The sequence below is a fragment of the Solanum tuberosum genome, unplaced genomic scaffold (assembly GCF_000226075.1).
Source record: "Solanum tuberosum cultivar DM 1-3 516 R44 unplaced genomic scaffold, SolTub_3.0 scf00005, whole genome shotgun sequence".
Classification (NCBI taxonomy): Eukaryota; Viridiplantae; Streptophyta; class Magnoliopsida; order Solanales; family Solanaceae; genus Solanum; species Solanum tuberosum.
Genome location: NW_006238931.1, coordinates 2,719,975 through 2,780,345, shown reverse-complemented (window position 1 = coordinate 2,780,345; position 60,371 = coordinate 2,719,975). Strand labels below are relative to the sequence as shown.

At 35.9% G+C, this 60,371-nt stretch overlaps 2 protein-coding genes across 2 annotated transcripts; one reads left to right on the top strand and one right to left on the bottom strand.

The window, feature by feature from the left end:
* The first annotated feature begins 18,633 nt into the window (after positions 1 to 18,633).
* LOC102601757 (NF-X1-type zinc finger protein NFXL2) lies at positions 18,634 to 35,123 on the top strand. Its single transcript, XM_006338783.2, has 13 exons — positions 18,634 to 19,855; positions 19,952 to 20,065; positions 20,144 to 20,199; positions 25,507 to 25,573; positions 31,259 to 31,351; positions 31,534 to 31,619; positions 31,701 to 31,863; positions 32,011 to 32,184; positions 32,377 to 32,567; positions 32,843 to 32,924; positions 34,092 to 34,298; positions 34,464 to 34,550; positions 34,630 to 35,123. The coding sequence occupies exons 1-13, from the start codon at positions 18,734 to 18,736 to the stop codon at positions 34,783 to 34,785; spliced, it is 2,598 nt and encodes an 865-aa protein (XP_006338845.1). The 5' UTR covers positions 18,634 to 18,733; the 3' UTR covers positions 34,786 to 35,123.
* A 14,264-nt stretch (positions 35,124 to 49,387) lies between these two features.
* Positions 49,388 to 50,658, bottom strand: LOC107060569 (uncharacterized). The gene is made up of 2 exons (XM_015308585.1): positions 50,539 to 50,658; positions 49,388 to 50,332 (listed from the first exon to the last, which is right to left on the bottom strand). Exons 1-2 carry the CDS (start codon positions 50,656 to 50,658, stop codon positions 49,388 to 49,390), a joined length of 1,065 nt encoding a protein of 354 aa, XP_015164071.1.
* Between the last annotated feature and the right edge of the window lie 9,713 nt (positions 50,659 to 60,371).

Below are 60,371 nucleotides of genomic sequence, written 5' to 3'. Positions count from 1 at the left end.
AAGGAATATCGAAAATTCGAGTGGCTGAAGCTGAAGCAGCTACTTTCGAAGTAACAGAAAGAGATAATAGATCTCGTCGTTAATATTAATAAAAAAAAATATATGCTTATGATTCAGTAGTAGGAGACAAACCTTATGCTAAAGAAAAAAAAAGAGCCGTTTATCATTACGATAGGTGTCAAGTGGTATTTCGGGATGAAGACATGTCGGCCTTACGATTGCTAATTGAGGCCTAAGGTAAAGCAGTAACTGTATTAAACGTACTAGCAATGACTTGCTTGGGTTTAATCTTTCCCGATTATAAATCATATAGAAATTTCTTATAAAATGAGCGAATTTATTAGATTGGTTTATTAATAGTCTTCGTTCTTTTTGACTCTGTTGCTGGAGGTACACATCCCTCTTCTCGGTGTAGGGAGAAGCCGATTCGCCACTTGTTGAAAGTATTTTCGAACTAATGCCAGCTGCTACACCAAAACTAGGTGCAAAGAACCAACCAGACTGACCTAGTGGATAAATCAGAACTATTCTAATTATCAACGAATTCCGCGAATTTTAGGTGGAATGGGGATTGTAATTCTTTCTACTTCTCGAGGTATAATGACAGACCGAGAGGCGCGACTAGAAGGAATAGGTGGAGAAATTCACTGGAAGCAATGATAAATAAATACAAATAGAAAAGGAAAGGGAGGAAATACAAAAAAATAGAAGAGAAAAGTCATACATCTTTGTGGCATCGATTGTACAAGTTCGTGGTGCCTCTTCCTGAATTTACAGCCAGTTCGATCTGGCAAGCCAAAGGGGCCGTATTGGTTAGTCGAAAACGCCGATTAACTCGGTGATTTACCCTTTGGTGTAGTTCCTCGCCGTCTTGCACTAGCCTTCGGCATCGTCGTGCATTGTGTCATTGGGAAACATAGTACTGCTTCGCGGAATTATTTGGCGAAACGCCGACTGCTCCTTTCATCGCCTTTTTGATCCTGCTCCTTCAAGGCTTCGCGTACTGGAACAAAGGGTGGAGTGCGTGCTTGGCGATGCGCAGGCTTCAACTTCTTCGTTCTTTTCAGCCTTTTTGTTCCTTTTTGCGCCTAGGTGTCCATGCTTCCACTAAAACTTCAAGTACCTGAAACTTAAGAGTTTTCATCAGATATTGAGACAAAATAAGATCAATTGTGTACTCAAAGATTTAAGTTGTGACACACTATTACCAAAGATTCTCGTGCTCGCAATACTTGCTACTTGTGCATTCAAGCTCAATTAAAAGTATCTAACTGCCCTCACATAAAGAATGATTCCATATTCACACACAGAGGTTAATCAATTCAAGATCAGGAATCAGATGCAACGCTCAAACTAAAAAAGAGGAACATAATGCATATTTTTTTACACATAGGTTTGCCCTTATTTTCCAATCGACTTTCGATTCGGCTTACTCAAGATCAAAAAGGTCTTTCTAAGGCTTGTAATGGGGCTGAATGCAAAGGTATGGTCATTTAGGCTCAGTGACTCTTATCCTCATGAGATGTGGTATTCACAACACTTCATTTACTGTCCCTTCATCATTTTTACTAGTGCTCTTAAGTCATCCCATTATTCACTTCCCATGGATTGTTCGAATTCCCCATTTCTTTGGTACTTTATTCCACCACTTTCTTCTTCATTCTTTTTCTTTTCTTTTTCTTCCTCTTTTTTTTTATATATGGAGGGGTTCCAATTTTCTGAACACCATGGGTTAAGGGAGACTGTTCTTGCACTTCTTGACTTTTCCCTTTCTTTTAACCATACCCCCAACTTATGCTGTTGGCCTAAGTTGTCTATTCAACATACCACAAATCTAGAGGATTATAGGTAGCGGATAAAGAAAGGTCTAGTTTTCATCAAGTTTCATCCAAAGAAAGGTCAGGCTCAAGGGGTGTTAAAAAGAGATTCACACACTCACAAGGTAGGCCATAAAAGAGGTATATGTCAAATTGGTTCACACTCTTTAAAGTTGCCTAAGATCATATCAAGATATAGCCTTACTTAGTCGATCGGTCCAACGGGGTAAATTCTAGGATCTATCATGCATGTTTCAAAGTAAGCTCAACACACTAGGCATCGACACTACTAGTCAAACAAGACTCTACATTTTTGCTAGTGTGCAACGGTCATTACAAGAGACTAAATTTAATATTTGGCTAGTCAAAACGAGATGCAAAGAGTTCATATATTATCTATGCATTTTCATTTGGCCTCATTGTAGCAGCACATTCATGTTCGTTTGATTAAGAGTACTATTCAAGTCATCGGTATTGATAGAAACTGAGACTCAAATTTTGCACAAGAACAGCTACATTCAACACAGAAGAGGTGGCGAAAATTTTCGGACGGGTCAAAATTTATTTTGAAATAAAATAAAATGAGCCATAAGCTCAAACATCCACAGAAAGAAGTATTAACGCAAAATTTTAGCTCACAACACAAAACACGAACATTAATAGCACACACAAAAGGTGGGTGTCACCCCACCACAAACAAAATCATTTGCCCTCAAATGTAAATAACAAAAAATTCAGAATCTAGAATAAAGAAAGACAGAGAGGGAGGTAAAGAGGGGATACTGTCTAAGCAGTCGCTCCATCTGTCTGGGCATCAGTGCCCTGAGTATTATCATTCTGACTCGGGTTATCTGCTTCAGCTGCTACAGCGATGTTAGCCTTAACCATATTATCCAAATCATGAGCTGCTCCAAAGGCATGTACCACATTAATGACCCTCGGGTCTACGAAGGGACATTAGGGTCAATGGGAATCCTCCTACTGGAATTGGTTTCCTTGCTCTTTCTTTTTGCTTTTGTCTTGTTCGGCTTTTCTGCATCTCTCCTGAAATTTTGTGCTCTTTTGTGTTGGGGTGGCACGTCTCTTCCTGCAATTTGGGTCTGGCCATGTCTGCAAAATCTTGAGATAATGTTAGAATGTTTTTGACAAACTAAGTAGAGATATTCAGTTGGATCAGGCCATGTCTGCAAAATCGCCCTTTGGTGTAGTTCGTCGTCGTCTTGCACTAGCCTTTGACATTGTCGTGCTCTGTGTCATTGGGCGACATAGTACTGTTTCGCGGAATTATTCGGTGAAACACCGACTGCTCCTTTCATCGCTTATTTTTATCCTGATCCTTTAAGGCTTCGCGTACTGGAACAAAGGGCGGAGTGCATCCTTTCGGCGATCGCCAAGCATACTTGGCGATGCGCAAGCTTCAACTTCTTCGTTCCTTTCAACCTTTTTGTTTCTTTTTGCGCCTAAGTGTCCATGATTCCACTAAAACTTCAAGTACCTGAAACTTAAGAGTTTTCATCAGATATTGAGACAAAATAAACATTTGAGGACACTATTTCTATCAAAATAAAGCCCTAAATGAGTCCAATTTGTGGACTCATCAAGTGAAATTACGAATTTCTAGTGCAATGATTTGTAATATATTATGGTAAGAATAATTTCAAATTAATTATTTATAATTATTTCCATAATACGAAGCCTCAGTAATTAATTATATGGTCCTATTGTGCCTATATTTAACTAGAACTCAGAATCTATTCTAAGGGGAAAAGAGAGAAGTATGTGTCTTTCTCTATTCTAAAGAAAGGGAGAAGTTCTCTATTCTAAGGAAAAAGAGAAGTATGTGTATTTTTCTATTCTAAGGAAAGGGAGAAGTACATGTCTTTTTCTATTCTAAGGAAAGGGAAAAGTACATGTCTTTTTCTATTCTAAGGAAATACTGTGTTTCTTCTCCTTCATGGACTAGGAAGAAATCTCTATAAAAGGGATTCTTCTAACCCTTGAAGGACGAGAAGTTTTATATACGATATTTGTTAACCCAAGTATTAAGAGAGTTCAGAAGTGAACTTGGGATCACGGTAGAAGACCATAAAACTGCCGTCCAATTTGTGGACTAACTTGTGGATTCGCTTGAAGGTTCTAGCCTGTGGGTTCGCTAGAAGGTATCTACTCACGCTTCAAAAGATAAATCTTGAATTAAATTTCATAAAGTATATGTGTTCTAGCATAAACTACGTGATGTCTGTTATTCATGTAAGCAGTATGATTCTGGTATGCTACCGTTGTGCATATATGTAACACCCCGAATTCAAGAGAAGGCATCATTTCAGATTTCAGGACTTACAGGTGCCATCCACGAGGACCCAACCACGAGCCGTAGATCTATCCACAAGCCGTGGATCGAGCCTCGAGCCTCGAGCTGTAGGTGGGTCCATGGAGAGGGCCACCCAAAATCTATCTAGGCTATGGACCACGGTAGAACCTACGGACCATAGGTGGGTCCATGCCCCATGGTCCAAGAGCCGTGGGTCTAGGCAAAAGTCTCTGACCATGGACCACGAGTGTGCAAGATGGACCGTTGGTCCATCCACGGTCCATCGGTGGTAGGTGGTGGGTGGTGGGTCGGTGCTGGTAGTTATTTTCCAGTGTCAGTTGGATCTTTTCCTAATTAATTAATTCCTATACTATGTCATTTTGCCTATGTTTAGAACCCCTATATAAGATTTTTCAACCCCCAAAATAAACCCATTTAATTCATTTTTCCAATTTCACAAAATAAAATCAAATTCCTCTCCAAATATTCTCTCTCTAGAAACTTGAAGAAGAAGAAGGATTCACCTAGGGTTTCAAGCTAAGGTTCCAATACCTCCATTGAAGGCTAGCATTTGGACTCAAGGTATGATAGTTTTCATCGATAGATTCCTTCCATTCATGGAGTTCCCAAATTCCTCTATTTCAAAAGTTAGAAATCCCTAATTGAGTTAGGGTTTTCATCAATTGTCACGGGTTCTTTTCATTATTGATTTAAATGATTGAATTATGATATCTTATGCATGAATTGATGAATTACAATGATTTTATGATGATTTCCCCACGAACCCATATAATCCCCATGTTTTCAAGTAATGAATCATATGATGTGGGATTTGAATCTTCAAGGAAGAGTTTTATGAAATTAAGCATGTATTGTAAGTTTTACGTGTATTTATGATGAAATCCATATATAACCCATATTTTCTAACATTTTATGATTGAAAGTGGGTTTTGAATCTCAAGAGGTAAATTATGGACTTATGCATTGCTTTATGAAATCCATGCAAATGTTTTAAGGGTGCTTTGAGAGTAAAGTACCAATGATGATGTTGTGTTGTTAAAGGATATTCTCATAAACACATACTAGCGTAATGTGAAAGGTTTTCTCATATAGAAAGTATTCTTAGGTTTAAAGGCTTTCTCACCTAATTGAATAAAAAACAAGGAGCTATCTTAATGAAACTAGCTCGAATTGGTTGTCCAAGGGCACCTTTTCATGAGTAATGATTTCAAGTAAGAACTGACTATTCTGTGGGAATTTATGCTTAGCACAGAGTGGATATTGATAGTGAGATAGAAGCTCTCCAATAGTAGAGGCTGGGTTTCCAAAGTAATCTCACGAGATGGAAGCTCCCCCATTAGTAGAAGTCGTGTTTCTAGTAGCAATCTCCTTATCCCATATTTATGTGCCCACATAGGTTAATTAGCTAAGGGATCCACTTAAGTTAGAAGTTCAAGGTCTACCTTCGATAAGTAGGACACATCTTTTCGGTGTGGGGTAGACACCAGATTCCATGTTATAGCTCACATGGTCTCAATGTCGGTTAAGGATAATTTCCCCACAAGTAATAATGAACTAAGGTTACTTCAAGAAGTATTGCATACGAGTTCAAAGCTTTTAAAGAAGAAGTTAGCTTGCATTGACCATGATTTATGACTTATGTTTTATAACTCTTTTATATCATGTTTTAGCTTGGTCAATTGCATGTCATGAAATGAAATGTCCCTTTTAGCATAATTTAAATGTTTTATGCATGACTATCATACTTGGTACATTGTTTTGTACTAACACATACTCTTGCCTACATTTTTCCCAAATGTATGGTCCGATATTCAGGATGCTCAGTTTCGTGGCCAGTGGGTGATTTGATTGATTCCTGAGCTTTGGTGAGTCATCATGCTTCGAGGATAGACTCTTATTCTTTAGTTCCATTTTTATATTTCCCTTTTGGACATGATGTATAGGCTAGGTCCAATTTCATTCTACTGTATTAGATGGCTATGATGAGACACGTGTATTAGACTTCCGCCTTTTGTTTATAAAATATTTTGGACTTGGACTATTCTTTTACTCGTATTGTTTTATTTATTATGTTATGACAGCTAAGTGGCTTGTATGGAGTCCTTCGGGGTTCTATACGCCATGTTACATCTAGGGGGTACCATCGGTCGTGATAAACTGGGTAATTAGAGCACAAGGTTTAGAATGGTCCTAGGATGTCTCATAAGCCACATCTAGTAGAGTCTAGTTCATGAGTGTGAAGGGCGCTAAATTTATGAATGAGAGGCTATAAGATGATTAGGAAACTCTAGTTCTTTCATTACTCTTAAGTCATGCGATAGAGTTTAACTCTATAAGGTCTCTCTCTTAATCCTTATCCTATGTTCTTCAGGATATGGCTACATGAAGATCTTATTCTAGAAGGAATATGAGGGAGAATGCGGAACAATAAGCTCTTCCCTGAGCTCCTCAAGTTTCGGTTGATTCTTTGGCCAAACATGTTTCTAATACAGAGTTTAGGGTTGCTTTTCAAGTATTGGCTCAAGCCATCACCGCCCAAGCCAATACACAGGTTGTGGTTCCCGCAAGCTCAAATGTGAATTCTGCGTCTTCAAGAGTGAGGGACTTCACAAGGATGAATCCTCTGGAGTTTCATGTTTCTAAAGTTGAGGAAGATCCTCAAGAGTTTATCGACGAGGTCTATAAGGTGTTGATGATCATGGGAGTTACGTGGTGGAAAAGGCAGAGTTTGCCGCTTACTAATTGAAAGGTATGGCTCAAATATGGTATAACCAATGGAATGAAGGGAGACCGAAAGATGTCGGTCCTCTTGATTGGGAGAAGTTTAAGGCCACTTTACTTGATAGGTTCTTTCCCTTTGAGATGAGGGAAGCCAAGGTACTTGAGTTCATTAGCCTTCGACAAGGAAGTATGAGTGTGAGGGAATATGCTTTTAAAGTTTACTCAATTGTCCAAATATGCTCTAACAGTGGTTGCAGATTCAAGAGTTAAGATGATTACGTTTGATTTTTGTGTGTCCGAAATGGTGGTTAAAGAGTACGAACTGCAATGCTCATTCATGATATGGACATCTCTCGTATCATGGTACATGCACAACAAATTGAGGAGGAGAAACTCAAGTAAAAGTCTAAGGAGGCAAAAAGAGGTAAGACTGGTGATGGTAATTACTCTAACACAAGGTCCGATGGACAAGGTCGTCCGAGAATCAAACAAAGGATTTTCAGTCAAGTTTCCTCCAATGATCCTCCTAAGTTCAACAAAGATAGGGTGTCTAACCCTAAGCCTCAACGAGGTAATGGTAGTGGATCTTTATTGCCTAGGTCTAATTGTACTAAGTGTGGAAGAAAGCACGATGGTAAGTGCCTAGCCGGCACGGATGGTTGCTTTAGTTGTGGTAAGAGTGGTCAAAAATTAAGGATTTCCTAATGCTTACGGCTAAAGTAAGAGAGGGAAAACAAGTTATTACTAGTGGTGCGGGTTCCAATGCTTCTAAGCAAAACCGCTTCTATGCTCTTCAGACCCGAGGTAAACAAGAGAGTTCCCCGGATATGGTTACCAGTATGTTGAAAGTTTTCCAACTTGATGTATATGATTTACTTGATCCCGGTGCTACCTTGTCTTTTGTGAAACCATATGTGGCTGTGAGGTTTGATGTTCTTCAGGATGTGTTGTTAGAACCTTTTTTGTCTCTACTCATGTTGGTGATTCTGTTGTGGCTAAGAGGGTCTATAGAAAGTGTCCCATTTCCTTGTTCCATAGAGTTACCCTTGCTGACTTGGTAGAGCTTGATATGTTAGACTTTGATGTGATTTTTGGTATGGATTGGCTGCACTCATGTTATGCTTCTATAGATTAGTGTAGTCAAGTTTCAGTTCTCAAATGAGCTTATCCTAGAGTGGAAGGGGGGGAAATTCTATGCCTAAGGGTCAGTTTGTTTCTTATCTTAGAGCTATAAAGATGATTTTTGATGATTGATTTTACCATCTAGTAAGGGTTAGGGATGTAGATTCTGAAACCCCTTCTCTTGAGTCGGTCCCCGTTGTCAATGAGTTTTCGAAAGTGTTCCCAGATGACCTACCCGGTATTCCTCCCGAGAGGGAAATAGACTTTGGTATTGACCTTCTCCTAGATACGCAACCTATTTCTATTCCTCCTTATGATATGGCTCCAAAAAAACTTAAGGAGTTGAAAGAACAGTTGAATGATTTGTTGGATAAGGGTTTCATCTGACCGAGTATCTCTCCATGGGGTGCTCCAGTTTTGTTTGTTAACAAGAAGGATGGTTCTCTTCGTATGTGCATTGATTATCGACAGTTGAATAAAGTGACCATTAAGAACAAGTATCCTCTCCCAAGGATAGATGATTTATTTGACCATCTTCAAGGGGCAATTATTTCTCTAAGATTGATCTCTGATTGGGTTATCATCAACTGAGGGTGAAAGATGATGACATTCCGAAGACGACTTTTCAAACTCATTATGGTCATTATGAGCTTTTGGTAATGTCATTTGGGTTGACTAATGCTCCAGCAGTATTTATGGATTTGATGAATAAGGTGTTTAGACAATACCATGACATGTTTGTGATTGTGTTCATTGATGATATTTTGATCTACTCAAGGAGTGAGGATGAGCATATTGATCATTTGAGGATCGTGTTTCAAATTCTTCAGGACCAACAACTTTTTGCAAAGTTTAACAAATGTTAATTTTGGTTAAGGTCTGTAGCTTTCCTTGGTCATGTTGTTTCAAGTAAGGGTATTGAGGTAGATCCTAAGAAGACGGATGCGGTCAAGAGTTGGACTAGACCTCTAACTCCCTCCAATATTAAAAGCTTTTAGGTTTTGCCGGTTACTATAGAAGGTTTGTTGAGGGATTCTCTTCAATTGCCTCTTCTTTGACGGCTTTGACTCAAAAGAAGGCTAAGTTCATATGGTCGGAAGCGTGTGGAAAGAGTTTTCAGAGTTGAAAGATAGACTTACTTTCGCTTCAATGTTGACCTTACCGGAAGGGACAAATGGTTTTGTGGTTTATTGTGATGCCTCAAGAATTGGGCTAGGGTGTGTGCTTATGCAAAACGGGAAAGTTATTGCCTAAGCCTCAAGGCAACTTAAAATCCATGAAAAGAATTATCCTACTCATGACCTTAAGTTAGCGTCGGTCATTTTTGCCTTAAAGATTTGGAGACACTTTTTGTATGGAGTACATGTAGATGTGTTTACCGACCACACGAGTTTGCAATATTTGTTAAATCAAAAGGATTTGAATTTTTGCCAACGAATGTGGCTTGAGTTATTGAAGGATTATGACATAACTGTTCTTTATCACCCCGGTAAAGCTAATGTGGTAGTGGATGCTCTTAGTCAATTATCTATGAGTAGTGTCACTCATATTGAAGAAGAAAAGAAAGAGTTGGTTCAAGATGTTCATAGATTGAATCGATTAGGTGTTCACTAGTGGACTCAACCAAAGGTGGTGTTATGGTCCATAATGGTTCCGAATAGTCTTTTGTGGTGGATGTGAAAGCCAAGCAAGGTTTTGATCCAATTTTGGTAGAATTGAAAGAGGTGGTACTTAAGAAATCTGTTGAGGCTTTCTCCCAAGGGGGAGATAGGGTCCTTAGGTACCAAGGTCGATTATGTGTTCCAAATGTTGATGATTTGAGAGATCAGATTTTGACAGAAGCCCATAGTTCGCAGTATTCTATTCACCCGAGAACAACCAAAATGTACCGTGATTTACGGGAGGTCTATTGGTGAAATGGGATGAAGAAGGATATTGCGGAATTTGTGGCTAAATGTCCAAATTGCCAACAAGTGAAGGTTGAGCATTAGAAATCGGGAGGTTTGTCCCAAGATATTAGCATTCCTACTTCGAAGTGGGAGGACTTGAATATGGACTTTATTGTTGGTTTGCCTCGCACCCGGTGACAACATGACTCTATTTGGGTGATAGTAGATCAGTGATTAACGTTTCAAGGACACTTCTTCCAATTCTAAGTGTCAACGATCGCTAGTCAGTATATAACCCAACTAAATGAGTTAGGGTCGAACCCACAGGGAGCGGTACGTGTTTAAGATTCAACAGTAAATTGTGAACATGGTCAAATCAATCATATGAATAGACAATATCGAATAAAAACATCATTCAAATCAGGGGGTGACATGAATGTCAAATGGGGGGTTTTGGTTTGAAATTATCAACTACAACAATAGAAAACAATACGAAATAACAATAATGAGACGGGTTCTTGGGATGTGATTCGATTATAGGCTAATATAGACAAATGGGTAATTGTAACTATTAGAAAACAGCTAGATATTAGTGAGTAAGCTAGGCTATAGAGGAGGTAAACTTTCTCTCGAACAATTTATCCCGAATCAAGTCAATTTCTCTCGAACATCGTTAAGCATACAAAATGAGAGCAGCCCATACCTTAGTCCATTCAGTCTCTCGAGTTGAATGTGTGGAAATGGGTTTAGGATTCACTCTCTCGAGCTAAACCCATGACAACCCAATACCCACAGACCATCAATCAATAATCTTAGTTTTAAAACCTCTCTCTCCAGCAAGCCAAAAACACAAGGGTAGAACTGCATTTGCAACTACAATTCTTAAATTAAACCACAATTAATGATTGAACTCACATCTAAACAACATTTAAACTAACAATTAGCAATACCTATAAACTAAATCTGTCCATAATCACATAATCACACCCCAAGAATTAGGGTTTTAGCTAGACATTATAAAAATATAAAAATCATTACCAAATTGAGTTTCCATCAATTGGGTAAGATTAATGTCGTCTTTACAATGTTCCAAGTCGAAGAATCTCAAAGACCCACTTCCAATTTCTCAAAAGTGAAAAACTTAAATTCTTCAAAGCTAAGGAAAAACTAGAGAAAACTTGTCTCTCAATTCAAAATTCTAATCACAATTCGATATAATGAAAATTAGTTGCTAAACTAAATATTTTAAAATGTATTTATAGTCGCCAAAAATATGCTGCGAAGAGCCATTTGGCGCAGTAAGTCAGATTCGTCGATCCACTCGGCGATCCGCCCTTTGGTCAATGTTATCGCCTTTCTGCCTTGGCCTTCAGCATCCTCAAGGTCTGTAACTTTGGGCGATCCAACACTGCGTTGCGGAACCACTCGGCGATCCGCCGACTGCTCATTTCTCTCGCCAACTTGGTTCTTTCCTTCAAGGCTTGGCACACTGGAACTTTATGCGGTCAAATAGCCATTCGGCGACTCGCCAAGTGGACTTGGCGATCACCATGCCTGATTTTCTTTGTTTTTTTAACTCGCTTTGTTCCTTTTTGCAAATTAGTGTCCTTGCTTTATTCCTCGATCCATGTACCTAGAAATCAAGGGTTTTACATCAGTTATTGGCACAAAATAAGCATTTGAGGACACTAAATCCTTGTAAATAAAGCCCTAAATGAGTCCAAATCTCAGACTCATCAACAAAATCTAACTTCTAACAATGGACGACGGACTGATAGGACAGGCCGTCGGTCAGACCACGGTCCATCAGTCGTGGTCCATGGGTCGTGGCTGGCAGTTAAGTTTTAGGGGTAGTTGGGTCGTTTCATAATTATTTTATTCCTATACTACGTCGTTTTACCCTTCACTAAGACCTCTATATAAGTATTTTAACCCCCAAATTTTCTCAATAAAAATCATTCTCTCAAATTTCTAAAAGAAGAACAAGTTTTCTCTCCAAAATATTTCTTTCTCTAGAAAGCTTGAAGAAGAAGGATTCAACCTAGAGTTTCAAGTCATGTCTTAATTCCTCCATTGAAGATAAGCAATTGGCTTTGAGGTATGATAGTTTTCATCCATGGATTCCTTCCATTCATGGAGTTCCCAAATTCTCCTATTTTCAAAGTTAGAAATCCCCAATTGAGTTAGGGTTGTCTTCAATTGCCATGAGTTTTGTTGATTATTCATTTAAATTACCGAATTATGATCTATGATGTATGAATTGATGAAATACTATGATTTCATGAAGATTACCCTATTAACCCATGAAATCCCCATATTTTCCAAATTATGATCATATATATGCTATGGTTTTTGCATTATGAAGGAAGAGTTTTATGAAATCAAGCATCAATTGATAGATTTACATGAATTTATGATGAAATACATATCTAACCCATATTTTCTAAATGTTGATGATTGAAAGTGGGTTTTGAACCTTGAAAGGTAACTTATGGAATTATGCATGTTCTTATGAAATCTATGCAAATGTTTTAAAGATACTTTGAGAGTAAAGTATAAATGATGATGTTGTTATTGTGTTTTTGAAAGGATTTTCTCATATAAACATGAAATCATGATTTTGAAAGGTTTTCTCACATAATAAGGATTTTAATGTTGAAAGGTCTTCTCACCTAATTGAATCAAAGACTAATAGTTATCCTAATGAAACCTAGCTTTTATTGGCTATTGAATGATACCTTTCCATGGATAATGGTTATCCATGGGAAGTGTTGCTCATATTAAAGAAGAAAACTCACCTAATTGAATCAAAGATTAATAGTTATCCTAATGAAACCTAGCTTTGATTGGCTATTGAATGATACCTTTCCATGGATAATGGTTATCCATGGGAAGTGTTGCTCATATTGAAGAAGAAAAGAAAGATTTAGTTCGAGATGTTCATAGATTAGCCCGATTGGGTGTTCGGTTAGTGAAATCTACCAAGGGTGGTGTTATGGTTCAGAATCGTCTTTAGTGGCGGATGTGAAAGCCAAGCAAGATCTTGATCCAATTTTGGTCGACTTAAAAGAAGCGATGCTTAAGAAATCCATTGAGGCTTTCTCTTAAGGGGGAGATGGTGTACTTAGATATCAAGGTTGTTTGTGTGTTCCAAATGTTGATGACTTGAGGGAACAGATTTTGTCAGAAGCCCGTAGTTCTCGATATTCCATTCACCCAGGAGCCACCAAGATGTACCGTGATTTACGGGAGATCTATTGGTGGAATGGGATGAAAAAGGATATTACAGAATTTGTTACTAAGTGTCCTAATTGTCAACAAGTGAAAGTTGAGGCATTATATGGTAGGAGGTGTAGATCTCCTATAAGTTGGTTTGAGGTGGGTCAAGTTACCCTAATAGGTCCCGAGTTGGTACATGAGGCCATAGAGAAGGTTCAACTTATTAGAGAAAGGTTGAAAACGACTCAAAGTCAGCAAAAGTCATATGTCGATGTAAGAAGAATAGATCTTGAATTTGAAGTTCATGATTGGGTTTACTTGAAAATTTCACCTATGAAGGGTGTGATGAGGTTTGGTAAGAAAGGGAAGCTCAGTCCTCGCTATGTAGGCCCATATCACATTTTGAGACGTGTTGGTAAGGTTGCTTATGAACTATATTTGCCTAATGAGTTGGCATCGATGCATCCGGTTTTCCACGTCTCTATGTTGAAGAAATGTGTTGGTGATCCAACATCTATAGTTCCCTTAGAAGGTTTGTGACTTAAGGAGAATCTTTCTTATGTAGAAGTTCTGGTTGAGATTTTAGACTGGCAAGTCAAGAAGTTAAGAAATAAAGAAGTAGCTTCCGTGAAAGTGTTGTGGAAAAATCAGTTAGTTGAGGGTGCTACATGGGAGGCCGAGGCTGATATGATGTTCCGATATCCTCATCTCTTTCCTTCTACTCCAACTCTAGCTTTATGTAATGAGTTCCTCATGGTTCACTCTTTGTTTTGCAGTCATGTGTCTTGAATGTTTCCATGATTTTCTTACTATGCATGATTCATAAAAATCTTATTTTTTGAGAAAATGAGTCAATATGAGTGATTTCTACATGTTTATGTGCATTTGAGTATGAATTGCATGTAGACTACATGATATGATGATATGAGCATGTTAGTTTGGAGTTGATGTTTCCTCCTCAGATGTTAGCTTAGAGTTGATGTTTCCTCCTCGGATAGGTGTATTGCATGCATGATGGGCTGTTAGATTTAGTTTCACCCCTCTTATGATGTTTTGACTATGTCTTAGCTTGGAGTCGATAATTCCTCCTTGGTTATATGCATGTAGATGAAGTTACATTGATGGTTGGGTTGTTAGTTTCTTTCTTACTCTTTTCGTACTAGCTTGAATCTCATTCGAGGATGAATGATCCCAAGGGGGAGATATTGCAACACCCCAGATTCAAAAAGGGCAAAGTATCAATTTTTAGATGTTGTAGGTGCCATCCGACGGAGGCACCCATGGCCCGTGGATGGGACCATGAACCGTAGGTGTGGTCCGTGGTTGGTCACCCCAACTTAGATCTAGAGGCCCAGAACCATGGCCTGACCAACGGACCATTGGTCAGTCCATGGTCCATGGATCATGACCCCAGAATCCAATTTTTGATGATGGACGACGGACGGGCCGTCGGTCAGACCACGGTCCGTCAGTAGTGGGTCGTGGCTGGCAGTTAAGTTTTAGTGGTAGTTGGGTCTTTTCCTACTTATTTTATTCATATACTACGTTGTTTTACCCTTCACTAAGACCCATGTATAAGTATTTTAACAAGGGTTGTGATTGAGTAGTAAGTACTCCTTAATCCTTAACCAAGAGGTCTCGGGTTCGAGCCTCCTTGGGTACGGAGTCGCCTTTGTTAGGGAGCACTTTACCCCCAATGTGAGACTTCCCGGTGCGAATTTGGATTTAGTTGGGCTCCAATGTGGGTACCGGACACCGGGTGGAAAACAAAAAAAAAGTATTTTAACCCCCAAATTTCCCCAATAGAAATCATTCCCTCAAATTTCTAAAAGAAGAACAAGTCTCCTCTCCAAAATATTTCTCTCTCTAGAAAGCTTGAAGAAGAAGGATTCAACCTAGGGGTTCAAGTGAAGTCTCAATTCCTCCATTGAAGATAAGAAATTGGCTTTGAGTTATGATAGTTTTCATGGATTCCTTCCAATCATGGGGTTCTCAAATTCACTTATTTTCAAAGTTAGAAATCCCCAATTGAGTTAGAGTTTTCTTCAATTGCCATGGGTTCTCTTGATTATTGATTTAAATGATTGAATTATGATCTCTTATGCATGAATCAATGGAATACTATGATTTTAGGATGATTCCCCTATGAACCCATGAAATCCCCATGGTTTCCAAATTATGATCAAATGATGTGGGTTTTGCATTATGAAGGAAGAGTTTTATGAAATCAAGTATGAATTGATAGATTTACATGAATTTATGATGAAATCCATATTTTCTAAATATTGATGATTGAAAGTGGGTTTTGAACCTTGAAAGGTAAATTATGGAATTATGCATGTTCTTATGAAATCTATGCAAATGTTTTAAGGATGCTTTGAGAGTAAAGTATCAATGATGATGTTGTTATTGTGTTGTTGAAAGGATTTTCTCATATACACATGAAAGCATGGTTGTGAAAGGTTTCTCACATAATAAGGATTCTAAGATTGAAAGGTCTTCTCACCTAATTGAATCAAAGATTAAGAGCTATCCTAATGAAACGTAGCTTGGATTGGTTTTTGAATGATACATTTACATGGATAATGACTTATCTTGGATTGGCAAGATGATGTGCCCTTCCATGGATAATGAGTACAAGTAAGAAATGACTATTCTTTGGGATTTATGCTTAGCACTGAGAGAATATTGAGATGGAAGCTCTCCCGTTAGTAGAGGCTGGGTTTCTAGAAGCAATCTCCTTATCCCTAACCTATGTGTCCTCGTGGGATGACTGTCTAGATAGACATTAGCTAGTGGATCCACTTAAGCTAGAAGTTCATAGTCCTTACCTTGGCACAACCTTTTTCGGTGTGGGAGACACCAGAGGTTCATGTTATAGCTCACGTGGTCTCTATGTTGGTTAAGGCTACTTCCCACATTAATAATGAACAAAGGTTACTTCAATAAGTATTGCACATATGTTCAAAGGCTTTAAAGATGTTAGCTTGCATTGACCATGTTTTATGACTTCTGTTTTCTAACCTTTTTATATCATGTTTTAGCTTGGTCAATTGCATGTCATGAAATGTCCTCTTTTAACACGATTTGAATGTTTTATGCATAGCTATCATACTTGGTACATTGTTTTGTACTAACACATACTTTTGCCTACATTTCTCCAAATGTAGGGTCTGACAGTCAAGTTTCTCAGTTTCGTGGCTAGTGGTTGATTGCGAAGTTCATGTGCTTTGGTGAGTCCTCATGCTTCGAGGACGGATTTTCATTATTCTTAGTTTCTTTCTTATTTTCAGTTTGGACATGATGTATGGCCTAGGCCCAATTTCTTTCTATTGTATTAGATGGATATTGAGACAAAGTGTTTTAGACTTCCGCTTTACTTTTACAAAATTTTGGACTTGAAATGTTGTCTTTATCTTTTTTTTTTGTTCTATTTCTTATGTTATGAATGCTAAGTGGCTTGTATGAGATCTCTTGGGGTCCTATACACCATGTTTTATCTAGGGTGTACCCCTGAGTTGTGACAGTGCCCAAGTGCTAATAATCAGATCCAAAGATATTTGATTAACGTGTTGAGAATGGTAAAACATGGCTTGGTGATTCTACAGGTTCTTCCTAGTTTCTAGATGCTCCGATTTCTCATGCATTTATATGTTCTAATAGTTCACTTGTTCACGTGTCATATATTCTCATAGTTACTTGTTCATGTGTCACCTACTCTCATATCCCATATGCCGCAGCCGGCTTATAAATGTGTTATATGCCCCTAATGGCTCATTTGTATATATTACATATTTTTACAGCTCACTCGCTTATATGTCACATGTGTTGTAGCTCACTATTTTATGTGCTACATACCTCATATAGTCTTCTGCTTATATGTTATATTTTACCTTCTCATGTGTCATAATTAACTTGCACATGTTTTATAGTTCACTTGATCAGATGCTACATGTCTTCACAACTCACATACTCACGCGCCATATGTTCTTATAACTCACTTGTCCACATGTTAAATGACTTTTTGTGCTTATCTGAATGTATGTTATATACTCCATGTGACTTATTAGTTCATCAATTATTTTTTCATATATGCTTATTTTCTTAAGTGATAAGTGCGTTAGAATAAAGTATCATGATGAATATATATAATCATAAAAAGGGGATTTAATTATGTGTTTTATTTTATGTCCATTCATGCGATTTTGATACATCTATTTGAGTTATCATCTCGACAAAGAAGAGGTACTTAAGCTTGAATGACCATAATTTGTTTTAATAGATCCATACTTTGTTTATAGTTCCAGCGTGATTACAACCTATTATTTTTCTTATGTTCTCTTATATGAGCTTCAGTACTTATCATATTATTCAATCAGCCGTATATACAAGTATAAATTCATATGTAATCACGCCCTTTTTATTATGTCGGGGCCGCTGCACTAATATTGCAAGTACATACTTTCAGGTGGCAAGTTGCTCGGCAGACATCCTTGGCAGGTTTTTTTTGCTATGGTCGTGAGCCCCAATTCTATTCAGGGCCTTGTCTTGTTCATATGATTTACATAGATGACTTAAGCTATGTCGAAGCCTTGTCTCGACACATTTATAGATCATGTCATATGATAAAAGCTTCATAAACTATGTCCAAATCAAGTTTATATATTTAGAGTTATGTCTCTACTGCCCTATGGGTCCACTGAGATAGCATCTGTAGCTATGACTTTTATATGTATAAAAAAAATAGCTTCTCATGCTAGTTGATGGCCAATGCATTATTTAAAGTCATTTGTGTATGTCCCTTATATGTATGTCCAATAAAGTGGTTCACTAGGTCGTGTGATGGCATCTAAGTTAAGGCACTGAGTGCCGATCCGCCTCACGAGGGCTTGGGGCGTGACAAATTGACTCTCCAATTTTCACATTTTTGTTAGTGGCATCCGCTGGCAAACCGTATGCCAACATTTAAACACAATGGTAATTTTTTGTAAAGTAGATTATCAAAATCTACCCACCGCATCAATGTGTTGTTCGAAGTACGTGTCGTGAGTTTTAATTGTGTCACTATCCAAAAATGAATGCGATGACACTTGCCTATTTCCATCAAAAACAAGTCAGTCTCAACGCAACAAAATGAAAGAAATGTGAAAAGATAAAGCAAGAATAAGATAAAAGCGAAAAACTTATTCATTCTATTAACACCCAAAACTTGGTTGTCACCTATACAAACCACTAATACATAAAGTATGGATATGAAAAATAAGTACAAGTCTCAAGTCTTCATCTCTCAAATAATAAGTAAGATTATACATCAATAAATATAAATATTATAATAAAAATTTTGTATTAATTATTATTTGTCAAAGGGATGAATAAGTGACTGTTTGGATAGATTTATTCTAATTTTATTTATTTTTTAATTTCTTTTTTATTTTCGGAGGTATTTGAGAAAAGACAAAAAGTTGCTAAAAATTAGATTTGGATTTATAATATTTAGCTTATAATAAAAATTCAACATGTAGCTTTCAATCATTTTTCTCAGCTTATAACGTCCATCTCAAAACCAACCCAAGGAAGATCCGATCTCTCACTTGTAAATGTTAGCAGAATTCAGCTATCAGTAAATTGACGAAATGATCTCCACTTCTACCACCCTTGCACCACCTCTCTCACCGCCATCTTCCGACTCCGATTCCGATTCCTCCTCCCATCGCCACCATCATTCCGACCTCTCTTCCACCATCTTCAAGTCTTACCTTGAACTTTCCGGTGACCACCACAACCAAAAACATGACCTCATCAAAATCCAAGCTTTTCTCACTTCTTCTCGTTCCGGTGCTCTCTCATGCCTCATTTGCCTCGAAAGAATCCGTCCCTCTGATCCCACATGGTCCTGTTCCTCTCGCTGTTTCGCCGTCTTTCATCTCCACTGCATTCAATCGTGGGGTGTTCAGTCCTCCAATTTGGCTGCAGTCCGTGCCATCACGCGCGCTGCCACTCCAAATGACAGCTCTCTTCTATGGCACTGCCCTAAATGCCGCATTGAGTATTCTAAATCGCAGATCCCTAAAACATACTATTGTTTCTGTGGAAAACTTCCAGACCCACCTCATGATCCTTGGGTTTTACCTCATTCTTGCGGTGAAATTTGTGGGAGGCCATTGATGTACAATTGTGGACACAATTGCTTATTGTTGTGTCACCCTGGACCGTGTCCGTCTTGTCCTAAATTGGTGAAATCCAAGTGCTTTTGTGGGGCTGTGGAAGATGTCAAACGATGTGGGTTTAAGAATTTCTCGTGTAATGGTGTTTGTAAAAAAATGTTGGATTGCAACACTCATAGGTGCAATGAAATTTGCCATGAGGATGATTGCCCTCCTTGTAAAGCTAAAGGCATGTTTAAGTGTCAGTGTGGGAAGGTTGAGATGAAAAGAGAGTGTTTTGATAGGGTCTTTAGATGTGAAAATCCATGTGAGAAGTTACTTGGGTGTGGTAGGCATAAGTGTGAGAAAGGTTGTCATGAGGGTGACTGTGGAGATTGTCCACTTCAAGGGAAGAGGACTTGCCCTTGTGGGAAAAAAGTTTATGAAGGGATTGCCTGTGATGTTGTGGTTTCAGTATGTGGAGCAACATGTGGTAAAATGCTGAGCTGTGGATTTCATAGGTGCCCTGAAAGGTGCCACAGAGGCCCCTGCATTGAAACTTGTAGGGTGGTTATTACCAAATCATGTAGGTGTGGGAGTTATAAGAAACAGGTAAGATTTAATTATATTTATTTTGAATAATTGACTTAACTTTCATAATTATCTCTCGGTTCAAAGTTTGTCAACATTAAATTGAACTTACAATAGGTTCCTTGCCATCAAGACATGACATGTGAAAGGAAGTGTCAGAAATTGCGGGACTGTGGAAAACATGCCTGTAAACGCCGCTGCTGTGACGGGGATTGCCCACCTTGTTCTGAGGTGTGTTTGGCGGTTCATATTTGACAATTTTGTTAATGACTATTATTCCTAATTTGTACTGAATCTGTCAAGTGACAGATGTGTGACAGGAAGCTCCGTTGTAGGAACCACAAGTGTCCAGCTCCATGCCACAGGTCTGATATTGTTCTTTCTGTCTTTCTGAGTAGCAATTCCCCTTCATTAAATGGAAGATAATTTCCATGCTATTCGTCTTAAAGGAAAAAATTATTATCTTATTGATATACTCACTTATTTGGTAGGTTTCGTACATGAAAGAGTTATTTACCTTTTCTTTTTTTGAGAAAGTTAACATTTTGTAGACAAAATACACCAATAGTGTATTTCAATAGTAATTACATCAAGAGTTCAAAGTTAGCAAAACCAAATATAACTATCACCTATACTCCTCCTAAACTATGTAAAAAGTGAGTAATATCCTCCACCTTTCTGGGGAGTACATAGTTACATGAAAAATAAAAGGTTATAAGGCAATTAAGTTTCAAGCTCTGGAAAGGGATGCTCTTGTTTTCAAACATCTCTGGTTCCTTTATCCTATTCATGGAGATTCCGTAACTATTCCAAAACTGAAAAGTGCCACAGTAAAAACATCTGGGCCAGGGGACTTATCTCCTGCACAAGCAAACGCACATTCTTTGATCTCCTGTTCTCCAAATTGACTTTGCAACAATAAGTTATCTTCCTCATTCAACATAGCTTGATCTCTGGGATTGAGCTGAGGTCTCCAGTGTTCATTTTCTCTATAAAGGTTTTGGAAGAAATCTATGATCTCCTCCCTGATCAGTGATCACTGCTGGCTCAGATACAATTGCCCCGTTGATCAAAAAGCTATCAATGTTGTTGTATCTTTTGTGACAATTTGCTGCTCTGTGAAAAAACTTTGCGTTTTTATCCCTCTCCCTTTGCCTCCATGCCGCTTCCTCCCTTTTTTCCACCACCTCCAATTCTACTGTTAGTACAACTCTTTTTTTTTGACAAAGAGTGTTAGTACAACTCTCAGAAAAGACTCATCATCAAACAAGCATCTTTGATCCTGGGTCACAACAAAATCAGAAAGTTGATTTAAAATGCTTTGTTTCTGTAGACCTAGGTTGCCTTGAACAGTTATGCTCCATTCTTTCAACTTCACTTTGAGGGCTTTCAGCTTGCAAACTAGAATGTAATCTGGTCTTCTAGTATAAGATTCAGAATTCCACCACCCCTTAACTTTCATTGAATTTCTCAGTTTGCAACCACCAATTTTCGAATTCAAAATAGGATAGTGACTTCTCCAGTTTCCACATTCTAGTAGCAACGGATTATGATCAGAAGTGATTCTAGGCATAATAGTTTGCTTGATTTTCTTGGAGGATACTTCCCATTCTTTTGAGAATAGGAACCTATCCAGTCTTGCTGCTATGTCATGCTTGTCTGCTTTTCTCCATGTAAAGGTACCCCCTGTAAGTGGTGGATCTTCTAGTTCCATATCTTCAATGAAGTCTGAGAAATCTTCCATGGCTTTAGTCGTTGTGGTGCAGTTCTTTTTCTTAGAAGGGAACCTTATGACATTAAAGTCTCCAGCAATCACCCAAGGACCATTAAATAGGCTCCTTACTGCTCCCAACTCCCACCATACCTCTTCCCTTTCCTCTCTGTTGTTTGGGGCATAAACACCTGATAGGTGCCAGCTAAAATCCTGAGTTTTGCCTAGGAATCTAACAGTAATGCAATAAGCCCCTACCTCACAGACTTCTCCCTCCCATATACTGTTGTCCCATAGAATGATAATGCCTCCTTTAGTGCCTCTGGCTTCCAATTGTGCTATTTCAACCTCTTGTTGGCCCATAGCTCTTTGATTGTCTCCCTTATGTCACCTCTTATTTTTGATTCCTGAAAACAGTATACATCTGCTCTCCATTTATGTAACATGTTCTTGATCAACAACCTCTTCCCAGGATCATTGAGGCCTCTTACATTCCATGACACTATGTTAACCTTCATTGGAAATATTCACGAAACATCCCCCTCTACTTCTTGTTCCAAAACTGATGAAATTGCTGCTTGGTTCCAGATTTTTAAGCTCCTTTGGAATCTTCTCTTTTGGGGTCACTGCCTCACTGGCACTATTGCACTTGGCATCTCTTCTGGATGCCTTAATGAAATCTCACTTCATCAAAAAAAGAAGAGATAAGGCCTCCAATGTTGAAATACCTTTGTTGGAAGTTTCAAGTGTCGGTCAGCTAGCTTACGAGTAAAAAAGCAATTGGATGTCCTTGTTGTTGAATTGTTGAAGGATTGTTCCTATTCCAACACCTGAAACATCACACTCAAAAACAAATTCTTCTTCAAAGTTTGGTAACTATAACACGGGGCAACAACTAATGCCTTTTTAAGAGCTTCAAAAGAAGCAAGTGCATCATCATTCCACTTAAAAGAAATTGGCTTAAGCATACTTGTTAAGGGCAACAATCATATCGTAATCCTGGATAATGTACGGTTATATCCTGTCAATCCTAAGAATCCACATGACGTTGTTGTTGATTGCGGTTGAGGCCAGTCCACCACGGCGTCAATTTTGCTAACATAAGCGGACACACCTATGTTTGAGACTATGTGGCTAAGCTACTTGGTTTTTGTCTAAGGAACATTTGGATTTTTAAAAATAAAGGCAATAAACTTGCATCAACTCAAAGATGATTGACATGTGTGACAAATGATCCTTCCAAGTCTTGCTATACAAGGATGTCATAAAAAATACTAGTACAAATTGATGTAGGTACTTTTGGAATACCTCATTCATCAATGCTTGAAAGGTAGAAGGAGCATTAGTCAATTTGAATGGCATGACAAGGAACTCTTAATGTCCATGATGTGTTCTGAAAGTTGTCTTCTCAACATCCGTAGATTCCATGCTGACTTAATGATAACCAGAGCGGAGATCAAGCTTGGTGAAAAATTGTGTTCCATACAATTCTCAATTAATTCCTCCACTAGTGGAATAAGGAATTTGTCTTTTATTATATTGGCATTTAGCTCCCTATAATCCACACTAAAGCACAATGTTTCATCATGTTTCCGAACTAGTAGTACAAGTGATGAGAATGGAGAATGACTGGGTCGAATAATGCCTTGCTGAAGCCTGAAGCATTTGATCACATTGTTTCTCAATCTCATTTATTTGATACTGAGGGGGTATCTATAGGGCTGAACTTCCACCGAACCAGTTCCTGGTAGTGCGATGGCCGCAGGAATGCAATGGAGGAGGCAGGCCTACAAGTTCTTGGAATAGGTTATTGAATTCGGCTAATACCTTCTCGAGCTCACCTTGCTTAGAATCCCGCAAAAGATGTTGTGCGGCTGATATAGTTGTTGTTGTCCATGTAAAATGATCTGCTTCCCTTTTACTTGAAAGCTCATGGTCAATAATGCAAAATCCCACATAATAAGCCCTAGTGTTTTCAACCACTACTTAGGACTATATCAAAACCGTCCAAAGTAATCACACATAAATCAACATAGACTACACAAAATTGCATTGTTGTGCAAATGCCCAAACTGGAAATCTTCTCACAATTTGCCACTGATGCATAGATATTTCTTCGATGTTGGATAGGCAAGTCTAAAGTCGAGCGGCCGTTGAGCTAATAAGATTGTGTGTAATGCCCGAATCCACTAAGCTAACTAACAACTTCTTATCAAGTACAACTTGCTATTGCATAATATTTGCATGTTGTTTGCCTGTGATAGCATGGACTGAGATGGCAGGCTCTCCACTATCCGTTGGTACTCTTCAGATTCCCCACCCTCTATTTCCAGCCAAAATAACTTTTTGCACCGATGACCTTGAACATAGGGACCATCACAATTGTAGCACAACTCCTTTGCACGTTGGGCAGCCATCTCAGCGCGAGTCAGCTTTTTCACAAAATGATTAGAAGTAGTTACCTTAGCACTCAGAGTTACTGCTGTAGCGACAACCCTTGCACTAATGTTTGAGGTTGAACTATAGCCCCTTCGTGTGCTAGTAGAAATATGTATCTTCTTGTCAAATGCTCTCGCCAAACTCATTGCTTGTACTACGTTAGATGGGTTGCGCAATACAACATCAAGACAAATCAAATCAACTAACCTTGCTGTAAACATATCTACTTGTTGGTCTAAATATACAAATGATGCACGAGCCTACAGTTTTTGGAAGTTCCTCTGGTAATCTTGGTAATCTTCAACAGAACTAGTTTGTTTCAAGTTAATCAATTCTCCCAATAGATGGCTTTTCATTGGTAGATCAAAACGAAGAGTACAAAATTCTTTGAAGACATCCCATGTTAAATTGGGTTCCTCCTGTTCCAGTTGATAAACCCACAGTTGTGCCTCCCCTACCATGTGAAAAGCAGCTAAATCTATTTTTCTTGGTTGGTTATATGCTGGTTAGTGAAGAATTTCTCACAATGGTGAAGCCAAATAAGAGGATCTTCACTTCCATCATAAGTAGGAAAGTCTAATTTAGTGTTATCTGGGAACGATACCTCTTCCTCTATATTTGTCATTCCTACCAAAGTTATTACTGTTGTTTCTTCCTGCCTTGCTGGTTCCTTGGACAGAAACAACGCTATTGTCTCCAACTTCAAGTCCCTTCGCACATGCCGTGGTGCGGATAAAGTTTTCAATTTGTTGCGATAGTTACTGGAATTTGGCGTCCATCCTTGCTTCTGAAGCTTCTACTTTTGCTTTGGTTTGAGTTTGGGCTTCTTGTAACAGACTTCGCGACGTTGCTTCTATAGTATTTTCATCCATGGTGACAAGCTCTGGCACCAATTTTTCAAGGTCCCTAGTTTTGGATCGAATTGCTGGACGATTAACGAGAAAGTGAGGCCCAACACTGAGGATTAAGCCCTTGTTTTTGTTCCTTGACTTGCCTATGATTGCTGAATTTTGCAATTCATTCAGGGAATTGTAGACTTGGGAATTTTGAATCTCTGTAACTTGATAAGATCAACTTGTTTTTTTAATAATGTCAACTCTCTTAAATAGAGGTCAGTAGCAAGATCTCCTTATAAATTAGAAATAAAAGAAGTCCGATAAAACTGAAATAATAAGAATCCTAATCCACTCAGGGAAGTTCTATTCGACTAACAAATTAATTCAGAAAATATTAATCATTATCTGTCATATTAATTCTCGCGCCTGCAATTTGTTCCCGACAAATGCATCAATAACAAAACACTTGATGATATATAGGAAAAGTAACAATTTATACATGTTGGTCGCTTGTAATTTAAAGTTGTGTTACTTTAGCATTGATTTGCTAAGAAAAAAAAAGTCCTATGAGCTTAGTACTCTAGTTGTTTTATATTGGATATTTGGATGACTGTGACAGTCTCTGATCTTGTATGCCTGCATCCATATTTGAACAAAATATGACCAATTTCCTGTGGTTATTGCAGAGGCTCTTGTGCACCCTGCCCGGTAATGGTCACAATTTCATGTTTGTGCGGAGAGACACATTTTGAGGTAGGACTTTAGCTACTATATGTACATTAATAACCTTGTTAAAGATTTGTATTTCCTACAGTGGACAGATGGTTGTGTTTATTCTATATCTCTTTCCTGTTCTATCGATTAACCAAATAGAAGTGAGAGTGTTTTTTCCATTCATTATGACTTTCACTCTGTCTGGTGAACATAGTTTTTTACTAGAAGTCCTCACAGTATTTTATGATGAGTCAACAACATCATTAGGCTTTTCACTTAGAAATTTTTATGTTTGGAACATCTAAATCATTTTGCTTGGGTGATGATGAAAGAGCCTAGGAATGAACATTTATCTATTAATAGGTTGTAACTTATGGTGCTTACTTATATTCCTCTTCACTTACACTTGTTTATATTTCCCTCACTAATTGGACAAGTTGTGGTCTCAACCACATGATATAGCATGATGCACCTAGTGACTGATGGTGACAGGTGCTCATCATCGGATGTTCTATGGTATGCACCAAAAACAATCACCAATACTTTTTTTTAGGATAGTAACAGTAAGCTATATATTCACTGGTATACTACATCCAAAATATGTAGTTCCCCTTCAAAAGGTATTGCATAGTAATCATATTGCCCCCTATCACCTCTATTTCTTACAAGTAATCTAAAACATCCAAGATTATCTTCTGCTTGAACTAAAATTCTGTTTACACCAAAAATAAAACAAAGCTAGACAATTCATCTTGAAACTCTGATGTTCATTCTGCTGGTCTTCAGAACACCTCTAATTTCTCTCTTTCCAATACTAAAAGTATGACAATGAACTGTAGAAAGTAAATTGTCAGATCTACTAACAGATCACCAGTACTAAAAGCATGACAATTTACCTCTGTAGAAATGAGGCCTCCATCAGCCTCCCCAGTCTATCCTCTTTCATCTTGTCAGATGATTTGACATCGCAAGGAAGTTTCTTCATTCCATACTTGACTCCATTAAAACACGTCAACTTGCAAATTCTCTATCTGATGGCACTGTCACTCTCCTCATTCAGTTTCTCACCACTGTCAGATTTCTGTTTTCTGAACTCTACTGGAATTCTTTTACAGTAGTTGAGCACCCAAACTGTTGCTACTGTTGTCCTTTTCATCTGTTTTGAGATGAGGGTCTATCCGAAACAGCCTCTCTACCTTCTCAAGGTAGGGGTAAGGTCAAAGTACACACTACCCTCCCCAGACTGGGTTTTTTGTTGCTGTTGAGCATCCACACTCTTCTTTACCATCCTTCAAAGTTTTAACAAGCACAATCTACTGAGTATTGTAGAGTTTTGTATTTTCTTTGACTTCTTTTTTGTACCTAGTGATTCTGAATTTGTCTATTCATATTGGCTGATGGCTGATTACTATGTCCACATATTTTTGTAATTCTGGATAAGGGTACTTTGAATTTTACGGGTCATTACATGTCAGATATTTTCATGTTTTCCTTGAGCAACTGGTCTTGATCATCTGGATAGATTTCTCTGAAAATGGTAGACTAATGGTGGAATTCTGATGAGATTCAGAGCAGGCGAGACTCAATACTTGCCAAGAAGCTGAAATTCCTCAAGAGCGACGTTAAAATTGGAACAGAGAGGTCTATGCTAAGCTGGATGAAAAATAAGATGAGTATCGTGCTTAAACTTGAGGAACTGGATCATTCTTCAGTAGATGAAGTGCAATCTGGTAATAGATCTGGGAAAGAACCCCCTTTCAAGGAACTGGAGTTAGTTGCTTGAACGGAGGAGATATCATGGAGACAAAAGTCTAAATGTGTTTGGATAAAAGATGGTGATAAGAATACTAAGTTCTTTCACAAGATGGCCAATGCTCACAAAAGATATAATAACGTTGACAAATTTGAAGTGGATGGAAAGTCAATAAAAGATGCAAAGCTGATTAGGAACATTTATTGAGCTTCTATGAAAAATTATTTCACGGAAGATGAAGAATGGGGACCAAAATGGAAAGGATACAAGTTGGTGGTGCTAACAGAAGGTGAAAGAAACTGAATGCAAACGCCTTCCTAAGAATGATGTTTTATTTGCTTTAAAGCAACTCCTTTGTAACAAAGCCCCTGACCGAGATGACTCAAACATGCTGTTCTTTCAAAAGTGTTGGCCCACAGTCAGAAATGATTTACTGAAGACACTTGTCATTTCTATCATTAAGGTTCTTTTGAGAAAAAGTTCAATCTTGAATTCCTAAATGTTAGGAGTTCCTGTCTAGGTCAAATAAAGATATAATAGCTAAAATTTAGTTAATACCAAAGTCCCAAATAATAGAAAATACAAATAAACAACAATTTGTCCAATGTGAAATATATATTTGAACGGTAAAAAGGTCGATAAAAACATTTCGTGTTGGAGCTTTATATCTTCATAATAGTATAGATAGAGATTTATCACATAGAACTTATTAGGAAAAATATACATCTTTTTTTTTTTTGATAACCGAGAAATCCGTCTGTGACCCGCCCTTTGGACAAATCACAGCCTTCTAAACTCGGTGGATAATGGGCCCGTCCCTCTACCCTTCTCCACTTAAATATCGGGCATCGCTTTGCATGGATACATCTTCATACAGTCACATTCAAATGTATTTGCATTCTTATTTAAGGATCTGCATGTGAGACTCACGAGGATCATGCATGGCTCACCATGCTAACTGCATATGCTATGTCAGGTCTAGTGTATAAAAGCAGTGACCGATAAATCTAGAACTAGCTATCACCTCTTCTATTTCATTACGCTCCCCCTAAAGAGGTGATTTGGTTCCATCGGAGTAAGGTTCAGGTTCTCTAAAAGTAGTACCCATACTGTCAAAATACTTCCTTGATGGAGGATAGTAACACCGATAACCTTTCTGTGTTGGAGAATAGCCAACAAACACACATTTAATGAATGAAACACACATGTTCAAACATCTCTGGAGGAACAGTGTAAACAATAATCCCTCATAAAATCTCTAAGGACTCTTAAAGTTGAGTGCTTTGACAGACATTCTATTGATAAGATAAGCAGCTGCTAGAATTACATCTCCCCAGTAAGGTTTTAGGTGATTCATAGTGAACATAAGAGATCTAGGAACTTCTAACAAATGTCTATTTTTTCGTTCAACCACTCCATTTTGTGCACTAGTGTAAGAGGCTAAGGGCAACTGATTTGGTGGATCATCCCATTAGACTCCAAGTAAGTATCAAGTCAGCTATCCATGTATTCCGTGCCATTATCATTCCCCAATTTTTTTAATCTTAGTATCAAGCTGCGTGCAAACCATCTTATGGAATGATTGAAAGCAAGAAAATAGAAGATTTGGCTGAGAAATGAGTTGCAATATGGGTTCATTTTTCGCAGATGCAGTGTCTTTCTTTTGAGGCAGGCTAACACCCATAAATAGTGTGTTTGATAGCTTTGCAACATACTTCATGTCCATATGTTCAATCCAGTTATTGCGCACAAAAGAGGCAGGACCAAATCAGGAGAGCATTAGTATGGAAAGATAACAATCAAAGTCATAAATCCTACCCAGTTAAATGGCCAAGAGTAATACTTCCAAAGGAATATGGGGGATTGGGCATAAAAGACTTGTCACTACATAACAAGAGTATGCTACTGGAATGGCACTGGAGGTATAACCTGGATAATCCTCGGCTGTGGAAAGCCGTGATTGAAGAAAATTAATGGTGAATTGAGCAACTGGTGCACCAGGCAGATCTGTTCATCTCATGGCACGAGGCCATGGAAGCACATCTCTAAACTTTGGTTGGAATTCCTGCTCAATTCTACTCTCAAGTTAGGAAGTACAGCATACATATTATTTTGGAAGGCCAGACTACTCGAAAGATAAATTTCCAAACATATACTCTCTGTCAACTAATCAATACTCCAATATTGAACAGTGCTGAGCGTTGAATGAGCTAAAGGAACTACTTGGCAAACTAGAATCTAGTGAAATTAATCCTCAAATGAGAGATAAGTTGCTATGGGAGGACTCAAAAGGTGGGACATTCACAGTGAAGAAGGGATACTCACAACTCTGATCCAACAAGCAGTTGATAGACAAGTGGCCATGGACATTCACTAAAGTGGCTTGTTTCTGGTGGATGGCCTTATATATGAAGCTTGCTTAACTCAAGACAACCTTAGTAGGAGAAGCATTCAGATAGTGAACAGGTGTTACATGTGTCAACTAGAGTCTGAAAGTGTGAGACACCATTTCCTACATTTTACAGCAGCAAGAGATATGTGAAGTGTGTTCTTTTCTAATTTTTTACTACCTCAGGTCATGCCTAAACAATATTAAGGAAGCATATGAAAACTGGTGTTCATACTTCATGGAAAGTTGGTATTCCCTCAAAAAACTTGGTTGATGGTGCATGCTACATTTTTTGGTGCATTTAGAATGAAAGAAATTGGAAATGTTCTGATAGTGTCTCAACTCCAAATTATGCGCTCGAGCTTAATTTATTTAGTTCTTTCAATCAGGCACTGTATCTAGCTGTGATCACTTTTTGGACTGTGTTTGCCTTATGTGGTAGACTAGTTTTTGTATCATAGTAGACACTCTCTCTCTTTGATGTAATTTTTGCCTGCATTTTCTTGATGCCTTTTTGATGAAATTTCTCTTCATTAGGAAAAAAAAAGTAAAAAATACCTACAGATGAATTTTGTTCAGCTCAGGGTAGTATCTTGTTCCTTATCTTTTTGGTGCACCGTAAGATTCCTTTATGTTTAGTAGATTGAGTATTGTTTGTAGAGGACCATCTCTTTTTGTAGGATTTCTATTTTTGGTGTACTTCTTGTATATGTGCATGTTTTTTTCCCCAAACATTTAATAAAATTTATTACTGTATCAAAAGAATAAAAAGTGACATACCCTATATGTGAAAGAGTAAAAAATTATTTTCTTTACTGGAACTTATCCCAAAGGAATATAGTAAAATAATATAAAGAAATCTAATTGGGTTCCCAAGTTTATCTCGCTTTATCTGTTGTTGTATGCGCTGCTGAGGTTCATTTTGATCTACAGAAGCGGCCCTAAGATTGCTACCTGTAAGGTGGCAAAATGCCAGAATCTGGGTCTTTTGTATGCTCTCTTTGTTCTCTTCCATCCAGTTGGCTGTTCACTAAACGTGAAAAAATTTAATGACCGAGTTTGTTAGGTTCTTGTTGATCGTTCTTGCTAAACTCTGGAATAGATTTCATTTACATTACAACCAATCTGGTAGTCCAATAAAATAGTACACTTGTAATTTAGTTGTTCTCTTTAATTTTCTTTTGGTTTATTTAAGTGTACTTTTTGAGTATCTCTCTCTCTCTCTGTGATGTTGCTACTCTGAATTAGGATGGCTGAATGTCATTGTCATCAATAAAAAATTTAAGTTACCAATCAAAAAGAATAGAAAACTTAGGTGATATCTGACATGGTCTTGACTATATGTAAAGATGTTAGGAAAAAAAAAAGTATAAACTTTTTACAGTGTATATTTTAAGATGTTTCTTTTTAAAGGTGATGACTGTATCTACTCATCACAAAAAAAAAACCAAAGCAAAGAAGGCCTTAGAGTACCAACTAGAAAATGTTGGTTCAGTATTTACAAATATGGTGCTAATATCATGAATCCTTTTGTGAAGATTCTTGCTAAATTGTTTCTGTTAATATTGGTTGCTTTTGTCAGGTTCCTTGTGGTGCAGAAGCTGGACAAAAACCTCCAAAATGTCGTAAATCATGTTCTGTAGGTCGCTTATGCAGGCACGCTTCTAATTGCAAGGTTGTATTTATTGCATGTACTACTTACCATGTACTTGGTGATCATATGAACATCTTTAGATTGTCCTTTTTATGAATATTGTTAGCAGGGACATCACTTGATGCCTCAATCTTAATCCAACTTCTAAAGTGAAACAAAATACTGTTTAATGTGGAGCCTAACATGTGCGCTAATTTCTCTAGCCACATAGGTGTCACTATGGAGCTTGCCCACCATGTCGTTTGCTTTGTGATGAAGAATATCCTTGTGGGCACAAGTGTGAATTGAGGTTTGCCTTCATTACATTTCTGGATATCTAATGTATACTGGTTCATTCATTGAATCTTTGTTGTTTGTTGATTGTAATTAGGTGCCATGGCCCTACGCCTCCTCCTCTTCCAGAATTCACTTTGAAACCAAAGAAAAAGAGACCGAACAATCAAATTGAACCTACGCCTGGTTCACCATGCCCCCCATGCCCACAACTTGTTTGGAGGTCTTGTTTGGGTAATCATGTAGGAGCGGAAAGAATGGTGGGGATCATATTATCCTTAAATCATGGACAATACTTCCATTTACCTTTTGTTCATTCTCTTCAGGAGCTATTTATTCTTTAGTTTCTGTCAGAAGCTTCATATTTACTTGCCAACAAGATTCATGTGAGCTCTTTCTCGTTTCAGATGGTCTGCTCAGACAGGGCAATATTTTCATGTGACAATCTGTGTGGAAATCCTCTTGCTTGTGGAAATCACTACTGCACTAATGTTTGCCATACCTTGGTTACTAGTACTTCAAAATTAGATAGTAGTAGAAGAGCCGAGACTTGTGAAATGTGTACTCTTCCTTGCCAACAGGTATGAATAAATTTTCTATCAATCTCATCTGTTGGTCTTACTAGGTTTTTCTTTGGGGCCTAATTCAACTATCAATACTTTCCATGACATATATGCTTGCTCTATCAGTTTGATGTTGCATTCTTTATAAGTTTGCACTTTATAGTTAGTAATTCGGGTATTAACTGTATACTTTTGTTGATCCTTATTTAGGAGCGGAGAGCTACTTGTCCTCATCCTTGTCCCTTGCCTTGTCATCCTGGAGAATGTCCCCCTTGCAAAGCCCTGATAAAACGTTCATGTCACTGCGGTTCCATGGTTCATGTATTTGAGTGCATATACTACAACAGCTTGTCAGCAAAAGAGCAGCTAACTGTTCGGTCATGTGGTGGACCATGCCATAGGTAGTTCATATACTTTGCTCTCTTTTCCTTCAAATCTAGCATCACCAAAAGCTATAATTTCAATGTTTTATAGATAGAGTATATTTCTTATATCACCAAAAAGCAAGAGGTATGCACCTTGATAGCTACAGAGGCTATTAGGCTTATCAACTTCTTTGCGCAACCCCTTTCCCCTTTAGGCTTATAAAATGCTGAATTATGTGCATTTGCAATGCATCTGAAACTCCCTAACTGATCTCGATGAGCCCTTCTTTGTTTGGATGCCAAATGTGCAGAAAATTACCTAATTGTACGCACCTCTGCCCTGAAACATGTCATCCTGGTGAATGTCCATCTCCTGATCAATGCTCCAAGAAGGTAATTGATTGATGTACTATCTTAGTTATACTTCTTAATCCTAATTACAAAGAATTTATGTTCTTTGCATCTTGTTTTAAATCAGACATAATAATTGCTAAAACCATATTTATTATTGAAGGAGGAAATCACACCTTTTTCACCAAAGTGAATATCCTTTCAACCTTTTTTACTTTTAGTTGCCAAGGAGCCGGGGAGGGCATTTTACTGGTTCTGGGACGTACAATACCCAGTCTTATATCCATTCTCTTCCAGACCTCTAAGAAAAAAAAGGGAGAGGAAATCTCCTTTCCGAGAGAGAGAGAGAGACGTGTGTGTGTATCTATACAAATAGAGCAAGGAGATATAGAAAATGAAATCAAGAAATGTCTTTTCGTGTTTGGTACGTAAAGGGTGTAATTTCCATGATGCCTCCAAACAAGGAAACATCATTTGCCTTATTATTTTCTTTTACTTGCTTTTGTAGCCCAAGGAAGGATTTAACTTCAATATTGCCGGTGCATAACATTTTTCCCTCCACCACTTTCTTTGCCATGCTATCCTATCAAAGAATCACACATTTGGGATTTGATGGGCTTCATTCACTTGATGCCATTAAACATTCCACTAACTGGTGTTTACAAGTCATCTTTATGAAAGCAAGTTGCCTGGATATGCCATTGCTTTCCATCAGCAACTTCTTATTTGTGTCAGTTATCTATTGAAATTTAAGTATACCACTAAAGGAAGAAAGTTCGATTTTGATTGTCAAGGAGAAAGGAAACAATGGGATAAAAGAAAAGAGAAAGAGTTGACTTCTGTGAGAAATAGTTACTAATATTTCAGAAAAAAAAAGTTTTAACTTCTGTGAGCTCATCCGAATACAACTAAACTCCATCCCAGAAAGTCGAACATGAATTTTTCTCCCAAGATAACTCTTTCTATAAGCGCCCTTAACCCATATAACTAATTAGTGCAAAATGTTAAATCAGATTCTCTTTTTTGATTGATGGCATAGAGTATGAGTTCGCAGTTGATGAGCCAGAAAAAGCCGACCCTATATACCAGAAATAGTTCCAGTTATTTTGTTTACCTTGTACTTTTTTCAATCTTTTTTCCATGTTCTATCCACTATTTTCTGATGAGCATGTCCTATCTACTGTTAATTTGTAATGATTCTTTTATTAGGTTAATGTTCGTTGTGGATGCCAAAGTTTGAAAAAAGAGTTGCTATGTAAGGATGTCCAAGCAGCCTATCGAAGTAGTGGTACTGATCCTAAAGATGTATCAAGAAACCAATATGGACTTGGCATCCTCCCTTGCAATTCAGATTGCAGGAGCAAAGTGAAAGCTTCTGAGGCAGAGTTGCAACATCGTAAATCAAAAGCTCCCGAGGTAAACCTCTATAATTCTTTTAAATGCTTTGTCGCATCTGCTGTACATTATTTTCTGGAGTTCAACAACATGAGGGTTACTTTCTTGTCTTTGCGTTGAATAGTTTATTGACCCAAAATATCCCCAATAAGTAGTTGAAATTTAACTCAAATTTTCCTTGCACAGGAAAAGGAACCAGAAACAAAAGATAATGCGAAGCGAAGACGGAGACGAGTACGGGCACTTGAAGACGAGAAAACTTCGACACTGCAGGTTTGTCTTAGAATTAATGATGCATCCGTTCTCCTTTCCAAGTTTCAAATGATTAACTGCAGTTATTTTAACTTGACAGAGAATTGTAGCTGGCATCAGGAGATTTCTTCTATTTGTTATCACTATAATAGCTCTAATTGCTTCAGTATATTTGGGTTATAAAGGCCTACAATGGCTTTCTGAACGGATGAATGAAGCTGAAATACAACGACAAAGAAGATACACACGAACATAGTTTGACAAAATCAACTTTATCAATTATCATACAGAAATGTTCAGTATTGGCTGATTTTCCAGGAGATGAAGCATTCTTTTTCATTTTGGATTTTGTTGATTTTGATTTAGCTCTTATACGTAGAACAGAAAACAGACATGTCCTGAAAGAAGCTTGGAGGAGTGGTCTGACCAAGTTTTCTTTTTCCCTTGCAATAATGAATTAGCTTTCGAGTTTGTTAAAAGTTACTTATAGGGTGGCAAAATCAGCCCATATAATCTTGACCCGCTCAATTTGTTTAGGTTTGGGTGTGTTAGTGACTCATATTTTATTAGTTCAGTCCATTTTGACCACTTAAATTAGGTCCATTTTAAAATTGATTTTTATTTGATACGTTACATGTAGTTATAAAAAGAGAAGAAGTTCTATGAGGTACTCAAATAAATTATAAGAACACAGGCGCAGGTTGGATGATGATTCGGTTTAAGCTCGTTTTAGTTCAATCTGTTTCAGGCCAATAGCTTTTGGGTGGTTCAATGACCCATCTATTTATTAGCTACAATGCCATAAGTTCTGACTGTGTACAAATTTTAAACGATTGTGAATGATATTATTAGCATTTAATATAGCATTAATTAAGACAACCAAAAACATTGTGAGTGTATCTATAAATTCTGAATTGGCTGTAAATTTTTTATTAACATTTAACTTAATCATATCATATATTTATATAAAAGACAACTCTAGGCCCGTTTATGTGGTGCCACCACAAGCTAGAATTTCCTTTTAAATTTATTTATTTCCAAAAATAGTCTTCCCCTTCCATGAAAAGATGTGACTTTTATGAAGAATTGCGACTTTTATGAAGAGTTACCCAAAAATAGTCATTCCCTTTCATGAAAAGATTTGACTTTTATGAAAAGTTGTGACTTTTATGAAAAATTGTGACTTTTATAAAAGGTTTTGACCTTTCTGAAGAGTTGTAACTTTTCAAAGAGTTGTGACATTTTCGATAAGGCACAATAAGTATTTGTTCACACTATCACGTGTTGTCTATAAATAGAGAGATTTCCTCTCATTTTAAAACAACGAAAAATCTGAATTTCTTCTTCTCCTTTTTCTTCTGCACAATTAAATATTCAAGTACTTTGCTCCTATATGGCTCACTGACACCATTGTTTTTGTATCAATATACTTGTGAATAAAATCGTTCCATCCTGAGAGGATCTATTCCATTAAACCTCGAGTACTAGAGGGGAATAATTTTCTTAAGGGGACACTGTGCATTCAGTGGACTCAATTTTTTCCTTTCTGTTTCATTCTATTGTTATAGATCTTGTTTTTTTTTTTACAGTCATTAATTTATGCTTATGATTTTAATTGTTGTTTTAAGTACATGTTTTAAACTTTGTTGTTTATGTTTCTGCAAAATTATTGTTATAAGTATTTGTTAGTACATATAAATATTATTTATTTATTAGAAAATTTAATATCTCATGTTGATGTTCATTTAATATCATTTAATTTCTCAAAAATATCAAATAGTAATACTTCCCGGAGGCAAAAGGATAAATTATAAAAACAAATTAAAGATGATTGATTGAAGGATAAATGATAAGATGTTATAATTATCATTTTCCTTTACATTATTAATGTTCGTTACTACGTAATCTTTTATGTAAGATAATATAGTGTTTTAGTTTTAATGACTGATAGATTGTAAGTATTATTTTATAAATTATGTGAAATCAAATTTCCACGCGAAGCGCGAATAATCTTACTAGTTATAAATAAGGCAACAACGTGTGGATTTCTTTTTAGAAATTTTAAGAGGCTGCAAAAGATATTATTAGTATTTATCATCAGATAAATAATGGACCATTTATTATTGCCTATAAATGTCACACCCCAAGATCCCTCCCTAGACACAACATGGCACTCGGAACCCCATAGGTCCGAGAGTACAAACCAACTTGCTTAACCCGAATAATTCAATAAAAATATTAATGCGGAAAGTAAGACCCATTTCAATTAAACCTTCAAAAGAGGAAAACCAATCGACACTTAATTAACACTTAATCAGAAAACCAAATCCAACTAACTAGGTCTACGAAATCTCTACTAATAGAATAACAATGTGTATCTCGAGACATGGCCCCCGACATACCATGAAAACCAAAGAAAGACGTAAAGAAAAGTCCATTTTTCGGAAGATGGAAAGCTCACCACAATGTTGATTGTTATTCCTCAATGATCTATTGCTGCCCGGAACAATGAATTTTGGTCTCTGATCCTACATCATAAACCGATGTAGCGTCCGAGGATGGTCAGTATGACGATTACTCGTATGTAACCCAGGGAAAAAGATAATCAGTAGACATATATAAAACATAACCATAACAGGCAAAATCAGAAGTGCAAACCCAAAACATTTGGACATAGACCTTTCAAAAATCATTAATCATGAGTAAGGTAGTGTTCACCGACATAATGCATCCAACGGGCTATATGGGTCCAGCCTCTGCCCGACCGAGGGCCCCAATCTATGTACGCTGCATGGACTTGAGAAATATAAGAATTTGGCGAACCAAACTCTCCCAAATAAAAGACTGTAGAGGCTGCTCCGATTAACAACCTACAGTGGTCATCCATATTTCAGGACAGGGACCTCCTATGTCAGTAAACGCGGTTTCGAGTGATGAGTCACAACGACTTTACACCTTCCCAATGATACTGTCAAACTCTCTTTAAGCCCCCAATTAAATCATTTTCAAGTTTCTATTTATTAAGAGTTATCCAAATAAGACATATTCCCATTGGTATCGTCATACCAAGATTTGCAAATTGTAACCATGCCAATTTCATAGTTGGCATTAAACTCTTAACCCTCCTTTGAAAATCAAAGACTCATTTATGTTAAAAACATTTCGTTCAATGCCAACATCCAAGTCTTTCCAAGTTATAAGCATATAAAATGCAAAATCATTAGCTTTTAACCGGGATGGAAAGTTACCCTTTGTTCATCATTGAAATCAAAGTTTTTGAAAGACTCATAGATTTTTGAATCCATTATTTTTAGGAAAAACCATTTTCAAAATCATATGAGGAAATTCACCTATTCAAAACCAACAATCCAAATTCTGAAATCATAATAAAGTAATTTGAACACAATTAACAAGAGAGGAACATTTGTAATCAATTTTCAGGAAATCATCTCTCAACCCTTACCACAATTCATAATTTAGAAAATACGAATAACAAAATATAATATGAATCTTGTATGAATATTTTGAAGTAGGAAGTGTATAAACATACCTTTTGACGAAGAACTTAAGAAAGGGACCTTGAGAATTAACCTTAGATCTTGCTTCTTGAAGTGTTGGAGAAGAAGAGAAGAAGAGTTTGTCGTAACTTATCAAATCTCTTTGATTATAGATTTTGGGGGAAGTTAATAGTCACGGATTAGGGTTATAAGATGAGGAAAGGACAAAAACACCACTCTTAAAATGTGAAGAGAAGAGAAGACTTAAATAACTTAGGAGCCGATGCACGGTCTCGCAGCTGGAGCCTACATCGCATGACACTTCACGCGACCTTAACAGTGCTACTGACTATGTCGCGCGGTCATGCAGTTGATGTCCACTTCATGAGCCAGATCGCACAGGATCCGTAGTGCCTAGCAAATTGGGCATAACTTTTAGCACATAACTTGAATTAACGAACGGTCGAAGTGTTGGAACAAATGCTTCAAGACTTTTAATTTTCTTGGTATAAGACCACACAAAATCTTAATACTCCAGGAGTTCCTTATAACCTTAATTCACATCCAAAGATCTTCCCATAGTAAGAAATTATTTTCAGTATCTATCAAATATTAGAAATTATCAAGTTTGGAGTCTATATACATTTAAAGAACGACTCAGATCATAGTTTGGAAATTTGGGGTGTTACAATATCCCCTTGAAATCATTTGTCCTCGAATGAGAAGTTAAGACACGTATAGCACGATATATGTGTGGAATGTACAGTTGTACACTATCAATGGAACTCATGTTAAGACCTTAATCGCCAAAACCAATTCTTTTAGCACCACCGACCCAACATAGAACCTATGAACCCAACCATTATAGAGCTGCATCTAAGGATAAGCACGTCGATAGGAATACACAGTGATATAGATATAAGATTAGGATTGGTACCTTCGTTAGCCTCATCTTGATGAAGTGAATAAAAAAGGGTATCTCTACTTCATGTCCTCTAACGATTCCCAAGTATCTTCTTCTACCTTGTAAATTCCTCTATAATACTTTAACCGCAACTATTTTTTTATTCCTCAACTTCTGGACTTGACGATCTAGAGTTTCAATAGTACCTAAAAATCTTTTCTCACCTACCTCATGACACACAATAAGGGAACGAGACCTCATACTATATAAAGTTTTGAAAAGGGCCATTTGAATACTAGAGTGGTAGATATAGTTATATCCAAACTCAATTAGGGGTCTTCCAAAAAATCATTGACCCACGCCCTTAAGTTTAGCAACACTTTTCAACTATGTCTACCTCCCTTCATCATTTCCAACTTAGAAATAATTCACCATATCATCACTATAATCAGAAGAACTCAAGGTCTAATCAAGGAGTACTAGACTAATAGTATCAAGATCTGCGAATCTATAAATCACCATATTCAAGCCTAACATTACTACACCCACTTTATAGATCTATTAACCAAAAAGCAGCAACTTCAATCATTTTCATTGGATCTGCACCACATATCCACTTTCTAACAATTCCACATAACGACCGTTAATCTCACTCTTACCCTTTCATCTATAACTTTAGCTCAAAATTTTCACACGACAACCTTCCCACAGGAATATCTAGTACTCTCTTATCTATATCATTTCTCCCTCGCTTTAAAACACCACTATGTACCATCATACGATAAGGGAAGTCAATGAGGTATACAAGCTTCAAGAAATAGGAGTAATGCTGCTCAATTATGACTCATATTTTTTTGCACTACTCAAGGGAGGAGTAATATATGGTATAATAGGCACTTATACCTCCTCAATAAAATGCATAGAGAATGGATCATAGATGATCTTTCAAACATACATATAACATGACACGAGTTCTCAGGAAACGAGCATATCGGGAAACATAAGTTAATAGCTCATGAGAAGGGTAACACAAAGTTTTGGGATCCAAATATTAGGGTGAAACCATAGGTTACCATATGAGACATTTCCTCCTTGCTCAAGGAGTGAAGCATGAGTAAGAATTTGCATAAAGTGCTTGGGCCATAGACATAAGCACAAAATGAGTGTGTAAGACATGACCCACATTCCATCTTGGGCTTAGACATAATATGATACAGATTGATAACCTACTATAGAGTCAGGTTGTATAGAGTTGAGAATTACACGAGCCTCACATAATCATACTTGAATATCTGGAAGTTTAGAGGCTAGGGGAGCTTGTATCAATTGAGAATCATTATTGCCTTCAGTTAGCAGGTCAGACATGAACGTAGGTATGTACACTGTTAGGAATTTGCTTTTTCAACTGCACTTTTACTTTTACTGCATTATATTAGATAAGACTTGGTCAATTAGTTGTTAGCCATCTATTCCTATTATTTAGGAGAAGTTAGTGAGTTAGGAATATGCTAGTAGTGGGATTACTACTTTCTGTTTCTTATTCCAGTCTTATAAATGAAATCTGAAGACATCAATAAAAATGTTCTTCTACCAATATTCTTCTTGACTTCTCTGCTTTCTAAAACTCATACTACTAAAATTTACCAACAATTGGTATCTAGAGCTTTTTTATTTTGCGGGATCTGTGGGTATTTCTGTGAGTGATTGTTTCAAGTGACTCAAGCACCACAATCAGAAACAGCAAAAAGATTAAAAAATGGAAGAAAGCTCAAGTTTCTCGGCAATGGCACCTCCTGTCTTCAATGGTGAAAATTTTCACATGTGGGCAGTGAGGATGGAAGCTTATCTCGAAGCTTTAGATCTTTGGGAGGCAATCGAAGAAGACTATGAAGTTCTTCCGCTACCCGGAAACCCAACAATGGCTCAACTCAAAAATCACAAGGACAAGAAAACCAGAAAATCTAAGGCAAAGGCATGTCTTTTTTCAGCAGTCTCTTCAACAATTTTCACTCGTATCATGTCTCTAAAATCAGCAAAAGCCATCTGGGATTATCTCAAGGCAGATAGTGAAAGGGAGATGATCGTATCAAAGGTATGCAAGTGTTGAATCTCATTAGAGACTTTGAGTTACAGTAAGATGAAAGAATACGGAACATTAAAGAATACTCTGACAGGCTTATGAGCATAGCAAACAGAGTAAGATTACTTGGCTCTGAGTTTAAAGATATCTCTACTAATAGAATAACAATGTGTATCTCGAGACATGGCCCCCGACATACCATGAAAACCAAAGAAAGACGTAAAGAAAAGTCCATTTTTCGGAAGATGGAAAGCTCACCACAATGTTGATTGTTATTCCTCAATGATCTATTGCTGCCCGGAACAATGAATTTTGGTCTCTGATCCTACATCATAAACCGATGTAGCGTCCGAGGATGGTCAGTATGACGATTACTCGTATGTAACCCAGGGAAAAAGATAATCAGTAGACATATATAAAACATAACCATAACAGGCAAAATCAGAAGTGCAAACCCAAAACATTTGGACATAGACCTTTCAAAAATCATTAATCATGAGTAAGGTAGTGTTCACCGACATAATGCATCCAACGGGCTATATGGGTCCAGCCTCTGCCCGACCGAGGGCCCCAATCTATGTACGCTGCATGGACTTGAGAAATATAAGAATTTGGCGAACCAAACTCTCCCAAATAAAAGACTGTAGAGGCTGCTCCGATTAACAACCTACAGTGGTCATCCATATTTCAGGACAGGGACCTCCTATGTCAGTAAACGCGGTTTCGAGTGATGAGTCACAACGACTTTACACCTTCCCAATGATACTGTCAAACTCTCTTTAAGCCCCCAATTAAATCATTTTCAAGTTTCTATTTATTAAGAGTTATCCAAATAAGACATATTCCCATTGGTATCGTCATACCAAGATTTGCAAATTGTAACCATGCCAATTTCATAGTTGGCATTAAACTCTTAACCCTCCTTTGAAAATCAAAGACTCATTTATGTTAAAAACATTTCGTTCAATGCCAACATCCAAGTCTTTCCAAGTTATAAGCATATAAAATGCAAAATCATTAGCTTTTAACCGGGATGGAAAGTTACCCTTTGTTCATCATTGAAATCAAAGTTTTTGAAAGACTCATAGATTTTTGAATCCATTATTTTTAGGAAAAACCATTTTCAAAATCATATGAGGAAATTCACCTATTCAAAACCAACAATCCAAATTCTGAAATCATAATAAAGTAATTTGAACACAATTAACAAGAGAGGAACATTTGTAATCAATTTTCAGGAAATCATCTCTCAACCCTTACCACAATTCATAATTTAGAAAATACGAATAACAAAATATAATATGAATCTTGTATGAATATTTTGAAGTAGGAAGTGTATAAACATACCTTTTGACGAAGAACTTAAGAAAGGGACCTTGAGAATTAACCTTAGATCTTGCTTCTTGAAGTGTTGGAGAAGAAGAGAAGAAGAGTTTGTCGTAACTTATCAAATCTCTTTGATTATAGATTTTGGGGGAAGTTAATAGTCACGGATTAGGGTTATAAGATGAGGAAAGGACAAAAACACCACTCTTAAAATGTGAAGAGAAGAGAAGACTTAAATAACTTAGGAGCCGATGCACGGTCTCGCAGCTGGAGCCTACATCGCATGACACTTCACGCGACCTTAACAGTGCTACTGACTATGTCGCGCGGTCATGCAGTTGATGTCCACTTCATGAGCCAGATCGCACAGGATCCGTAGTGCCTAGCAAATTGGGCATAACTTTTAGCACATAACTTGAATTAACGAACGGTCGAAGTGTTGGAACAAATGCTTCAAGACTTTTAATTTTCTTGGTATAAGACCACACAAAATCTTAATACTCCAGGAGTTCCTTATAACCTTAATTCACATCCAAAGATCTTCCCATAGTAAGAAATTATTTTCAGTATCTATCAAATATTAGAAATTATCAAGTTTGGAGTCTATATACATTTAAAGAACGACTCAGATCATAGTTTGGAAATTTGGGGTGTTACAATATCCCCTTGAAATCATTTGTCCTCGAATGAGAAGTTAAGACACGTATAGCACGATATATGTGTGGAATGTACAGTTGTACACTATCAATGGAACTCATGTTAAGACCTTAATCGCCAAAACCAATTCTTTTAGCACCACCGACCCAACATAGAACCTATGAACCCAACCATTATAGAGCTGCATCTAAGGATAAGCACGTCGATAGGAATACACAGTGATATAGATATAAGATTAGGATTGGTACCTTCGTTAGCCTCATCTTGATGAAGTGAATAAAAAAGGGTATCTCTACTTCATGTCCTCTAACGATTCCCAAGTATCTTCTTCTACCTTGTAAATTCCTCTATAATACTTTAACCGCAACTATTTTTTTATTCCTCAACTTCTGGACTTGACGATCTAGAGTTTCAATAGTACCTAAAAATCTTTTCTCACCTACCTCATGACACACAATAAGGGAACGAGACCTCATACTATATAAAGTTTTGAAAAGGGCCATTTGAATACTAGAGTGGTAGATATAGTTATATCCAAACTCAATTAGGGGTCTTCCAAAAAATCATTGACCCACGCCCTTAAGTTTAGCAACACTTTTCAACTATGTCTACCTCCCTTCATCATTTCCAACTTAGAAATAATTCACCATATCATCACTATAATCAGAAGAACTCAAGGTCTAATCAAGGAGTACTAGACTAATAGTATCAAGATCTGCGAATCTATAAATCACCATATTCAAGCCTAACATTACTACACCCACTTTATAGATCTATTAACCAAAAAGCAGCAACTTCAATCATTTTCATTGGATCTGCACCACATATCCACTTTCTAACAATTCCACATAACGACCGTTAATCTCACTCTTACCCTTTCATCTATAACTTTAGCTCAAAATTTTCACACGACAACCTTCCCACAGGAATATCTAGTACTCTCTTATCTATATCATTTCTCCCTCGCTTTAAAACACCACTATGTACCATCATACGATAAGGGAAGTCAATGAGGTATACAAGCTTCAAGAAATAGGAGTAATGCTGCTCAATTATGACTCATATTTTTTTGCACTACTCAAGGGAGGAGTAATATATGGTATAATAGGCACTTATACCTCCTCAATAAAATGCATAGAGAATGGATCATAGATGATCTTTCAAACATACATATAACATGACACGAGTTCTCAGGAAACGAGCATATCGGGAAACATAAGTTAATAGCTCATGAGAAGGGTAACACAAAGTTTTGGGATCCAAATATTAGGGTGAAACCATAGGTTACCATATGAGACATTTCCTCCTTGCTCAAGGAGTGAAGCATGAGTAAGAATTTGCATAAAGTGCTTGGGCCATAGACATAAGCACAAAATGAGTGTGTAAGACATGACCCACATTCCATCTTGGGCTTAGACATAATATGATACAGATTGATAACCTACTATAGAGTCAGGTTGTATAGAGTTGAGAATTACACGAGCCTCACATAATCATACTTGAATATCTGGAAGTTTAGAGGCTAGGGGAGCTTGTATCAATTGAGAATCATTATTGCCTTCAGTTAGCAGGTCAGACATGAACGTAGGTATGTACACTGTTAGGAATTTGCTTTTTCAACTGCACTTTTACTTTTACTGCATTATATTAGATAAGACTTGGTCAATTAGTTGTTAGCCATCTATTCCTATTATTTAGGAGAAGTTAGTGAGTTAGTTATATGCTAGTAGTGGGGTTACTGCTTTCTGTTCTTTATTCCAGTCTTATAAATGAAATCTGAAGACATCAATAAAAATGTTCTTCTACCAATATTCTTCTTGACTTCTCTGCTTTCTAAAACTCATACTACTAAAATTTACCAATAATCCGATTCTGGACCTCAGACATAATCATGGCTGAGAGGAACAAAACATAGGTAGAGTGTCTTCTTAAAAAGAAGTACAAGTGATACGTTAGAATAAGAAAGGATCCCTATGAAACTCATTATAGAACCCTCTATAAAATTCAAAGCCTGCCATGGCCTGGTCCAATACTTAATCAACTGTCCTTATCTCCAAGGTCACCATCCTAAGTTTATAAGCCTATTGTATTAACAGATCTATAAGCACAATACTCGATATGACGAGGAATTCTATACTTGGAAGCTACCAACTTCTTTCTAGGCCACCCCTTACAAAGACAGTATCTTTACCTATACCAATTATGTCATCATCCTAAAAATTAACTCTCATGCATGGGCATACACATTCCCTATTCTTTAACACTTAACAATTTATTTCCCACTCCTTAGTCTACTAGCATTAAACTTTTTTATCTCACATCCTTCCCATTAAAGGGATTTAGTGCTGTACAAAGGGCACACATCGTCCAACTATAATTTCCTCAATTCAACTCTAATGAGAACTATATAATAACCATGTAACCTTCTCCATAAGAAGCAAATCCAGCATACTACTAGGTACACATAGCATTTATAAACTTAAGATCTCATCTAATAGTATTATACCTTAGGTACAATATATTCTTACAAACTTAAGGCTCTTATTCACCTACAAACTTAGCCACAATTCACTGTTTCAACACTAGTCCTCACATAAATCATGCGCACGTACATATTAAAGATTCTCAAGAGATACACATTGAAACTATTTCTCACACCACATCTAGCCTAATAGATCCATTTCCACAAAGACTATTCTACCATCCTCAAGATATCATCTTTTTTTCCACCATCAACATCTATAGTTCAAACTTAATGTCTAGTACAAATCCTGGAATACTGATAGAATCTCCACATACTATACTAGTCCATCAAAATTTTGGTAACTAAATCTCTAATTTCATGCAACTATGGCCTACATACACATCTTTTTTTGCAACATCAGTACTATTGCACCTTAAATTTACTACACATGCACCTCCTCACTTATTAGATCGGCTTGCAAATACTAGAAAATAAATTGAGGATCACCAGTCCACTAATCCCATGATAAAGTAGTAAAACCTATCTTACACTCTATCTAATTATAATCTCTTAGCACATTCTTATTTTTCACATCACATCTATCTACTCATACATACATTTAAATCATACTTATAGTTATAAGCAACAAGAAGTTCTTCCCCAAAACCACCAATTGAGCTTAACATTTGTAAATTCTTAACCACCCTGTCTTTCCATTAACCACTCATGTTTGTTCTTCAAGAACTCCTTCCTTATTTCAAATAAACTCCAAAAACATCACAAGGAACTACCCTTTTTCTATGAACTATCATAAAATTTTCTAATAGTGCTAGACATAACCAACACAATAAGTATGTACCACCTTCATCACTCAATTAATGGGGACAATACTCTCGCTATTTTGTCCAATCAATTCCTATTCCCACTCTCAGACTTCTAAACATATGACTCCACATCTCAAGCTCTAGGGTCATCTCACTGCTCATGGGTCACAACACCCTAATTTATATTTTATACCGGGTGAAAATACTACCTCCATATTAAGATACATATATTATTTTAAGTTGGCATATAAAAAAAATTATGAGAGCACCTGGACACCCATCCTACCATAGCTTAAATGCATGATTCACGAAAATAAGGGTATACACTTGAACCAATAAACTTTGATGCACTAATGGACTCCTCTAAAGCTGTAGTGCGAGTTTCGTACCCATTTTGATGACTAAATATGAAAGAATATCACCATTATAAATATATGCTTTAAACACGTCCATTACTTCAAAAATTAAGGCATAGTCAACAAAATTAGAGTAAAGAAGGAAGTCTCGATGAATTTATCACAAACAACTCGATTGCAAGATCAGGAATATGAAAAAATGAGAAACATTTCTTAAATGTATCATACCTTCCTCATTATAAGTGAAGAGAAGAGAAGACTTAAATAACTTCGGAGTCGGTGTGCGGTCGCACAGCCGGAGCCTATTTCGCGTGACCTTAATATTGCTACTGACTATGTCGCATGGTCGCGCAGCTGATGTCCACTTCGCATGGCGGATTGCACAGGACCCGTAGTGCCTAGTAAAATGGGCATAACTTTTAGCATATAACTTAAATTAACGAACTGTCGAAGGCGTTGGAACAAAGGCTTCACGAACTTTCATTTTCTTGGTGTAAGGCCACAAAATCTTAATATTCTAGGAGTTCCTTATAAACTTAATTCACATCCAAAGATCGTCCCATTGTAAGAAATTATTTTTAATATCTATCCAATATTATAAATCATCGAGTTTAGAGTCTATACACATTTAAAGAATGACTTGGACCATAGTTTGAAAATTTGGGATGTTATAATAAATAAGGTACTTAGGCATTGCTGTAACGTGTACTACTTATTAGTGCCTGTTAAACTTCTTATTTACTCATACCTTTAGTAAATGAGAATTACTAGAATGGGGATTCAACTGATTATGAAATGTAAATATAGTCACCTAATAAACGTGGGCTAGCAGAAAAATAGGGATTAAAGAAAAAGTAATACAAATGTAGGAAAAGAAATTACAACTAATTAATTTCAAAATGCAACTTCTTACAATGATATTTTTAGAGTAGCTCAATCTTATAGGGGGTATTTTGACATTTCAACTTTCAACTTTTTTTGGTCCCACTTTTAATAATATATGATAAAAGAGCGTATCCACCCTCACAACAGACTTTAAGATGATATGTGTAAGCGTATTTGAGAATGAAATTGCATCAGTTAAGGGTTTCCACACTTAAAAAAAAAAAAACTTGGGCATGTGTTCTCCAACGTGCTTTTGGTAAAATGCTATGGTCTGACTGTTCTTACTAGATATGGATAAATTTCACGTCCTCTAAGCTCAGCCCATCAGATATAATTATTCCTTAAGATGTTGTTTCCACAGTACCAAGCTTGTGATTCATGAGAATGATATGTATGCATGATCATAGTAAAAAAAGTAAAAGGTATATATGAATGTCATTTTGACCATGAAAATCATAGGCTGCAAGTCTTGTGATTAGAGATGTGTATCCAATTAAATAAGTTTAAACAAGTCATATGATCATGTAAGAGTCCACAAAAAATGGGTGTGGTGATTAGAGATGTATGAAGAAGACTTGTGATTATATAATTAACATCCTTAGAACAGTGTTTGAGAAAGCATAAGTATGTTGTAAGGATGTCACTTGCTATGTGTGGTTATACAATCAACATACTTAGAATAAGCATGTGATCATGTATGAGTACATAAATTGGGGGTGGCAATCAACAATGTGTGGTTGAACAACATGTGATCATCCTTACAACATACTTACGCTTTCTCAAACATTGTTCTAAGGATGTTGATTGTATAACCACAACTCTTCCTCATACATATGTAATCATCACACCTAATTTATGTGGACTCTAACATGATCATATGACTTGTTTAAGCTTATTTAATTGGATAAATTTAAAAAATATAATTTATTATTAATTAATTATTGTCCTTTTTAAATTCTACTAGTTTTGGTCTATATATAAGTGTCATATTCTAGTAGGTGCAGTATCAACAATGCTTTAACATAGATATAAACCTGAATATACCTTACTAATGTCAGAGTGTAAATCTCATTGGTCACACACACACCACACACATAGAGATGCATCGATTGTATAAGGGGTCAATATATTTTGGCAACCAGTACATAATTTGATATACAAATTTCAACAGTAACATATGATTTTTTGATATTTCTTTAAGTAAATATTTCGATATACAAATTTTACAACGGTAATAAAAGTTCAAATTGCTACTTTTTCAACAGTAACATCTGATTTTTTGATAATTCTTTAAGGGGTAGTTTGGTAGAGTGTATTTTCAGAAAATGTTTGTATTAGTCATTTTTGAGTTGGTTATACTTAGATTATTTCTTATGGATAGTTTGATTTGGTGCATTAAAAAAGCATGCATATAATAATAATACACATGCATTAAAATACACAACTTCAGATCATGACTTTTTTTTTACAACACTTTCTTCTTTAATCATTCTAATTAATGCATTAAAATCATTGCATCACGAATACCATGAATTTTCATATATTAATAATACACAGTTTAATAGAGAACGGGTGGACTCGGTAATAAACATCAATAGATAGCGTACAAAATGTATGCCATCTTTTGATTGATCTATATTAGATCATGACTAATTACGATAATAGCTGGCACTAAATTGACCAAAATGTTGGCAGCAAAAAAAACAGTAGTTTGATTACAAAAACAAATTCTATCAAGCTTGTTTAAGATTTGTTGTTGTTGACACATGTAGTTCTCTTGTGTCCGGTTCTCTTACAAATTGAACATTTGACACCTTTTCTTGTTTTTCTTCCTAGCTTGGTATCGACAAGAGGCGGAAGAATCTTCACATTAGCAATTCTTCTGGCACACACCATTTCGACTCGAGAGGGACAACATTAATAGAATCCATGTATGCAAGAATGTATGCTTCAACTTTATACAAAGGCAAAGAGTACTCATAGATGCTCATACCATACGCATTGCCATGCTTCGATCGCAAATCGACCATCGCATGAGCACAAGGTATCTTGATCAAGTCATAGTCCCTACATAAACATGACTTTTCCAGTAGGTCCACATAGGCAGTAACACCCGCACCGAACACGGTAAATTGATTGCCGTCTCTGGTTACATTCTCCACATACAAGGAGTCGTCATCGATCAGTTTTTTTCTTGCGATTTTTTCGGCAGCCGGCACCATTTGATTACCCATTGATTTGAGGATATATGCATGCCTCTCCCTAAACAATTCTCCAAACCTCTTAGCAATCGAATTAAATATAGATGCCACGGGATACTCTCTTTTGTCTATCAACATAACATTGAGTGACTCGGCGATATTTGTGGTCATCACATCATATCTATTGCCAGGAAAATGTGCCCTGCTCCACTTCTCAAAATCAATATCATGCTCAAGGACGACAGCTGCCGCGGGGCATTTGTTCTTGAATTCTACAAAATGATTGTCAAACTCCTCCAAAGAATAAAACTTTGCCGCATTGTAGTAAAGATAGAGGGAATCTCCACAATGATAATTTACGCGGAGATTTTCACCAAGGTGCCTCATACAATATCCGTGGTGAGCATGATTGTAAACGTTCACAATACCGTTGGCGATACTCCTGTGTCTATCAGAGATAAAACACAAATCTGGTTCATTGATCACAATCTCCTTCAACTTCTCAAAGAAGAATGTCCAAGATGCATCATTCTCTTTGTTCACGACACAAAAGGCAATTGGATAAACATGATTCTCCGTATCTTGTGCAACAGCGCTCAACAACACGCCCTCGTATTTACCATGTAATGAGTGCCATCAACCGCAATTACCTTTCTTATGTGGGCAAATCCCCTAATGCAAGCACCGAAGACCAAAAAATAATACATGAACCTGTTACTATCCTTGTTTACCATGATACAACCAACATTAAGTGTCTCGAACATGTAAGAAAAAGTCGGTAAGCATGAATATCCGTTCTCCACTGTCCCTCAGACCATTTTCTTGGCAACCACACCACCCTTCCAACATTTCCAATAGCCTGGACTACAATGAAAATAATTAAACATAGCTCTTTGAATCTCTTTAACATTTGGACCTTTGCCATCACGATACATATTTACACAAAGTGAAGCAATGACTTTGATTGAAAATTTTCTATGGCTACTGTTGGCATGTTAAACGCCACAACTATGTTCGCCAATATACTTGTAGATACGAAATATATTCGAACACTTATATTTCCTCGCCCACAACATCCATGCACAGTTGCGAGATACACATTTCACTTTTAAGTATTTAGTACAACTCTTCACAGTAACAAAATCAAAAGACTTCTTTGTCATCGCTTCGGCTAATAACAATTGCAACTCATTCTTGTTACTGAAAGTTTGGTTTATGAATAAATTAGTTTCATCGGAGAAGGAATGGTTGGATTGTGATCCCAATTCCTGTTCTCCCTGCATTTCTTCACAACATTCGGGTTTGGGATCTTACACATCTACTGGCTGTTTTTCCACATTAGTTGAATCATCATGTATATTCATTGAATGATCACCCAAGCTCTCATTTGAATTATCACCCAAGCTCTCCTTTGAATGATTACCCAATCTTTCATTTTCAATCGAATCATTGTCGCCGTTAAATGAATTCGTTGGTTTAATTGGAGGCCTTGCATTGACGTTTATCCTCAATGTAGGCCTAGAGCCATCAATACCAATATCTAACATGTACAAGCTCACGTGCCTATCCTTTTTTATGAATGTGGGATGCATTTTTCCCCTCCCATTCATTTGATAGCTAATCACCAAGTCATTTTGCTCGCAAGTTAACTCACAGGCCTCAAGTACGCTTGCAATCATATCGTCATATGAACCATTGCGACGCAATGCAATGGAAACTGTCGTCTTACTAAAATATTTCCAATTCCAGCTTTTGGGAGTCTCCTCCCATACTCCCATATAATCACCACCAGCAACAACAAATTCAGCTACTGCCATTATAGACTACAAAGATAGATACTAGATTACAGTATCAATCGTTAACGATCGATGAAGTACGACTTTCGTACAAAAACGCGACTAAATGAGATCGTGGTTCAAAATTCAGCTCCTGCAATGGCGAAACTTATTTTTAATGCTTTTAAACTACTAAAATGTATCTATAATGAGTTATCAAGTGATTATTATGAAAGATTTCTCAAATTTCTAAAATGGCGGGAAACTAATTTTGAAGCTTGGTTTTTGAAAGAAAATGGAGTAAATATGAAAATGGAGTAAGAGATGATGATGATTTACCTTGGAAATGGATATTATGGTGCAAATAAATATATTATTCCATATTTATTGGAGGGGGGACCAAAGTGGAGATATGAAAACTTAGGGAGGTCTTTTGTATGTCCCAAGTAGGGCTCATGGATGATGTCATTAATAGTGGCTATATCACTAATTTTTCAAAACTTGTGACTTAATGTCACATTAAGCCTTTAGAGTGACTGTTTTTCCAACTCTCCCATGTTACTTTCAAAGCCCTTAGGCCACATTTCATTAACTATGCAGATTCCTTTGAAAATGATTGCACATTTGGAAAAATAATCCATCATGATATGGTATGACTAGTCTTTTAAAAGGTGCGGGTGTGAAATGAGACGTTTTACCTGATAGCTGACGAAACATAAGCCTCGAGGCAATAGGGCGTAAGCCCCGTGAATCTTTAAACATTACTCCCTCGGTTTTTAAAAAGAATGATCTAGTTTGATTTGACATGGGATTTAAGAAAATAAGGAATACTTTTCAATCTTGTGGTCCTAAATTAATGTTATGTCAAATGTACCAAAATGTCCTTTAATCTTGTGTCCTTAAATATGCCGCGTGGAAAACTGAAACTAAAGTATTGCCAAAAAAGGAAAGAGGTGATTCTTTTTTAAATAAACTAAAAAGGAAAGTTGATCATTCTTTTTGAAGCAAAGGGGGTAATATTTTATAAAATAAAGAAATAATAAAAAGTTACATAGAAATTATAGAATATTCAAAAAAATATGTAAAATAATTGGAAATGCATGTAGAACTGCTTCATCTTAAAACGTTAGTCAAAATTAATAATTGCCTAATAAATAAATAAACAGAAAGGCTAATTAGGCTCTCATAAAAACAATTGGTCATCTCAAAAGGCTAATTAGGCTTTAATAAAAAAAAATTAAGTAAAAGTTTGTAAAATAACTTATTTTTAAGTCACATATTTATAATTAGTTTTTTTTTTCTTTTCTAAATTTAACTTCTTTTTTTCTTTAAATTACAAAAGTATTATTATCGTTTAATTATTCTTTAAACTACAAAAGTATTATTATCGTTTAATTATTTTTTAAACAGATTTTCAGATATCATTATCCTTTAAATATTCTTTAAACAAATTTTCAAATTATAAAATTATTATTATCATTATTATTTATTCTTAATCAGTTTCCTATATTTAGGAATTCACTACGTTTCTTTACGAAACTCAAACTTCAAAAGATGATAACATTTTTTTTCGCAAAATAAATATTTAGTTCTCTTTTCTAAATTTATTTATTTGTTTATTTTTGGTTAATTTAAGATACATGTTTAAAATATTAAATTATTTTTTGAATTTAAAAATTGTTGAATTTTTGTAGTGTTGACATGAGGCATTTTTTAACTCTCCTATTATATATAGATAGATTATTATTATTATTATTATTATTATTATTATTATTATTATTATTATTATTATTATTATTATTATTATTATTATTATTATTATTATTATTATTATTATTATTATTATTATTATTATTATTATTATTATTATTATTATTATTATTATTATTATTATTTTTAATCAGTTTCTTATATTTTAGGAATCCACTACTTTTCTTTAAGAAACTTAAAAAATGCAAAAGATGATAACATTATTTTTTCACAAAATAAATCTTTTATTCCTTTTCTAAATTTATTTTTTTCTACTTCTTCCATTATATATAGATAGATTATTATACTTTATTTTTAATCAGTTTCCTATATTTTAGGAATCCACTACTTTTCTTTACTAACCTCAAAATTTAGAAGATGATAACATTTTTTTTTCGCAAAATAAACATTTTGTTCCTTTTCTAAATTTATTTATTTCTTTTTGGTTAATTTAAGATACATATTTAAAAGATTAAATTATTTTTTTAATTTTAAAATTGTTGAATTTTTGTAATGTTGCCACGTGACACTTTTTACCTCTCCTTTTATATATAGATAGATTATTATTGCTCCAAAACCTTAGATGCAAGACTTTCACATCTTTCAGATTCTACAAAGATGTCTTCATTATTATTATTATTATTATTATTATTATCATTATTATCATCATCATCATCATCATTATTATCATTATTATCATTATTATTTATTTTTAATCAGTTTCCAGTATTTTAGAAATCCGCTACTTTTCTTTAGGAAACTCAAAAAAAATCAAAAGATGATAACATTTTCTTTTCACAAAATAAATATTTTGTTCCTTTTCTAAATTTATTTATTTCTTTTTGATTAATTTAAGATAAATATTAAAAAGATTAAACTAGTTTTTAAGTTTTAAAATTGTTGAATTTTCTTAGTCTTGATATATGGCAATTTTTACCTGATCTTCTATTATATATAGATATATTATTATAATTTATTCTTAATCAGTTTCCTATATTTTAGGAATCCACTACTTTTCTTTACTTAACTCAAAATTCATCAGATAACGTACTTTTTTTCACAAAATAAATATTTTGTTCCTTTTCTAAATATGTTTTTGCTTTTACCTCTCCTATTGTATACCTCTCCTAAGTTTTTTTTATTTCTTTTTGGTTAATTTAAGATATATATTTAAAAGACTTAAATTATTTTTTGAATCTTAAAATTGTTGAATTTTTGTAGTATTGACATGTGGCACTTTCAACCTCTCCTATTATATATAGATAGATTATTATTATTATTATTATTATTATTATTATTATTATTATTATTATTATTATTATTTATTCTTAATTAGTTTTTTATATTTTAGGAATCCACTACTTTTCTTAACGAAACTCAAAATTCAAGAGATGATAACATTTTTTTTCGCAAAATAAATATTTTGTTCCTTTTCTAAATTTATTTGTTTCTTTTAGGTTAATTTAAGATACATATTTAATAGACTTAATTTTTTTTAAATTTTAATGTTGTTGAATTTTTGTAGTGTTGACATGTGACACTTCTTATCTCTCCTATTAAATATAGATAAATGTTGATCAACTTTACAAATTTTCTTTTTTATTAAACTAATAAGGGGCTACACGTGAGATCATCTTCGTCACACGCTGCCTACATACCCCAAAACAAATCCTAAAAAGGGATAAGCCCACACATTTCTTTACATATATTACAAATCATATTTTATTATGGATCTATCTATTAGTCAGTACCCACTACCCTTCCACAAGTTTCATTCTCTACTTCCTTCAGAACTGGCAATTGCCTCACAAATTTACGATTGCTGATCTTGAACGTTATCGTCTGGATTGGTTTGTGTAGAAGGGACATTGAACCACTTTCTTCTTCCATGGCTTTGATGTGTTGACTACTTTGGATGAATTCTGCAGAAAAGGATTGTTCAAGAGCAGATTAGCAGTCAAACGTAAGCTGGGATTCTTCACAAGACATCTCTTCAAACATTGAATTCTGAAACTTGGGTTACTCAAATGCAATTTTGTGCAACACATGATAATCATTTTGTAAGAATTATTATTAATTATTTCTTACTTATGGCCCAAGTTTACTTGTATCCAAGTAATACCATAAATAATATTTAATAAGGAATAGATCTCGTCCGTACATTGGTTATTTGATGGACGTACCAGATTAAGTCTTAACCTCTATAAATTGGTCCTCCCCTCCACCTATTAGGGTTACCACATATTCTCTACATTAACTCCATCGCTGACGGTTGTGGTAACATAAAGTTATGGCAAGGAGGTAGAAACCAATTTACGACTAACGCTTTCGCTTCTCTCTGTGATTATGTCTATCGCATCAGGTATGTGCCCCTAACGATCTCTATGTAAGATTATCGTGTTCAAAATCCTGATATGATGTATTAAAGTATTTAATCTTATATGTGGCATTCGATCCTTGATTGTTTGAACGGATAATCTTCAAAAATTATATAACCGCATCAGCCTTGGTGAAGTGATAAAGAATAGTCACTATCCATCACCCTTATAGAATTCAGGAATGATTGCCTCTCCCTAAGAATGAATTGCTAAGATTTGATTAATCAATATACACTAAGGCATAGGCAATCAACAATTATGGGCCTTATGGGAAAGGATAAGTGGTCGGCATAAAAATTATGCAATACTTTTACATGTTAATAGCTGAACTACAGTGGTCTGAAGGAATTATGCGACATCCACAATAGCCACCATAAATAAATAATTATGTTTTGTTTTAGATTGCACAAATTCTGAAAAACTTTAATCTTCCCATAATGTAATAATTATGTTTTATTTTAGATTGTGCAATAAATTAAAGTGGTTATTATACTACGCAATACATAATATGTGTATAGTTAGTGCAATATAGTTTGTTAGTCACCAAAGTGACCAAACTAGAGGAATTAACGTCTACACATATAATTTTTATAATCACTTGACATATGTGGATTAATACAATTCATTATTTATTGGCATATTCAGTATTCCAAAAGAGACTTGAGTCTGGTTTTTCAACCGAATGCATGTATTATGTTTCTATAGTTTTTTAGTCACCAAAGTGGTCAAACTAAAATGTATAAAATTATACATATGTCCGAAGTTTTATGATATTATGTATGCATTTGTACTTATATAGTTTGTTAGTCACCAAAGTGGCCAAACTAGAGAAATTAGCGTCTACACATATAATATTTATGATCACTTGATGCATGTATTATATTTCTATAGTTTGTTAGTCACCAAAGTGGCCAAACTAGAGAAATTAGCGTCTACACATATAATATTTATGATCACTTGATGCATGTATTATATTTCTATAAAATTTTTATGATATTATGTGTGCATTTGTATTCATGTAGTTTGGTAGTCACCAAAGTGGCCAAACTAGTATGGTTAAGAAAAATATGCATTCATAAAATTGTCATTTATCTATGAAGGTTAATTAAATGCCTATATTGAAAAATAAATAGATAAATTAATTTTCACTATTGTTAGAACTTAGGAATTTACCCAAAGGTGAATCTATCATTCTACGAATAGTGAAATTATGAGGTAAATTAATAATTTTTAGTCAAACATATATTGTATATCCAAAGATATCATATATATTTGATTAAAAATATTCAATCACCTATTAAAGATAAAAATGACAATTAAATTATGATAATATGTCGTAGTATCTACCCAAAGGAGAATTACGATATATTTTTATCGCTTTAATGAATTCACAGTATTTTCTGATTTTGTGAGCATGTATATCTATTTTGCAGTTATTTCTCTTCATTCACATGCTTCGTCTGTTACTCTGTTCAATGGAATGAACTTCTCTGAATGACATGAACAAGTCCAGTTCCACTTAGGTGTGATGGATCTTGACTTGGCTCTGTTGAATGACAAACCTACTGCCATTACTGATAAGAGTAGTGAGGATGAGAAGTCTTTTCATAAATCATGGGAGCGCTCTAAAAAATTAAGCCTTATGTTTATGTGAAGTTGCTAGAAACATTAAGAGTACTATTCCACAAACAGAAAATGCCAGGGAATACCTGAAGTTAGTGGGAGAACGTTTTCATTCTGCTGATAAGTCTCTCGCTGGTACACTAATGGCTGAACTCACGACCATGAAGTTTGATGGGTCGCGCAGTATGCAAAATCATATCATCAAGACACTAACATTGCATCAAGACTTTCCACCTTGGGGATGAAAGTGGATGACACCTTCTTGGTTCAATTTATTTTGAACTCATTGCCTCTTGAGTATGGACCATTTCAAATTAACTATAACACTATTAAGGATAAGTGGGATGTTAGTGAATTGTCTAGTATGCTTACTCAAGAGGAGTCAAGACTTAAGAAACAATGAGGTCATTCCATTAACCTCATGGGTCAAGGAGCTGGTAAAGGACTTAAAGCAAAAGCCAACAAGTTTAAGAAAAAGAAAGCACCTGCTAAAGTTCCACAGGATGCTCATAAGGAACTCAAGGGTGATGTGTGTCGTTTCTGTAAAAAGGAAGGACACTATCAAAAAGATTTCCTGAAATGTAAAGCTTGATTTGAAAGAAAGGTACACTTAGTGCCTTTGTATGTTTCGAATCAAATTTCGTAGAAGTTCCTAATAATACTTGGTGGCTTGATTTTGGTGCAACTACTCATGTATCCACTATGGTGCAGGGATTCACTACGATCCAAACTACAAATTCAAATAGGGATTTCTTGTTCATGGGAAATCGCATGAAGGCTAAAATTGAAGGCATGTGGACTTATCGTTTGATCTTGGAGATTGGACATCACCTTGATCTGTTATAGACTCTTTATGTTCCTTCAATTTCTAGGAATTTGATTTCTCTTTCAAGACTTGATGTTTCTGAATTTGATTTTAAGTTTGGACATGGTTGTTTCAATTTATATAAGAATACTATTTTATAGTTTTGGTGTTCTTATTAATGGTTTATATAGATTGAAACTCGATAATAATTTTTCTGAATCCCTGCTTACTATTCATCAAAATGTTGGAATTAAACGTAGTTCACTAAATAAAAGTTCTGCTTATTTGTGGCATAAATGTTTGGGTCATGTATCCAAAAAAATGATTAAAAAGATTAGTAAAGAATGAAATTCTTTCGAATTTGAATTTTGTTGATCTTGATATATGTTTGGATTACATTAAAGGAAAGCAAACCAAACACACCAAGAAAGGTGCCACAAGGAGCACTCAGCTTCTTAAAATTACACACACTGATATTTGCGGACCCTTGATATTCCATCTTTAGATGGAGAAAAATATTTTATCACCTTTATCGATGACTTTTAACGTTATGGATTTATCTTTTTTGTTGAAATAAAAAATCTCAAGCAACGGATGCTCTCAAAGTGTACGTTAATGAGGTTGAAAGACAATTAGATAGGTAAGTGAAAATCATTAGGTTCGATAGAGGTGGTGAATATTATGAAAAGTATAACAAATCAGAACAATGTCCAGGTCCATTTGCAAAATTACTTGAGAATGGTGAAGTTAGTGGGAGTGTTGAACGACAAAGTGTGGAAATTAATGAGGTAACGGTAAATATTTCATTGCCCATGAATGTACCTACTTCCGCACCAATCACAAATGTTGTTCCTCTTGTTGAAGAGCACTTTAACAATGTTGAACAACATTTGGGTGAAACACTTCAAGAAGGAACTAACTCACAAGTATCTGACACAAATGAACCACAAATAGTGCCATTAAGAAAATCTCAAAGAGAAAGAAAATCGGCCATTTCAGATGATTATGTGATTTATTTGCAAGAGTCAAATTTTAACATTGGAATTAATAAAGATTTGGTTTCATTTTCACAGGCCATAGAAAGCACTGAGTCTGATAAATGAATTGATGCCATGAATGAAGAGTTAAAATCCATGGAATACAACAAAGTCTGGGATCTTGTTCAATTACCAGAAAGTTCTAAAAGAATCGGGTGTAGATGGGTCTTCAAGACCAAACGCGATTCTAATGGTAATATTGAACGATATAAAGCCAGACTTGTTGCAAAGGGATATACTAAAAAAAAGAGGCATTGATTATAAAGAGACCTTTTCACCAGTCTTAAAGAAAGACTCATTAAGAATTGTTTTGGCTTTGGTTGATCATTATGATTTAGAGTTACATCAAATGGATGTGAAAACTGTCTTTCTTAATGGAGACCTCAAGGAGGATGTTTATATGGACCAACTAGAGGGTTTCGAAATTAAAGGAAAATATCAAATGGTGTGTAAGCTAAAGAACTCAATACATGGAATCAAACAAACCTCACGACAATGGTATATATAGTTTAATGATACCATAACATCTTTTGGATTTAAGGAGATTACAGTTGATCGGTGTATATACCAAAAGATCAATGGGAGTAAGTTTTAATCCTGTATATTGATGACATTTTACTTGCTGCTAATGATTTAGGCATATTGCGTGAAACGAAAGACTTTCTCTCTATGAACTTTGAAAAGAAAGATATGGGTGAGACATCCAATGTGATAGGGATAGACATATTCCGTGATAGATCACAAGGATTATTGGTACTGTCTCAAAAGGCTATATCGAAAGAGTTCTAGAGAGATTTAACATGAACAATTGTTCAGCAAAAATAGTTCCTATTCAAAAAATGGGACAAATTTAATCTCATCCAATGCCCAAAGAATGATGTAGAACGAAAATAAATGAAATTAATTCCTTCATCTTCTATTGTTGGAAGTTTGATGTATGTTCAAACTTGCACAAGACCGGATATTAGTTTTGCGGTCGAAATGCTAGGAAGATATAGTTTTGCGGTCGGAATGCTAGGAAAATATCAAAGTAATCCTAGAATTGATTAATAAAAAAAAATGCAAACAAAGTTTGTGGCATGTTATGAAGCCACAATTCATGCATTATGGCTGTGGAACTTCATTTTAGGACTTGGGGTTGTCGACACCATTACCAAGCCGCTGAAAATTTATTGTGATAATGCTGCAACAATATTCTTCTCCAAGAACGATAAGTACTCCAAATGTGCCAAACATATGAAATTAAAGTACTTTACTAGTTAAGGAAGAAGTTCAGATACA

Coding starts and splice junctions, on each gene's coding strand:
- LOC107060569 (XM_015308585.1), bottom strand. CDS start 50,658: ATGTATCGTGATGGCAAAGGTCCAAATGTTAAAGAGATTCAAAGAGCT. Junction 50,333..50,538: donor GTGTGGTTGCCAAGAAAATG/GTCTGAGGGACA, acceptor GGTAAATACGAG/GGCGTGTTGTTGAGCGCTGT.
- LOC102601757 (XM_006338783.2), top strand. CDS start 18,734: ATGATCTCCACTTCTACCACCCTTGCACCACCTCTCTCACCGCCATCT. Junction 25,574..31,258: donor GCGGAGAGACACATTTTGAG/GTAGGACTTTAG, acceptor TGCTTTTGTCAG/GTTCCTTGTGGTGCAGAAGC. Junction 31,864..32,010: donor ATGTAGGAGCGGAAAGAATG/GTGGGGATCATA, acceptor TTCTCGTTTCAG/ATGGTCTGCTCAGACAGGGC.